General features: G+C 36.4%; 4 protein-coding genes across 4 annotated transcripts; 3 read left to right on the forward strand and 1 right to left on the reverse strand.

Moving 5' to 3' along the window:
* Nucleotides 1-622: 622 nt before the first annotated feature.
* Nucleotides 623-5,094, forward strand: LOC141442291 (uncharacterized). Its single transcript, XM_074107249.1, has 3 exons — nucleotides 623-802; nucleotides 1,099-1,354; nucleotides 4,100-5,094. The coding sequence occupies exons 1-3, from the start codon at nucleotides 668-670 to the stop codon at nucleotides 4,417-4,419; spliced, it is 711 nt and encodes a 236-aa protein (XP_073963350.1). The 5' UTR covers nucleotides 623-667; the 3' UTR covers nucleotides 4,420-5,094.
* A 10,563-nt stretch (nucleotides 5,095-15,657) lies between these two features.
* On the reverse strand, nucleotides 15,658-16,979 carry LOC141442087 (uncharacterized). The gene has a single exon (XM_074107000.1). It carries the CDS (start codon nucleotides 16,961-16,963, stop codon nucleotides 16,154-16,156), a length of 810 nt encoding a protein of 269 aa, XP_073963101.1. The 5' UTR covers nucleotides 16,964-16,979; the 3' UTR covers nucleotides 15,658-16,153.
* An 18,808-nt stretch (nucleotides 16,980-35,787) lies between these two features.
* LOC141442090 (uncharacterized) lies at nucleotides 35,788-37,948 on the forward strand. Its single transcript, XM_074107003.1, has 3 exons — nucleotides 35,788-35,838; nucleotides 36,457-36,774; nucleotides 37,413-37,948. Exons 1-3 carry the CDS (start codon nucleotides 35,796-35,798, stop codon nucleotides 37,427-37,429), a joined length of 378 nt encoding a protein of 125 aa, XP_073963104.1. The 5' UTR covers nucleotides 35,788-35,795; the 3' UTR covers nucleotides 37,430-37,948.
* A 441-nt stretch (nucleotides 37,949-38,389) lies between these two features.
* LOC141442049 (uncharacterized) lies at nucleotides 38,390-40,089 on the forward strand. The gene is made up of 2 exons (XM_074106954.1): nucleotides 38,390-39,366; nucleotides 39,951-40,089. Exons 1-2 carry the CDS (start codon nucleotides 38,390-38,392, stop codon nucleotides 40,087-40,089), a joined length of 1,116 nt encoding a protein of 371 aa, XP_073963055.1.
* Nucleotides 40,090-72,089: the final 32,000 nt, after the last annotated feature.

Raw genomic sequence — 72,089 nt, forward strand, 5'->3', positions numbered from 1 at the left:
AAAACTTCATAGGATGTCTCGATGTAGAAGGTAGATAGATAGTTTGGAAATTTAAGCAATTTCTTTTAATTGTTTGAATTCATTTTATTAGGAATGTTCATACTTTATTAAAATTTAATCACAAGTTCACTGTATATATACCCTGAACTTAATAAGGCCGGTCCCTGGACCCGCCGAAGACCTAGATGCACTAACGCCTGATGCAGTCGCGTGGCACTTGTTTATATAAATAAATGAAAAAAAAAGTGTTTTGCTCTAATGCCTATATTTGTAATATGTCATAGGATTAAATAAATTTAATTAGGCTTATTTAAAAGCATTAAAATTATCTATCGAACATATTTTTTGTGCCGTGTACAAAAATTTCATCTCGTATTTTCTAAATCTTATTGTACATGACACTTTCTTGTTGTATTTAAAATAAGTATCAAATCCTTAAAATGTTAAGTAAACTAATTCATATTATAATTTATTTATACATTAAAATGTGCATGCCAAATTAAAGTAAATGTCGCTTCTGCTCGATTCTCGTGTCGCCACGGTGCGTACTGTATCAGTTGCTCGCTCGTTTTGGCGCGAACCCTAAGTGGGGGTTCGCGGAATAAAACCGCTATGCTACGCTCCAGAGGCTACATTTCACAAACCGAAGTAGACGGGTTAAAAAAAAATGAAGGCCTTCCTTCTGATACTTGTGAGTGTGGCGGTGGTGAGTGCGAAACCAACTGGTGACGATGATGTCTTCGGCTCTGTCATAGGAGTCGTCAGGAGCTGCGCTGAAGAAGATGTCTCCTTGTGTTTGAAGGTGTGTGCAGTGACGTGCTCTAAAGGACTCCCTTTTGACTTTTGAGGATTTGAGTTAGTTCGAGGATTTTGCGACCCCTTTCAATCTGGCACTAAATCAAGTGGCATAATTTGAAAATAATTGTTTCAAATCGTGATCGTTTTCCCCTTAAAATCACATGCATCTAGTCCAATTATTTCAATTAAAATGAGCTACCAGTTACATCAAAGTCCAAAATAACAGCATCAATTACTTCCATCTACACAAGTTGTTACGCTAGTTGAACCCGATAATTCTATAACAATCTTTTTTAACAGGAACGTGCTTTAAAATACGTCGAGAACCTAGCCACCGCCAGGGAGGTGAACATTGTGGATGGAGTAAGCCTCCTCGGTTCCGGATCACCCAGATCAGCCCGCTCCTTCGAACCCCTGCCTGAAGACCCAACTGCTCGGGAGAACCAGGTGGAGAACAGACTGGTGGACGCCGCTGCCGACTTCTTGGAGAACCATGTCATCCAGCTACGCATGCCCAAGAGCACCGTCGATGATGTCAAGAGGTCGCTTGAGGAAGGTCAGTGCTATGATCTTTAACACGCCTTTGCTTTGTTACGTTTGAAAAGTGAAAAGGCGGTTTGTTTTTTGTTTTTGCTAAAGTTTTCAGAGTTTTATGCATGATATTCGATGAAAAGTTAAAGTAAATTATTGCAAAAAGAGGATTTTTTGAACGGGGTTTTACCTGTCTTATTAAAATAATGAAAAATCTTAACAATAAAGACTTAGGTCAATAAGTTTCATTATTGTGTCTTAAAATATAATCATTTATCTTATATAGACATGAAATGTTAAGTAGATTGTTTTTAGAAAAAAAAAAGCCGAACGATATAATTTTTTGTTTAAAAGCGACGTCAATTTTAAATTAGCACTGACGCGTAGTTAATTAATTAGAATCATAAAATACTTTTTTTTTCTATTTTATTTTTAGGGTTCCGGAGCCAAAATGGCAAAAACGGAACCCTTACAGTTTCGTCAAGTCTGTCTGTCTGTCTGTCTGTCTGTCCGTCCGTCCGTATGTCACACGCATTTTACTCGAAAACTATAAGATGTATATCAATGAATTTTAAAGTACAGATGTCTTGTCAAAGCAGCTATTTAGTTTTGTAGTTAAATTACAAAAAAAAAAATATAGAGGGGCACTCCATACACGTAACATAGTTTTTTTTTTAACTCGCATCAACGTGTGGCACATAGTTCAACAGCTCTTTTGAAAAGATAGTAAGGTTTCTCAAAAACTTGAGTTATTGCCGAAAAACTGCGCTTCTCAACAAAAGGACGTATGTGCCGTGAAGATACGCTCTTTTTCTGGTAATAGATTTTAAGACTCTAGTAACTGTTTTAATTGTGTTATAACGCACATAATATTACTCGATTTTTTTCGTAATGGCTATGGAACCCTATCTTGGGCGTGTCCGACACGCTCTTGGCCGGTTTTTAAAAACAGTAGGTGATTACTGTAAAAAAAATCAATGCACTGTAAAACTTAATTATACATACAACAAAGCAACTAACTACTTAGGGTTTTTGAAATCACAAACAGAAATGATAGATGCTATAACATTAATAAGCTACGTCCGTTGTTTTTTGAAACCCTTGATCTCGATCCACAGTTAATAGTTATACAATACGAGGTCTTTGTAACGATTCGTATCTGGAGCATTTAATTATTATAAGTGGTCAAAACCGGACCCGAATGAGTGAAAGTTTGAGAGACCATAATTATTTTTTGGTACTTCATACAACCTGCCCACACTGCCCAGCCCAGGGGCCCGTCCACTCATGGGAACGAGGACGAACTTAAAAACGCAATTGTATTCACAAATTGAATTACAATCTAAATTGCTATTATTATTCATAATAACGTATACAAGTTAGAAAAGAATACAAATACCATTGTGACTATAGATGTACAACCAAAAAACTTCCAACCTATCGTTGCTATGTTACAAAATAGCATGTTAATAGCTTTAGTCAAATTATGACACCAAACAAAACAGTTAGATCACAATTCACAGCTGCTTACTAAAAAGTGTTGCCGCTTATTTATTTTGAATAACTGGTTCTTGCGTCGTAGCTTCATTGACTATAGTAAAATGGAGGTCCAGTTTAAAAGGCAGAAGCTTTAACGACCGGTGATTCATCGATCGATTTATTAGCTTAATGATGACTGTGTTTATGACACAAAAAATTGGAGCACCAAAACTTTCTAAGTAACGAAAATAGTTTCTAAGTCTTCTTATAATTCATACACATGACTGTCACAAATTCACAATAGAAACTTAAACTTCTTGCGTGATATGATATTTAACTCTTTAAAAAAGTAAAACGTGTGTTACGTAAAACTTTAGAAAGATACAATTCGTATCACTCTCTCACCGAATTAAATTAAAATCTGCGCAAAAACCAGTTTAACAGGTGCGTATGTGTGTTTTTTAAAATAGAAAGTACGCAGCCTCGGTTACTGCGAAATTAATTAGTCTATAAATGCGCAATAAAATTTAAATCACGTCGAGAAATTTGTAAACTGGCAAAATTTTAAACGGACGTCCGTACCTCGATTACTGAGAGAGCAGACCATACGAAGAAGAAGCTAGAAATTGCAATGACCAAACGGGTCTGGCAGGAGTTTCTCTAACCTATTAACAAGGTTCATTATGGTGGAAAGCGGACGGATGCTCAAGTCAAGTTTTTGCTACATTTCCATAGTACTCGCATCAAGTATGTAGGACTACATGTAACTAGTTTTAGAGATCCGTTAACACGAGCCGTGATCGAAATCTCGATTGAGGAACGAGTAAAAGTCGCGCTCCAGGCGTTGACGAAATATGGAAGTAGGCTCAGAGCTTTCGAATCGTAAGGTCCGGTAATCGATGCACTTTCTAGATGAACGAGACTGTTATGCAAACTGGACGTAACATCGTGAATTACAATGAAAGCGACATTGTTCTAAGTTCAGTAGCAGCTCGGGACAGTGCTCTGAATTACAATCAGATGCTTCCATTTTAACTTTTCTAAGAACTAATGGACAGCAAGTTGGATTTGAATTTTATTGGAATGCGGCACTCCTTACTCCACTTGCGAACCAGAAGTCAACCGTTAGGATTATAGATAGGTACAACATACTTACATTGAAGAGCCAAGGCAAAATTTTACCGTATTATACATTCAAACAAGCCTAAGCCTTGCCTGTTATTTGAAAATTTTCAAAGTGGATCCTATGGTGTAACGCTTTATCCTAAATTAATTAGTTAATTAATTCCAGGCCGTGGCAAGAAGAAGAAGCTGAAGCAGCTGATGCCCATCCTTGGTCTCCTGCAGCTGAAGATCCAGTCCCTCATCCCCCTGTTCCTCGCTGTTATCGCCTTCGCCGCCGTCAAGGGTCTGATGCTCGCTAAGGCCGCCCTCCTCGCTTCCGCTCTGGTCCTTCTGAAGAAGCTCCTGTCCAAGAGTGACCACCACGAAAGCTACGAAGTAGTGGCCCATCCTCATCACGATGAGCACTACAGCCACGGCGGTCATGGAGGCGGCTGGGGTCGATCAGCCGACGCCCAAAACATGGCTTACAATGCGTACGCCAACTGATACCTAAGATAGCATAAAGAGTTGATTCTACGATCAACTAGTCTCTTTATCTTCGGTTAGTCTAGTACGGACCTCAGAGAAGAGTTAATTTATTCATTATTTATTTAACTTATTTTAATTTAAAGCAATTGATTTGATTGTGTGAATGAGTGCATCTTGTCTTCTTTCTTTGTAAATTCATCGCCTTTTTTATCATTACGTTTACTTTCTACTGCAATGTACCTGTTTACTTTTATTGTATGTTTTCCTTCTTATATAGTACACATTTGTATAGCTTTAAACTTCTATGAATAAATAAGTAAATATTGTCACTTTTAAAATCATGTACATATTTTCCTGTTTATGATATAATATGTATTGTGTTTATGTATGTAGTTATTAAAACTTATCGTATCAATATTATTATGTAAAGTTATATTTTTCTTTTATATTTATGTATAATTATTAGCTTTTGTAAATATTTTTCATATCCAATTATATTTATGTAAAATATTGTTTTTGCATCTTCATAATTATATTTTTATCGTATTTTACAAAACTATTGTATTTTGTATTATTATTAACGTACTCGATGATTATTATTGCTTTCTTGTGTATTTTTCTTCGTCTATAATATCGTATGTAAATAATTTAAAAATATTTTTTGTTTCTTTTCTTGTTATACTTTAAATTGTACTTATGTTCTTTTTCATTTCACATTTATATCATAGAATCATAACGGGCCATGCATAAACTAAAGATGAAAATATATCAGTCATTCATATTTTACTTCGAATTTTTATTTGAGTCCTACCCTCACTAAGAACTTTAAAAGTTAAGGAAATCTATTCTATAACACAACATAATTATTCCTAACAAGTAATTGTGTTTGATTAGGATTACTATACATATTTATAATAGCAATTTTCGTGAATTCATTTAATCATTGATAAGTTTTATTTAATCCAATCTAATTTAAATGCGAAAGTAACTCTATTTGTCAGTCTGTCCGTTAACTTTTTACGTCTAATCCGCTGAACCAATTTAGATGAAATTAAGTAAAGAAAAAGTCGGAGTCCAGGCAAAGGATGAGAAGATGAGAAGACGAGAAAGGATCCTATGATAGTTTGTATCTCGGACAACTGCAAAGTTCCCACGGGATAGAGGTTGACGAACAATACGCGGACGGGCAACCGGTAGTAAATTATAATTATTTAAAAATTTAATGAACTTTTTAAAAAGTTTAATAACAATAACTTCCTCACATTCTTTCACAATTTTTTTTTTGTCGCAATATCCCAAAAAATTATTCTTTAAACAAAATTATTATTATTTAATGTCAGATAGCGGATTCACTTAAAGAACAATCCTTTACTCGCCGAACAGTATATCACTTTCGACCATCTTTCACGCCAAAGTAAGGCTAAGTAAAACTTAACAACAATTATCACATAGAAAACAGTGCCCAAGGAAACCTAACTAATCCGTCGTACATAGAAACTACATTTAACAGAAAGTAAAGCTCAGCCACAATACCACATAAGACGCTTTCATTTTCAACCTGACTTACATTTGTGGCTATAAATAGGTCAGCTATCATGTGGGTAGCATATAAGACTATCTACAGAGTGAAGATTAAATTGGACACTGAAGGAATATCACACTAAATCCCAGCCTATGTATACGTTCCACTGCTAAGCACAGACCTCCTCTCATAATAGAAGAAGAAATATAGTTCCCACGCGGGCTCAGTGTAGTTTGGGAACTTCACACGCGCCATTAAATTACTTCGTAAATCGCAGTGAAGCTCGTGGCAAATTTTGAACGTAATTTTACAGGTGAATTTTGAAAAACTCGATGCGTGCTCGGGTTTGTACCGACGATCCTCTGCTTAGAGGCCGTTGGTCAAACCACTTGGCCACCACTTTAGGGCTTTATCGCCCTGCGTACCTATGCAGATAGATTTAAGACAAGTTATTTTTTGTTTTAAACCTACATAATATAGTAAATGTTTTTTTTTTTTAATAATCTCTCTTTAAGTAACGGTATATATTTATAACCGAACTGTTCGCTTGTTTGCGAAATGTAAAGGTTCATTCCAAGTTTACCGAAAAACATGTACTTACTTAATGCAGTTGCGCAGTATCGCAGTCTATGATGTTAAAATTTCCAGAAATAAAGTTCTAGAAGGGCTAGGATTATGTTTCAACATTTTTATTTTTTAAGACAGCTAATCAAATATTTTACTCATGATAAAATATAATTTATTTACACATATTCTATAAACTATACATAGAAAGATACATTAGAAAGTAATCTATATAAATAAAAATGAATCGTAAAATGTGTTGCTAAGCGCAAAACTCGGGAACAACTGGTCCGATTTCGCTAACTCTTTTATTGTTGTGTTCGTTACTGCCAGGAGAAGGTTTTTATGAAAGAAAATAAAATAAAAATGCAACGGGGGCGAAGCCGCGGGCAACAGCTAGTAAAAATGGAAGACTAGTAAATTGATTAACTAAGAAAAAATGGTCAAGTCAGTCTGTCAGTCGGAGTGTGGTAGGGCAGCACCATCATCAAAGCCAAACAGCTTCGCTGCTGGCTTCCATTTGTGACGGGTGCCTCGAATGCACATGCTACTCGCTCTGATATATAAATATTTTTATATAAGAAATTAAAAAAAAATTGTATAAAAAAAACTATTTTCATTCCTTATTATGTTTATTGATGTACAAAACCGCACTTAACCGCTCTTAAGCCGCAACATTCAGAACCCTCATATCGCTTCTATTCACTTCACCCAGTTCAACAGAAATACTCGTAAACTAAAATTATACAAATAACACTAAACAGTTGAGTTAATTCGCTTTCACTAAACGGTCGTGCGCCCGCGACTCCAACTAATGAGTGAATTCAGCCAACCTTGTCCTTGCCCTTATTGTAATAAGAGTAATGAGAAGCTCCCTAGAGCCAAAAGGGGCTACTTTCGCCCCAGTGGTTTTAGTTGTGTGATTCCTATACAATAGTTAGTAACAAGGTTTTCTCACCATGTTTTTTTTTTATTCGACTGGATGGCAAACGAGCAAGTGGGTCTCCTGATGGTAAGAGATCACCACTTCCCATAAACATCTGCAACACCAGGGGTATTTCAGATGCGTTGCCAACCTAGAGGCGTAAGATGGGATACCTCAAGTGCCAGTAATTTCACCGGCTGTCTTACTCTCCACGCCGAAACACAACAATGCAAGCACTGCTGCTTCACGGCAGGATTAGCGAGCAAGATGGTGGAAGATGTTTTCCTTCATCGCAAAGCTCGTGATAAATTTCATATGTAATTTCACACGTGGATTTCGAAAAACTCAGAGATGCGAGCCCGGGGGTTCAACCCGCGATCCTATAGAGGCTATAGGTCTAGCCACTAGACCACCACGGCTTCTTTTAACGGCCGAGTGGCAACTAAAGCCTAGGCCCTTTTATTCTCAGTGCCAGTGCCCAGCAGTGGGACGGCCTGGGATGATGATGATGATGATGATGATGGTCTCGAATATCTGAGCCCGCATTGTCCGCTGTCGACGTGAAGAGCACCATCCTGAAGCGGTGGGTGACTTCATTCTCTCATGGCGTCCCACAATATCAACGAGGGAGCTCGTTTGCTTTTTAGTGGGTACCCCCTTTGTTGCCGAGCCCTACCCTCCTACCCTCTGTTTCCCCGAATAGGGCTGGATGCGACGCAATTCCCACATTGGTTTGTTTTTTCTTTCTCATATGAATCTTCAGAAAAACATAGAAAGCCGACGAGTTCCGAGCGATATTAACATTCTGGTTGTACTGTACTTAAATTAAATAATGACAATGGAAAACTGCAACACAGTTCCGAAGACAAACGCTTTAGCATTCAACACCTAGTTACTTCAATCTAACTCTGCAATAAATTAAACTACAAACCAATCGTATACCAAAATATAGGTCAACCTCGGCACGAATACCTCGTCTAAGCCCAGTAACCCACTATACGTCGTCAAAATAGCCATTTAACGCCTGCTATTGTCCTTAACGCATTCAGAGCGCTGTCTGCGAGAATTTGTATGCAATGTGCAGAAAGTAGGCATCCATGTAGGTAGATAAGCAATGAATTCGCATACCTGTAGATACGAATATCAATTAGCGGAGGAAATAAATCTAAGAAATTATGCAAATACATAATTATTATTTACTTAGCTATTTTAGAGGTCATGCTCGGGGTTTCTCTGCGGGATAGAATCAGAAAATGATGATATCCGCAGTAGAACTAAGGTTGCCGGCATAGCCCGAAGAATTGCGACACTGAAGTGGCTAGTCATGGTCGACTCGAGTTGGGCTTAACTCGAATCAACTCGAGTTGAATTCTCTCCAACTCGAGTTTAAATAATTTCCTTTTTTACTTTAGTTAGTAGGTATAACTCTCCCAATACTGTTTACCTTTACTTGCCCGAATTTCACTTGCCATACCAACGTTTGCCATAAAATATATAGAACCGTGCTGTTTTTAGGATTTTTTTAAATGTCATCATATAATATAATGTAGTAGGTTAGGTTAGGTAAGTTTAATATCAACTCTGAAGAAAATACCATTTCAGAAATAAATTACTTTATGGCAAATGAAAATTCTAGAAAACGATACATTCGGGCATATGAAATTCGGGCAAACGACAGAGAACCCTCCCAATGCATTATAAATAAATAATATAAAAAATGAAAGAATTGAAACATAAAAATATCATTTGTTTGTCTGCTCCATTTTTTGTTTACTTTTAGTGCGAATGTGAGGAAATAAATTGGTAAAAACTTTGAAAAATCTCTCTGTTTCATCCAGTTAACTCGAGTTCAACCCGAGTTACGTGAATTTTAACTCGAGTTAAATCCCAAGTTGGCACATCACTAGAAGTGGCAGTGGGCGGGGCACATTGCTTGCAGGACTGATGGTCAGAAGGTTCTCGAATGGCGTCCACGGACCGGGAGACGAGCTGTCGGTAGGCCTCTAACAAGATGGAGCGATGACCTGGTTAAGATTGCGGGATCGCTTTGGATGCGGAAAGCACAAGACCGGTCTGAGTGGAGAGTCTTCGAGGAGGGGGCCTATGTCCAGCAGTGGACGTCTTTCGACTGACATGATGAAGCTATTTTGAAGTAAATATGTAACATTATATCCTACTCATAAACAGTCTTTCCGGATAAAATACAATCCGAAATGTATATCAGATACACGTAGTAGATATAGATCTGCCCAAATTGCAATGCGTGGTAAGGACAAAACGGGTTTTATGAATGAGTCGTACTTTCTGCTTTTCAATTCCATTGCAAGGAAATTAAATACATTTTCATTTAAAATCTTTAATTTTGACCTGCTTTTTCAATAATCATTTATTAGATTTGCCTTGACTTATTAATTAAGTTGCAAAAGGAAACTCGTACCAATTATAAAAAAAAAAACGAAAAATAAAATAAAACCAAATTTTGTAGTATCAATAATTATATTCTTAGTCTTACAGAAAGAAATTACTTTATGCACTAGAACATAAAAAGTCATTTTACGCAGCCTTAATCCAGAATAAATACGAACTTTACGAGCATGAATTGTTTGGAAATTATTGTTTCATGGTTTTATTGAGCCTTGCCTCTGCGTGTTTATGAAGAGCGGAGCATGATTAAAAAAAAATACCTTGATGATCTGCAGTTCCAGCTCGTTTCTGCAATATTGATGGACTACAGGTGGTAGGACCTTGTGCAAGGTCCGCCCGGATTGCATCCACCATCTTGCAACTGTTGTGTTTCGGCGTTGAGAATAAGACAGCCAGTGAAACTAATGGCACTTGAGGTATCCCATCTTAGGCCTCTAGGTTGGCAACGCATCTGCAATCCCCCTGGTATTGCAGGTGTCTATGGGCGGTGGTGATACCATCAGGAGACCCACTTGCTCGTTTGCTACCCAGTCGAATAAAATAAATAAATAAATAAACTACACTTATTTTTCTTTTTTTTTCTACGCTCAAACCATGCACACAGAAGCAAAGCAATTGTGGGACACATATGTTTTATCATGCAGAACCTACCCTATAATCTTATAATATTCTGAAGTATCATTAAATTAGTAAAGCACTTAAGCGTGTCACACACTAAACGGATACGGTAAGATATCACTTTATTCGACTTTAGTCAGTGGAAATAGAAATTAAGGAATGTGAATAAAGTGAAGGCATAGTGAATAAAATTTTCTAGGTATCGTATTTATCGGATAGGTTCGAAATCTTGATTTCTCAATCAGCTTCAGTGAACTTCAGTTACCTAGTTCATAAAACAGGAGAAATACGAACTTTTCCAACAAATACGATAGCAAAATATTATTTATTACATCTGTAAGTTTTAGAACAGCGACATCTATGCCACATACATATGAACGAAGACAAACGAAAGCTCACTAGATGAGAAGATTCATGAAAGTTGCGTCGATCTAAACTTTGACGTTTATGGCGTATCGGGCAGATTAAGAACAAATCTACCACATCTTTTTAATTTGTTATTTACCATTAAAGTGTAACATACATAAACACATTTTATCAAGTTATATCTAATCCATGTTCTTGAATTTTCAAAATGTGAAACAATTACTAATTTCAGCGCCATCTCTGATCAAACGCCGGAACTATTATCATGGCCACGTTTGTTTACAAAAGGAACAAAAGTTCAAGGTTTCCCCGCACGTGCGAGTCGCGCGACTTCGTTTTATTTGTAAACCGTCTAGAGAAAAACGTTCATTGACGAAAACTTATCTTTGTTCTCAATAAATCTTTCGTACCTAATAATTGCAAGTGAGTATTTTCCACCATTGACTCACGTTAATTTCATTTTCAAATGGTGAATTAATATTTATTTTGCCTTTTGGGCCATGGACACTGCTAAAAAGCTTTTAAAGAGTAGTTCTTGATTACAAAAATACTATTACTACTACTACTTACCTAAAAAGGCATTAAACTGTGTCAGAAATTTAACATACCTAATTTTAAAGGATGCAGTAATGTTGTTGATTCACAAGTTCACAGTCAGTTCGCAAGTTTCCGTCAAGGTTACTATTACGCTTCCATTCATCGCTTCGTGACGTAGTCTTGGTCGTTTTATTGCAACCGCTGCGGCCTAGATGGCGTAACTGTGCAGTTATCTTTTTTTCCTCAAATGAGGCTAAGTTCTGTTCTTTTTGTCTATGACTTCGCAGTTTTACTACAGAATCGCTTATGTCATCTTCTTGATAAGTTTGATAGTTATTTTACGTTATTACCGTGGCATGATCTGTGCGGAGCGACAATCACACCTAATAATAGGTGAAGATGATATAGTCATAAATGGGCATTGGGCACGCTCACCTATTAACCACCCTTGATTTGAAGACAGCTACATTCTAGCGTTCAGGGAACCATACAAGGCAAGTTGGGAATTTCACACCTCAACTTGCCGGATAATATTTTAAGGAAATTAACAAGCTTATGAGAAAATTAAAGAACCTAGAAAGGAACTGATCGAATTGTGAAAGAAAGTAATTGGTTGGATAAGGTCTTGGATTTTTATATATTGAAAAAGAAAGCTAACGCTAAGTTGGAGATACAATAGATGATGAAATGAATTTAATAGGTTTCTTTAACAGCTCTAGCATATACAAAAGTGCACTTCTAAGGACGTCAATCTCATTGTGGAATCAACCAATCACATTAGCTGAATTCTAAATTAACTCCCTATCCTTGTAATTCGATAAAGTCATTTTACGATTCTGTTTTCTTCTTTCCGCTTTACTTCAATAAAACCGCATGAAACAAAACGTTAAATGCGATTGAGTCTAAATTAAACAATAAAGTAAAGCGAGTGACGCCTCTGACTACCATAGGTGATAATAATGAAGATTAAAGAAATGAGGTGTATGAAATAGTAATTTATTTAGTTTATATCACTCATACTCATTACATTGCAGAATAACAAAAAAATTGAACCGCCGAAAAAACAGAAAAGCAAAAAATTATTAGCGTTTCAATTTTTTGTTTAAAAGTTTTTATTTTTTACTTCTTTCTCACCCTTGGGGTAGTTTTTTTCCAAATTTATTTAATACCAATTTCAAGTTATACCCTATCCAATAAAAAAAGAATTATGAAAATCGGTCTACTCTGTAAAAAGTTATGCCTGGTCATACATTACAATCAGTGACTGAACAATCAATCATCCCCTGTTTTCCTACTCTTAGGGTAGGAATATTTTTCCCAAATTTAAATGGAACCAGCCTCGGGGTATACCCTTTCCATTAAAAAAATAATTATCAAAATCGAACCACTCTATTAAAAGTTATGCGTGGTCATACATAAAAAAAAATACGCGTCGACTTGAGAAACTCCTCCGTTTTTTTCGTCGGTTAAAAATATACAACAGAAACAAGAAAAATTCTACATTTTGAACCAGTTTTTGTATAAACATTTGAAGATCAAGCCTGCTAGCCAAGATAAATGATTTATCTAACAAATTTATACAAACTAAAGCTCAATTTACAAGCAAACAGTCTCTAATTGCTGACAGACATGGATATGTAGATAATTTAGGCACTCTTAAGAAAGTAATAGCTTACAATTATAATAATGAAAGAGCGCTACATAAATCCTACATTTAAAGAGAAAGTTACATAAAAACTACGTTTCGTTTTTATTTTAAGCTAAAAGCTTTTATATTCTTAATGAACTATAGAACCTAACTAAAAATCGTTCCAGGCAAGTATAATATCTACTAGGTAAAATCATTTATCTTATTAGACTTAGACCTATCAAATAAGTCCTGTTTGTGAAATTACTTAACGCAAGTTTTTGTTAAGGATTTCAATTTTATTACAAACTTTTTTGATGACTATAAATTTTGGCAGCTGTACTTTTGTCATTTACATGTCATATTAGCACCAAGTTTCAAGTCGATGCTATAAATTTAATGACTGAAGAGTTCTACCCAGCGGAGACGATACAGTACTGGCTAGACTCTCAAAATTTTACTACCAGATGAAATAAAATTAGTATCACCAAACTAACGTAAATATGTCAGTTTTAGCACAATCTGATACCAAGCAAGGTTCGCCAATAGTTAGCAAATTTTGAAATCAAGGTACACCGACGACAACTAAGATGAACATTGCAAGTTAAAAGAATAAAAGCTTGCAAAAAACAGCATAAGGTTATAGTCCATAGTTTCTTTTTCATATGGGAATATAACAGAGGGTCTACCGAGAGACAATTTCTAAAAGTCCCTTCACAGTTTCAACTTCACTTCACACTACGATTCTCAAGGTATTGGTGTCTGCCAATGGTCGCTAAGTGCCTTCTTCATGCCCAAGCTTGTATGTATAGGCTGTGCGTTGTTTGTCACTCAAGTCATGTTTCTCTTTTTTATACCTTACCAGTTACCTGTTTAAATAGTTAATCTCTGTAACAGAGCAAATAAGAGGAAATACAGCAGAAGATCATTAAGAAAGCACTACGTCTTGAAGTGATTTGTAAAACTTTCAAAGACATTTTTTAAAACCTACACATAATACGCAGAATATAACGGTACCCAAGCGAAAAAACTGAAACCGATCGGTGAGATAAATACAAGCAATTATTCATAACTTGTTTAAAGTTGATTGAGCGCTAACTTTGGTGGTGTTCAGACAAGTGACAAGGCACGATAATTATCTTTTAGCTTCTCTGAGCTTAAAAGTTTGAGTCATGTTTTTTCTAAGAATTGCTTAGGTATTTAGCGTCTGTATTAATTTCGCTCAGGTTTGTGTGAGAAATTGAACACGTCACATTTGTACTATGAACTGTGATTAAAAAAGTGCGTACTTTAAAAAGCTCCGATCGATAAAATTTGTTCCCAATTCCCGCAAAAGATTTAGAACGTAATATAAACTTAAGTACATAAAAAACTTGAAAACATAAAACAGCTCCAAAATATTCTCATAATAGATCTTACGGAGCTGTCAGTAAACTTAAATATCTCAATATAAAAATAAATTGATCTATTCCAAAAATAATACTGATGCACTTTTTAAGAAACAAATCGCCAAATATGAAAATCAAATTGAGTATTGATGATCAAAACAAATCATTTGATGCTATCAAAATTTTTACTTTTCATGCAATGTTATGAACGTGACTGATAATGATTTCACCATTACCTTTCTCTGGTGTTAGAGGGCAAACGTCCGACCTGGATACAAGGAAAGCTGCAAGGGTTTGCCTTAAGATACAAGAGGATAGGAATAATAAAACAATATTTTACTATCAGCTGACCCGAATTTTCAGGATATTGCAGCAAAATACATAACTGTTACGTGGAAGAAAGACCAATTTTAAAACTTGTGTGAATCATCATGTTTTTTGGTACTATAAAATAGCAAAATTAAAGTGACTTCGCAGCTGTATGCGTGTTATAAATTGAATGTTATAAAAAGGAGTTGTTATATGAGAAACTTTAATTTTACAAAAATGAAGTTAGCTTTAGTAAGAGCATCCAGTCTATTCCTATTAATATTATTTTTAACTGCCTGCACAAACTTTTTGTACCAACGAAATAACGCTTGCTTGCATTATTTTTGATTTAGAAATGCCGTACATAATATATTTTTTATTATTGAAATTCCTGCTCCAATTTGTGACATCGCTGTTCCTTTTATATTTTTTCGAATTTAAATTATTTTTAAATACAACTAAAGGTTACGAAATAAATTCTTAACTTTTGACTTTAAAAACATTCCTATGACTCATTTATTGAAATGATGACGGATGTTTCTATAAATCGCCCACCACTCGTCACTTTTACTACACCAATTATTTTCTCATCGCGTGTGTTATGCATTGAAAGCACTGTTTTTGTCAAAACATTGTGTTCTGTGGCATTTGGAGGTTCTGTGGGAAATAAATCTTCATCACAAAGTTCACAGTATTGTGTGTGAAGCGTTTTTTATTGTATCGAATGTATGCCAGGATGGATCCGTTCATGGTTATACCAATAGCGGTTTCCTGGTTTAGCGGTTTGCCTCATTACTAACCTGTTAACCGTTTGTAACAAGCCTATCTACGGTTACATCGCTTACAACTTCAGGTCAAGCTTCACAATAACCGTGACAATGTAAATTTTCTTTCCAAGAGTTTCATTTGTTTCGATTTGACGCGGTTGTTAAAATTTTAAGTAATTTTCTATCTTTATGGGAATAAAAAGCATTGCATGGTTTTATTTTTTAATAACAACAATCGATCGCTGATATTAGGACATACTTACTTGTAATAAATAAACTATTATTGTTATATTAATACAAACTCAATACTTATGAATAAAAATACAGTCATGAAGGTTTCAGGAATACATATTTTTCATGCTTATAATAACATGATTTAAATTTTTCATTAAACATATAATAAATATGTACAAAATATTGATATTCTTAAATAATACTTATAAAATATTAAAGCCAAGTAGGTACTGGTTGTAAGCAACCATACATAATTTATAATAAATGTAAATAAATGAACTAAATAAGAACATAATAAACACTCGACCACCTTAAACAAGGTCTAATGAGAAATGACTAAATAATATTGAGCGAAACAAAACTTAACAAATCAGTCAATAAATAAACATTCACACGCAATAAATAATTTGAAATAAGTTAACGATGGGTTCGAGAAATCTCGGCACTAGGTCATATAACTAGGGCACCTTACTAGGGCTTTTGCGCACTGTATGCTAAGCTCTGTGCTTCCACTGATCTGCCCCAACCTCCTCCGTGGCCGCCTCCGCCTCCGCCGCTGCTGGCGCCGTATCCACCCGAGGAGTCACCACCATACCCACTGGAACCACCATAATCATGGCTCGAAGTATGACTTGAACTATGCTGAGGATGTGCCACTACTTCATACGTCACGTGTTTCTGTTGGGAGAGTAATTTCTTTAATCCAATGATGGCAGACAACACTAGAGCCAACTTGCCAATCAGCAAGGCTTTTCCAGCAATCAACGCAATAGCTCCAATTGCTAATGGCATGATCGCCATCAATTTCATTCCCAAAATCATCATCAAAGGTCCTAACATCTTCTGTGCCTTCTTCTTCTTTCCTCGTCCTTCTTCTGACACTTCATTGTCTTCAGTGAAGGATGACACTGTGTCCTCTAAAGCTCGCCCCACACTAGTAACGGTATCCACAACATCAGATCCTTTTACTTCCACTTGGATGGAATGTGTATCTAGGTATCTCTTCAGTCTTGAAAGGGGATCCAAAGACCGTGGCGCGCCAGTTTCTTGAGGGGCGTCGGATGCTCTGACAACGGTGACGCCGTCCGATAGCGCGAAGCTCTCCTTTTGTCCGATCATCTTGTCGACGAACGAGAAGAACTTGTATTTGAGGCATGATGTGGAGTCTTTGCGGAGACAGTCGTTGATTCCATCTAGGTCGTTTTCTGAGTGGCCTGTATCTTGGGCGGGCAAAGCCGCACAAGCCGCCGCGAGAGCTATAAACGCACAAGTCCGCCACATAGTAAGCTCGTTCACTACACTGGTGCGCTCGCGCGGCGCGTCACCTTAAATACCTCGCTTTACCCCTCGCCCAATGAAAAAAACTCACCGAAATATCAGAATGGACTTTCTTCGGAGTCTGGAAGTAAAAGTGTGGTCCAGGTTTCATAAGATGTTGCATTAATGTGAAAGCCTGTGTTATTACAGTAAACGTAAGCGGCCATTGAAAAGGTCGCGAATTCGTGTCGGACACTTGTTTTTGCGTTTTCATTCATGAATTCTTGTTAATGCTTTGTTTTTGCGGAGAATGATTGCGACATTACAATTATTATGCTGGATATTTTTTTATAAGCAGACTCATAGTATTGCATTGATACCCAACGTGTTTTAAATGTTTTGTTTTAATAAAAGCGAGTAATGGACATACAAATTCAATGTGCCATAACACAATGTTGACGATCGTTTACTATTTTGTTAACATCTAGCAAACTAGCATGTTTATTCACAAACTGTTAATGAATTGAAAAAAATCAATGAAATGACATGTGTCATCAATGTAAATTCTGATGACATTTTCTAAGTGGGTGGCTTATGAAAATTTCCATCTAACAACTTAACGACTACAGACGTAGTGGGATATGGGAGTTATTCGTCGGCAGTAGTAGTCACGGAATGCCAAGGAAATCCTTGCCAAACAGGTCCGGTGCAGGAAAACGGCTGCTTTACTATGAAAGTTAGAAAGTAAACTCTGTTTAAACTTAAAATGTACTAATTCTAAAAGTATAAAATCACTTGGTATACTTATCAATTTGCTCCGTAGTATGACATTGTGTAGAATGAATCTAAAACATTTAAAAGCTTTGAAATCAAAAACTGTCTTCATTCTGTAAAATAATTAACTTAACGTATTTTCTTTGATATGTAAATATTTGATTGAAATTTTAACACATTCAACTGAATCCCATTTATACTCTGTAGAAATTAATGTTCATAGAGCTTTGTAGACTGGTCATAAATAGCTGAGTGAAAATTTAGTTTTTTTATTCCTCTGAATTAACATGATTAATTTAGTGAAATAATTTAGATCAAGTTTATAAGATTCACGGTTAATTACCTACATTAGACCATGATTGCTTTCAATGAGCTCTTGATATTTCGATGCAGTGTTGCTTATATTATGATTTTGAGTAGACTGATTACACTGAATAATATATATGAAGTTATCATGATTATGGTTCTATTAATAATAAGAAGAAAAAAATTATCGTGCATGTTTCATTCCACAATTGATGTCACGACTTTTTAGTCCCTCCCCCTGTTAATGAGGGGTTCTGTGATAGGCATTTTGCGCCAATATCGTGAGGTCCATTTGATAAGCTTGACATCTGTATCTTATTTGCTATTGGTTATATAACTAAAAATAAATGAGGCAATCTCAAGATAACCCTAACGTAAAACGGATCTATCGATACTAACGCCATCTAGTGTTTCTATCACCTGTCAAAGAAGGTTTTGGTAAAAAATTCATTTTTAATACAAGCTGTTTTTGCTGACTGTACTTTTTGTTGACTGTACTTGTATTGTCACTCAAACTACATTTGCATGCCAAATTTTAATTCGATGCCATTAACCGTTGAAGAGAGTCCTGTGGAGACGATCCTGGCCGGACTAACAAGATGTCACTACCAGTACTGTAAAAATACCTCAACAGCACACGTCTATTGGTAGTTCCTTAGGTTTTAGTAAATATTGGTTTCCAGCAATTAAATGTAATCATTTTTGATCTCATACGTATTTTTACTTTGAAAATTAACAACAATTTTATTGTGTTGTGTTGATATTGATTTTAATAATAAAATAAATTTTAAGTCAACGAAATCTAAAGAATTTCGTGATTAAAAACTATAGAATAATTCCAGTTCTCCTAAACACTCGAAATGAATAAGGTAGCTCGTATGGCAGAACCAAAAAGAAAAATCAATAATCTCAACTTTTTCATTTCGGTACGTCTTTGTCAGTTACCTACCATCTAAGCTACACTACGTAGACTCTAATACTGGATATTCATGCATACCTACACGGGCCAGTCAACTTTTTTACCGACACTAATCTGTCCGCGACATTTTTCAAAAAATTGCAGATTTTTGTAAGTAAACATGTTTTTTCTGTAATTTAATAGATGGTGTACATGAATACATGCCATCCTACGTAAGTTCAACCTATTAAACCGTGAAATATCTTGTTGGAAGTACGATTTTTTGATAACGCCTGAGACAATTTTGGTAACGCAGGAGACGCCCAAAGTGTCGGTAAAATAGTTGATTGGCCCACCTACAAATTTGTACAGTTCCCTCGGTGCAGGAATCCAACTCGCATTTGGCTAGTTTTTACAAGCTTTTATTTAGTTTGTCACCTGTCCCGCTGTCTGTCAGTCTGTAATCAAATCTTGCAATTTAAATTCGACCAACTTCCAGTAGTCGGATTGACTTGAAATTTGGCACTCATGTAATTTGCGTGACAAAACAATAATCTGGTAGTGACATCCTGCTAGTCCGGCCAAGAAATCTTCAATGGCATTGACTTGAAATTTGGTATGCAAATACAGTTTGGGTGACAATACAAGTCCAAGTCCTCTTCCAAAACATACTCTAAATCTTTTACAGTGCAAGCTGCTAGGCTGTGGAATCGGTTACCGACCTCCATCAGGCAATCTCTCCAGGGACTGGTGAGGACATTTCCCTATTCATGGCAAACAAGGGCTTGAGAAGGATGTGGCTACCACCTTCTACCTTGCCAAACACCGGCTGTCTTACTCGCCACGCCGAGTGCAAGCACTGCTGCTTCAAGGCAGGATTAGCGAGCAAGATGGTGGTAGCAATCCGGGCGGACCTTTTACCACCTACCGCTCCTTTCGCGGACATTTCCTTTGTATAATATATGTATTATGGTTATATTCAAATATATATATATAGTAGTTTATTGATTTATTTATATTGTAGTTTATGTATTATATTGTTTAAAAGACTGTATAGTAGCTTCCACAATTTTTTTTACTCTTAAACTCACTCTTTGTCGGACCCTGATTACTCCTCTCATCTACTCAAAGGTTGACTGGTTTTAAAGGGATAAGTCCGCCTTTGTACAAGTATCTCAAAGTTTGTCAATTGTGTTTTGTTTCTTTTCTTTTGTACAATAAAGAGTTTACTTACATACATACATACAAGTACAGTCAAAAAAAGCTTGAATTAAAAAATATTTTTTTTACCAAAAACTTATTTGATAGTAAAATTAAAACAAACCCGTATAACTCCGCAGCATCTTACTTACGTAAACCAACCAACTGACATAACTGAGTGGACAAAAACACGCCGTGGCCCAGTTTAGTGAAAAATAAAAGGCTGACCGAATGAAAAGGCGAGCGAAGTTCAATGGCATTTCTAATGGGTTTTGGACTTTGTTTTTTAACCGCGGGCTTTACGCGTAAGAATCTGTCTTCTTTTGAATATGCATTTTAAGAACCATTGGAAAACACTGTTTTGTGTTTAACGGTTGTTTTGAGATATTGCCGTTTGCCTGTACTTTCAGTTGAAGCCTCACTGGTTCTACATTAGATCTTGTAGGGCTACTACGAAATTCGAAAATCGAAGTTCGTGTCGTTCGGTCCCTTTGACACTTATACTATTTAATACGAGAGGGAGAGGGACCTCGGAGTAGGCCCTCTGGTGTGGCCGCCATGTCAGCGGATTAATAGGCTAGATATCCTTTGCGATCATCATCATCATCATCATATCAGCCATAGGACGTCCACTGTGGGACATAGGTCTCCCCCATAAACCTCCAGTTGCCTCGGCTCGGCTCGGTTGGAAGCGGCTTGCATCCACCGTGAACCCGCGACTTTAACCAGGTCATCCCTCCATCTCGTTGGTGGACGTCCTACGCTGCGCTTGCCGATCCGCAGTCTCCACTCGAGAACCTTTCGGCCCCAGCGACCATCTGTTCTCCGTGCTATATGGCCTGCCCATTGCCACTTCAACGAGCTAATTTGCTTGCGCTTGCTTCCTTTGCGATATTTTATTAGTATTTAGATACATTTTTGAACTCTTGCATTAATTTGATGTGGTATTTATTATCGTAATAGCTTACCATCAGACGATCCGTTTGCTCGTTTGACCCCTATTCCATAAAAAAAGTATCATCTCGGTTTATATATTTACGTCCCACTGCAGGGCACGGACATCCTTTCAGAACGAGAATGGTTAGGCTGTAGTTCTCACGCGCGCTCCATGCGGATTGGTAACGTCACACACGCAATTGAATTTCTTCATAGGTGTATATACGGTTTCGTCACGATTAGTTTTACTTATTAATTATTATTATTAAAAAATAACAAGAAGGCATTAGACTTTTAAAGACTAGCTTAAGTACATTGCGTGTTATGCAGATGAAACGTCAATTTAAATAAAAAATGTAATTAAAATGTATTAGTTAAAATCATCCATCATTGTTTCAGTAGCTAAGGTAATATTTTATAAGCTGTTTAGGTACCTAGTAGTTATTTCCAAAATATTCATAAAAATTGAATGTCATTTATTGTTACGTAGTAAAAAATTGCGGTAAAATGAATAATGATATCCAAAAGTCGGTCAAGTGCGAGTCGAACTCGTGCCCGAGGATTCCGTACGAACTTACTTATTTCCCTGAATCCAGTTTCGAATTCAGTTGTTATTGTCCTTATGCAAGTCCCTAAAAAAATAATTAGATATCGTAAAAAAACTTTTTTATTATTATTTCTCTTTTGAACTCAAAAATCAAAATAAGGGTCAATCTACCTGAAGCATCAATATAAAAATATTATTTAAGTTAGCTAGTAGATTTATTATTTAGTATTATTTAGCACTTAGGTATATGATTGTATTTTCTATAAGTTTATATTCTTATTTTTTTTTTGTTAAAATTTAATATCTATGAAAGTATATTTCCTGAAGCATCAGTTTATTTCTTTAAAACATTAATCATAATTATAATAAATAAAAAAACAGTTATACAATAAAAAAAATGTAAAAAATCACAAAAAAAAAGAAACGCGCGTTTTCTTTAAATACGTTTCACTACACAAATGCTTTTGAAATGTGATTATTTTGCATATTGTCCTATTTATTTAACATTGTTTTTACTGCGACCGTTTACACAGTCATGTCCTCCTTTAGCAATGGAACAATGCCCAAGCTTAGTAATTTAAAAAAAAATGCGTGAGAGCGTGTTTTCATTTAGAACTACTTTTTAGAATATTAGAAAACAACTACAACGCTTAGAAAAAATAAAATTACAATAACCAAACCAACTTAGAAAAGTTGAAACCCCCGCAATTGTTATTTAAAAGTTCAATAGGTATTTGTTATAGCAGGGTTTCTCAAAGTGGGGTACGCGAACCCCTAGGGGTTCGCTATTCGACGGTAGGGGGTTTCGCGACAAGGTTTACTTGATGGTGGCTGCAAGACTGGCAAGATGATTAAGATTGATTTTTGGAGTCTTTTTGTATTTTTTATTTCAACTCCAAATTTGTTACTTATTTGTTTGTTATTTGTTGTTGTTTGTTTCAGTTTGTATTTTCGTTGGCAAGATGATTCTTACCTATACTTGTTACCTTTTATTGAAATAAATAATATAAATTATATATTATTATGATGACAATTGAAATATAAATAATCTTAGTTTCTCCAACAGCCAATTTTATTACTATCTTAATCAAATATACAGAATCAAAATTAAGTCCCTGACTTGAGCTAGGTTAAAACCTGTATAGGGATAGGAAGTAAATAGGTATCTGGTATAGAGATAGGAAATAAATAGGTATCTGGTATAGGGATAGGAAGTAGGTAAATAAGTATCTAGTATAAGGATAGGAAGTAAATAGCTCGGAGATGGTCAGGGTTTTAAAAAGTTACATACAACCGCTGGTTCCCGCGTGTTAATGAAAATCGATTAAGTAATAATATATCATCATCTCAGCCTATATACGTCCCACTGCTGGGCACAGGTCCACTCTCAGAATGAGAGGGCTTAGGCCGTTGTTCCCACGTGGGCCCAGTGCAGATTGGGAACTTCACACACACCATTGAATTACTTCGCCGGTTTGTACAGGTTTCTTCACGATGTTTTCCTTCACCGTAAAGCTCGTGATAAATTTCAAATGTTATTTCGCACATGAATTTAGAAAAACTCAGAGGTGCGAGCCGGGGTTTGAACCCACGATCCTCTACTTGAGAGGCCATAGGTCAAACCACTAGGCCACCACGACGCCAATAATTATATCCTTCAACTAAATATCCCAACGACTACAATCAGGTGTGTGTACATAGGTACATCGTTATCGCGGGAGCAAAAACAAATGAGTTAAAGATCAGATATAACAGAATGTCTATTTAGTAAAAACGGATATATTCTGCCTACAAGTTCTAAGCATCTAAGAAGTTGGAAACTAATGTTGCACTTACAGCAATATTATTTTGTATCGCGAGCCTCTAATTCGGGGTAATCTTTCAACCACAACTCCACAATTCATCGCACGCTTTTTCCTTGGCGGCATTTTTAAAAGAACCGGTAATTATGTTGTGAACACAGTTATTATTATGAATAATTTATAAATGACAATGTCAAATAGGAAAAGTGACTGAAGAGTTTGCGTTGCGACTGCGCGGTTAATCTTTTGAAGCATGTACTAGTAATCAAGTCAAGTATGGAGGTCTGATATTAGAAATCTAGTTGACAAATTTTGAATTCGTAGGCATAAAATGTCACTTCTGTTATTGCTTATTAGTCATAATCTTTCAGTACTGTCAAATCGTTTTTGCTCCGGCGATAACGATGTATGGGTGGACACAGAATTGCAATTGGCTTTATCTCATGAACATTAAAATCACGACGACAAAATGATGTCGTATAGGAAATAAACAACATCAATATCTGACACAACAAAGCGTGCCTAAATATCTAATACAACTCTTTCTCTAGAAGTGTCAGATATTTTTCTAGACGTGTCAGATATTTTTGCACGCTCCTCTGTGGCAGATATATTAATGCAGGGCACTGTAATGCACGTTATAATCGTTTCTTTTTAAAGGCATGAAATTTTCATGTCCTATTTGCTTTTATCGTCAAACAACGAATTTTGTTGTCATTTTACTTTCGTTTTTAGCTTTCTTTGCGATAATTTTGGATGATAACATGCGAACCGGCCGAGATCAGTCACCTGTTTGTCTAACAACCGACATCATTCAAATTTGACTAACAATGGGGTATTGCCATGGAGGTTATCAAAACAGTGGAGGTGCTGCGATTCATATTTAATAAATAATACAAATAATTTTCATTTATCCTTCATAAAATACAATTTAACAAGCTTATAGGCTACACTTACCAAAAGGAACGAAAAAAAGGATGGGAAAAAAAAAAAAAGGAAGAAAGAAGACACGAAGAGAGAAAGGGGGAAGGGAAGGAAAAGGGATTTTGTTTGTATTTCTATTCTTTATAGAGTGGAGTATTTTTTTTTCAGCTCATATTCTAGGATTAATTTTTATCACGCGTTTGTCACACATGCCATTAATACTGTTGTACCTAAACTATGCAATTTTGTTTGCAAGCCTAGTTTTAAAGTATTTTATTTTCAATGCCTATTTCTTCGAATCCTTAATAATATTATAAATGCGGAAGTTAACTCTGTCTGCCTGCTAACTCTTTACACTTAAACCGCTGAACCGATTTAAATAAAATTTGATATAAAAATAGTTTGAGATCCTGAAAAGGGCATAGGATACTATTATCCAGGAAGATGGGATAGTGATAAACAAATTCTTAGCAGCCAATAATTACATTTTATTAAAGCTTCTTTGCAGTTCTTTACTCCGTGTGATGGACACATTTGTGCGAACAAGTACTACTAAACTAACTGAAGCGCGACCCATTTTGGAACCTTTCCACAGAAAATGCCGTAGTGACATGGTAATGTCTGACAAGAAATAGTTTTGACATTTCGTTTTAAGTATGTTTGTTTATTTATTTGTTTGTTTGTTATGCTTTCTCGCTTTAAGAACTAAAGCGACCATGTCGCATAGAGCCATAGGTCATCACTGGCAACACAGACTGGCTGAAGGCTAAACCTTGATGAAGTTTATGCGGGACACTACGTAGATAGAACCCTGTTTCAGTGAGCATTTGCCGCACTTATCAAAAAAATCTTGATAAGGGCAGCGGAGGCTCACTGCGACAGGGTTCTACCAAGTGTGCTACATACAAACTTTTCAAGATATAGTCCTCAGGCTTACACATACTTAAGTACAAGACTACGTATAATAATAATTATTATAAATAATAAACAAATCTAGTGTTATGTGTATAGTCACCAGCATTCATATCTGCCACAGCGGAGCGTGCAAAAATATCTGACAAGTCCTTCCGGCCCTAGAAATAGAGTCGTATTAGATATTTATGCACGCTTGTTGAGTCAGATATTGCTGCTGGTGACTGTACTAGGCAACGGATAGACATACTTAAGTACATATTAAACACCCAAGACTCGAGAACAAACATTCGTATTTTTTATAGGTACAAATATCTGCCCCGACCGGGGATCGAACCTGTGACCTTAAGCTTCATAGTCAGGTTCTCTAACCACTGGGCTATCCGGTAGTCTAAGTTATTAACCTAACCTAACCAACAAGAAGTAGGAAAACTCCCGACTTTGTCACTTCAAAGTTCAATAACTCAAAAACGGCTAAACATGCCTAAGAACCATCGCTAGAGAACCTGATTTCAAATAAAAGAAAACGCATTCAAATCGGTCCATCCGTTTAAGAGCTACGGTGCCAGACACAGACACACATAACGGTCAAACTTATAACATCCCTCTTTTTGCGTATCAATTCACATCGTCGATATTATTGTACTAACAGAATAACGTTTACTTGTTGCAGTAACCTTAAGTATGCCACAACGACACTTAGATAAAGGAAAGTTAATTTCAATAGATTTAGTCACTACTCTCGTAGCGGAACTACTGAGCTCATACATCACGTACTTGACCGAATGCACGTTTTTAGTATGCCCAGCCCATAGTGACATGTAACATGTGAAGATCTTTAGATATAAAGAAAACATGCCTACCTATCAAAGTCAAAGTCAAAATATCTTTATTCAATTTAGGCTATAACAAGCACTTATGAATGTCAAAAAAAATCTACCACCGGTTCGGAAAAACCTCTGCTGAGAAGAATCCGGCAAGAAACTCAACGAGGTATATATATTTTTTTTAAAACAGATTTACAATATTATTAAATGATATGTATACATCACAAGTATTTAACACAACTTTATTTTTAACACAGTAGGTTCGCTATTTGAAGGGATCGCTAATGCGGATCGGAATTATTTCCAAATATCCCTGTCCATGATATAATCATTAACTTTATAATACGCCTTTGATATTAATGTCTTCTTGACAATAGATCTGAATTTTGTATCCGTTTCATTTGTAATATTTTTTGGAATTTTATTATAAAAACGTATGCAATTTCCCAGAAAAGACTTTTTGGTTTTAGCCAGTCTGTAAGACTATATTTGTAAAACCTGACACAAAGACGTTTTCACAAGCTCTTGATGTTAACCCTTTTATTGACAAATTAATAAAAAACTCGTGTGGTGCCGGGTAAGAATAGCACCACCCCCTTTCTTCCTGTGGGTGTCGTAAGAGTCGACTAAGGGAACAGGGTTGAAGTGTGTTGTGGGCGATGGGCTAGCAACCTGTCACTGCGATATCACATTTTGTCCATCTTTTATACCCACATTTATGCTAAAAGTGGTACTGGAACACAAGTTTCACGTGCTCTGCCTACCCCTTTAAGGGATAAAGGCGTGAATGTATGTATGTATGTAATAAAAAACAGCGTTCCTCTTAACAACAGTAGGTGCTAAGCTATAATAATTTAAAGCCGGCCACACACGCTAAGTTATAAATTTGTGCAGGCATACTGAACGTGTGTATGACATGGCTCCTTGCCTGCGCAAGTAAAATTTGAAACTATGCAAATTGATATTTTTTGGTTATGCCCGCACAAATGAACTGTGCAGGCATAACCGTCGGTTATAAGTGTTATAACCTGTGTGGCCGGTTTAATATTAGCTTTTGTCCGCGACTCCGTCAGCGAAGAATTTGGTTATCGCCAATCCGCGAGAACTATACGATTTGCCGGGATAAAAGCTATCGTTCCTTCTTAGGATCTCAAATTATCTTCATAGTTACACCATTTTTTTCTGAATTTGTTTAATGGTTTCAGCGTGAAGAGGTAACACACAGAAAAGCAGATACAGCTATTTTAAGATTTACAATAATAAGTAGAACATAAAAATTTATATAATTAGCAGAAAAAAGCCGTGGTGGCCTTGTCGTCTACAACCTCTGAGTATTTGGAAATTCATGTGAGAAATTACAATTGAAATTTATCACAAGCTTTATGGTGAAGGAAAAAAACACGAAGAAACCTGCACATATAGGCCGCGATGATGATGATGAATATTAATAGGGATATAGACTAGGTGAACTATACCGATTCACTTCAATACACAGAGATATTTTCTTCAGATGTTTCAGAGGTCTTCGCTTGTTATAAATTACTCATGGTACGTTTAATAAGTTTTTCGTTAAAAATTTCATTTTTAATAAAGTTTTCCGCTGACTGTACTTTTTGTTCATTGTACCAAATCTCAAGTCGATGCCATTAATTGTTAAAGAGTTCCGCCTTGCAGAGACGATCATGGTTGGGCCAAGGATGTCACTACCAGATTGTCAATACCAGAGACCAGAAGTGAACTTGACCACTGGAAGTGGATCCTCCGGCCGGGTGTAGTCACAATCTGTGAAAAGCTGCTGGAAAGGCTGGAGCGTAACCCTCGCGATGTTGTTAGTCCACCTAGTGGGAGGCCGGTCAACGCTTAGTCTTCCAGTTCGTGGTCGCCACTCAAGAACACAGATCTCAACAGCCATCAGTTTTGAGGCATAATATTTTTTTTTTAAATTAATTATAAATTGAAAATACAAACTGAAATATAGATGCACAGAAAAACCAGAAAAATAAGACCAGCACTGGGAATCGAACCCAGGTCCTCGGCATTCCGTGCCACGTTCTATACCGCTACACCACTGCTGGTCCATCAAGTCAGGATCAGGGTCGGGTCCATTTCAGTTTGTATTTTCAATTTAGGCTTTACGGGATGACCGTAAAAGTAAAAATACAAAAAAGATTCCAAAAAACCAATATTAAATTAATTATAGCTTGTACAAATTAGAACCAATAGCAACAATATGTCAGTTTGACAGTTCTCAAAACAATAAGACAGATGCAGAACCCACATTATTTAAAGCACAGTACGAGCTGTCAAAGTTTCATACAAATTCCTTTCACTTTTCAAGTACACGAGTTCGACGACTCCTCATAGTGATTTGTATGAGTCTTGTTAGGCGTAATTTCGTGTAGGTGAGAGGTTGATTGACTTCAAAATACTTGAATATGGTGAAAGTATTTTTATTTAATTAGATATTTTTGAGCTATCGCGCAATTTGAATCATCGTGGTAAAAGATGGTATCAAACGAAACGGAACTTTAGTGTAAAATAATTTCACTTTATTTAATTCTATAAAGCCGTGGTGGCCTAGTGGTTTGACCTATCGCCTCTCAAACAGAGGGTCGTGGGTTCAAACCCCGGCTCGCACCTCTGAGTTTTTCCAAATTCATGTGCGGAATTACATTTGAAATTTACCACGAGCTTTGCGGTGAAGGAAAACATTGTGAGGAAACCTGCACAAACCTGCGAAGCAATTCAATGGTGCGTGTGAAGTTCCCAATCCGCACTGGGCCCGCGTGGGAACTATAGCCCAAGCCCTCTTGTTCTGAGATGAGGCCTGTGCCCAGCAGTGGGACGTATATAGGCTGGGATGATGATGATGATTTAATTCTATTGGATATAAGCCTTCCTCATAGACCCCGGGCTTTAACCAGGGTCCTATTTCACCACGCTGACAGGTGCGTCAACTACTTTCATAAAGAGTTATCTTGAAAACACGCATAGGTATGTAAGCCACAAAACATTACAAATGTAACGCAAACCAGACACAGCTTCAATCTAATATTGTCAAGATTTACCGAGAAATCAACGAATAAATTCATGTCAACTAGGAAAAATAATTTTTGTTTCTCAGCTTAGTTGTCATTAAATTTAGATACAAATAATAGATTGTCACTTGACATATTATGTCACTAACAATTGTCACGTTGGTGAAATAGAGGTAAGATCATCCGTCCATCTCGTTCGTAGACATTTTTACGCTGCGCTTGCCGATCCGCGTAGTCTCTATTCGAGAACTTTTCGGTCCCAACGGCCGTCTATTATTCCATGCTATATAGGTATAATGGCCTATCCATTGCCACTACAATGAGCTAATTCGGTTGGTTATTTTCGCGTGGTTATTTATTATATTAACTTCTGCTAATACGAACACGCAGAACATTGGGGCTGGAAATGCACTTACCAGATAGATAGATAGATAAAAAACTTTATTTACAAACATGCCATGACAATTGTACAAAAACAAACGATTCAAATTCTTACATTATAAATTAAGTTGTCACGGCACAGCCGCCAAAAGGCATGTGACATTGCTGTCACAGCGCTGATATTCTGTCGGAACCAGTAGGAGTTGACGCACTCAGTCACATACAATTTTTACTCTAAGTACTATAATATATAATTTAAGGTTTAAATAACAAACATAACAGATATTTTTTGAATACATACCTAATACAAGCAAAAACAAAGATTTTTGCAGCCTGATTGTCAAATAGAACCGACGATACCGGGTACTAAGCATTGACCTGAAGCTTCTGGCAATCCAATAAACATGTTTTTAAACCTTTGCTTAAACATCTGCCTTGAACGAACTCCTCGAATAGGAGGAGGGATGTTATTCCAACACTTCGAGGCCAGATACCTAAAACTTCCCCGAAATGCAGCTGTCCTGTGTGTACGGGCAGAGTACACAGGCTCTCTTCGTTCGGTATCTAGCTGCCATCGATGACCATTTCAGCTTTTCGTGGAGATACTCAGGTGCACCAGTCCTCACAACATCAAAAAGCAAAGCAGCAAACAACAGTTCCCTACGATGCGACACACTTAGCATGCCTGCGTTGTTTAAAAATGATCATATAGAAATATCAGGGGCTTCAGGTTAGATAACCTTTGGAAGAAACGTTCTCGAGTAGCACCTATGAACTGGAGGACTCAGCATTGGCACGCTTCGCTCTAGGTGGATTGACTTAATCGCGAGAGTTTCCGACAACATGTCCCAATATCCAAAGCAAAAGGCAAGTTGTCTTTTATTGAGGCGTTGAATGGGTCTTCCATTCAACAGTGGATGTCTTCCGGCTGATGACCGAGGATGATGAAATCGTAGTTATTTTTCATTCTAATTAATCTCTTATTTTGTTATCTGTACCCCCCAATCATCTTAATGACGCACCATAAGTTCGAGTCGTGAGAACTCCAAGGGAGAAAGTGTATGGTGTACAATAGTTGATGATTGCGAATTGACTTCAATAGCTACAGGAATGAAAGTGAATTTAAGCAATTGTTTATTAGTTTCTATGTTTACTTAGTTAGTGTAATTTTGCAATACATTACAATAAAATGACTCTTTATTGAACACCAACACATAGTAAGTAGTACAGAGAACACAGGTAGGTACAAAGAGATTTTCCAAGGTAAGCAAAACGTAGCCCATTATCGCGATTTTACAATAAGGAGCGGCCACACCGCTGGTTAAAAAACCGGTGATTTTTTTAATGCGCCGTATAAGGCACTATCCTTACGTGTATTATAAATGCGATATTATGTCTATAATTCTGTTACTTCTTCATGCTTAAGCTGTTGAACCAACTTATTGTAATATCTTTAATTTATAACTTTACACTGTTTTTTGTTTTAGCGGCCATCATTACGCAGGTGTAGAAGATAGAGCCCTGTGACAGACAGGTTTATAACGTAGACGTAGTAATAGGGTCTCTTTTTTGCATTTTTTACCAGTAAACTAAACCTTACCCAACCTTATTTAAGTCAGATCTCCTCCCCGGCTATCCAGGTAAATGACATGGGTCAAGTTTTAGTTGAGGGTTTGGAAAAGTTAATAGGTGGCTGAGGCGTGAATTTTGCGAATAATTGTACAATTTAATGTTTTTCCGAACGAACATGACAATTTCTAGTATGTAGTTTTTGAAATGTGGTCTACAACTTTCAGTCTAATGTATATTTGCTAAGACTCGGATATATTTTTTTCATGACAATAGCTTATAGTATTAGTATCTTTGGCCCTTAAGCCGACTGAGTCACAAAAAAAAAAATAAAGTCAGAGATACAGTGGTTACATCAAGACAGTGCCGATACCGATGCTACGTATGCGACGTTTCGTATGAGTGAATAACAGACTAACAAACGGTTAGGTCAGTGTGGTAATTCGAGAGGCAAATACGCAAAGTCGAAGAGGTGTACCTGCTGCAAACAAATTCAAGAGCAAACGTTTACCTCGTTGAGTTTATTGCTGAGTTCTTTCGTAAGGCTTTCCGAGCCGTTAGTAGATTATTTTGACATTCCTAAGTGCTTGTAACTGCCTAAATTGAACTATATTGAACATTTTTTGGGATGAAGCGCTACTCTCTGCTAAGGTCCATTAATAAACAATAACAAATACTTTGATCACTTTGCGACCCTACGATAGCTACATTTATGTGTTCTTGCAACTTCTCTACATCCACACTGTAAGAACACACAAATCACACCAACCCAACTAAGAGTATTTTCTCTAGGAACATTAACTATAACACTGATAGCATGACGAACAGGTTGTGTTGCTCTGATTAAATATCTCTCTTTCTCTCTCTATCTCTCTTTGTCTGGTAATAATGCAGAACCTGCTGTGAATTATGACATAATATTATTTACTAATGGGTAACATTTTTGAATTTAACATTCATAAATTCGATTGCACGCTAATATCATCGTAAGTCTAATAACAGTTCTCTAGTAAGCTATCCACCATCGCACTCACTATGCCACTTTCTTTATGGGACATTATCAAACCAGAATTAAAATCATGCGGGTTTCTTGTCTAGTCGAAGTCTGCTCGTAACTTGATTATGCAAATCGCATGAACGTATCTTTTTGAAGTTTAATTAAAATTTATTTAAATGTCTGTATTAATAAAACATGGCACAGTACAAAACAAAATAAAGGTAATAATGGTAACTAAAACTACATACAAAATAAATTTAAAAACTTTTTGAAGTTGTAAATTAAGATATTATTGTTATAGTTATGATCGTTAACATCAGCTGTCACTATTATACCGTTTTTTTGTCAAACTTAAACCTTAACTTGCTAAAAGTGGCTCCGAAGCGGTAACGTTTCGTGCGCTCTGCCTACCCCATTTGGGAATACAGGCGTGATGTTTGTGTGTGTCTGTGTGTGTGTATGTGTCAACATGAAAGTCATTCATTAAATAGTCAAATCGATATAAATTAAAATAAATTGTAGAATGTTGACATAGTAAAAAATAGTTTCAAATACTTCGCCTTTTTGAAGAAGAAGATTTGATCACATTGTCTTCATTTGTACACCCGTGAAAAAATAGGAAGTAATTCGTACATACGTTCATAGGATGGGACAGCCGTAGTGGCCTAGTCTAGTGATTTGATATCTAGGATCGTGGGCTCAAATCTAGGCTCCCACTTCTGTGTTTTACAAAATTCATGTGCGAAATTACATTTACAAGACAAGGTGAACACATTGACCAAAAAATGTATATGTTTTTTCAGCAATTTAGAATCATAATTTATTATTCGCTGTTATTTAAAGAAAAATTGGGTGTAATTTACTAATGGCTAAACTTATTTTTTTTTCTTAGGTACGTAATTTGACATTGGTTTTCTTTAGTTTAGTTAATTTTTAACTGTCATTTGTAATGTAATTTATTTTTATTTAATCTTGTGTGTATCGTTCTTTGCTTATTATACTATTTGTTATTGTAAAGGTATTGCTATCCCGTTGAACGCCTGGGCCAATGCTGTAAGTCCTCAGGATCATTTTAATAAATAAATAAATTTGAAATTTACTTTTTCAAAGTTCTAAATAGGAATGATGTAAACGAGACCCTATCACTAAAATATCGCTACCTGCGCGTATGGCCCTCCTCTGTCAGAAGGCTATCTTATGAACCGTAATAAAATGTTTCTTGATCTGAGAAATAACAATGGACAGATAATTGAAATTCTGCATCAGCTATGTGTTGCTGGCAACACAAGAGTTTGTTAGCGTTAATGTTGGCAGAACTTTTTTCTCTGATACTTCCGGTCGCCCATCGGCCATAACATGTTTTTCTACGTCTAATAAGACAATTCAGTTCTATATTTTGCTCTTGTCTAACTGTGTAAAGTGTTGGTGTTTTGGATAATAAATCTTCATTTCATCCAGTGCAAAGACTTTTTCTTGGGAAGAAACAAAACCACAATTTACAGTCCACGCTCCCAACATTGGTCCATTCTCACCGTCAAGACAGACAGAAGATTTTGCGAGTACAAGACCCAGCCCAACACAGCGATTGTCTCAGAATCTGCAAGCAAGAAGTGCAATCCATACAGTACCGCCGATACCTACTGCGAATACTGCGATAAATGCATCTCAGGTTTGAGCCGAAAAACGTGAATGAGCAACGAAAACAACGATTTAATTAATTCTTGTCCTACTTTCATCTCATCATATAAGTTGCTGCGAAAATAAAATTCAGCATCATTATCAAGAAAGAAAACCATTAAAACCAAGATATTTTAAGCATACGTTCCAGTTTGAAGACAGAAAAAGAAGCTTTTTCGATAGGTTCATCAATCAAGCGCGCGGGCAGTTGCGAAGGTTGGCAGCACTGACGGCGTCCCGTCCCTACTCGAACCGAACGAGCGAAGACGCGTGAGTGAACAACAGAGGAACTTCGCCATTTTGTGTCGCCCCGCGTGTTTAGTTTGCAGTTTATTTCTAAAATTTTATTGTATTAGCGCTTATTGTGATATAATTACTGGAATAAGTACAGTACAGTCAAGGGCATAAATATATATACGTTCCCAAGGCGTCAAAAACAGCTGTACAGTTGATTAGCCAGAAATATCTGTACAGTAATCCGGCCAAAAAACATGTGATCATTTAGTTAGTCAAAAAGATCTAAACATTTACATGGCCATAAATAAATGTACAATGTCAGTCAAATATATGAAGGCAAATAGGAGGCCATAAATATCTATACACGCAACTCTCACATATATAAGAACAAAACCCAAGCCAAAAATATCTATACAGTCAAGGGCAATAATATCTACACAGTCAAAAATATCTATACAACAAACAAACAAGATTTCTAATTTTGAATTATGACAATCACCGAAAAGAGCACCGTTCTGTCATGATCGCTTTGTCCTTTTCATTTTGATCGTGACGTCATTGACGTGTCATTTGTGTTTCCTTTCACCCTATTATTTTAGATTCTGCTTTACAGCTATATACCATACAAGATAGGCAAGAAAATAGGGCAAAAATATCTATACACTTTAGTACCTTGTCACTTTAACCACTGTGACAGTTCATATATGGCAGTTCAAATATGACGAAAATAGACAAGGTACTAAAGTGTACACATATTTTTACATAATTTTTGCACAAAAATTTTAAAATAGGTGTCGACCTAAGTACCTAATTTAGGTCACTTTTAGAAGCCTTTTCAAAAATTAATTTATACTTGTAATGAATCGTTGACGTATAGCCGGGCATGTGCACACCGGAGTTTATTTTTGATACCTCTACTTATGAAAAAATAAAACAAATTAGGCACTAAAAAGTAACATTTTTTTATTTGAAAAACTTAGGTAAATTACTTTGATCATAAAAAAAAGGCTACACATTTTTTTATATTTAAATTACCCCCGTTCATCATAAAAAAATCCATATTTTCTTCATCTTCATCTATACCTTTTCACCCATAAATGTACAGTACTCTTCTAAAACAAATAAAAGTAACAATAAGTCAATGAATACCAGTTTGCTACAAACGGGGTATTAAAAAAACATTCGGATCACTCAATGTATGATTCGGCGCACTCACCATTACACCAAATTCCTCAGCAATTTGTGATATGGGAATTCTGTCTTCCCACATCATTACGATGCGGTGTTTTACATGGTCTGAAACCCTGTACATCATTTTTAAATATTTTCGATAATATCAATGTGTACCGATATCCAGAATAGCATTAAAATAGATCATTACACATAACACAAATCAAATTGACGCATATATATGGCAAACTTGACATTCGAATAAGTACATTATTATCATTAAGTAGGTACGAGTACTAAGTGGCCAGTATTTATAGAGCTGATAGAAACCTTTTTAAAATAGTTTTTAATATGATACTTCGAATTATGTGTACATATTAATGCCCTTGACTGTATAGATATTTTTGGCTTGGGCTTTGTTTTTATGTATCTGAGAGTTGCGTGTATAGATATTTATGGCCTCCTAATTGCCTACATAATTTGACTGACTTGTACATTTATTTATGGTCATGTAAATGTCTACATCTTTTTGACTAATTAAATGATCACATATTTTTTGGCCGGATTACCGTACAGATATTTCTGGCTAATCAACTGTACAGGTATTTTTGAAGCCTTGGAACGTATATATAATTATGCCCTTGACTGTACATACAATACGATGGAGGCCAAAGAAATGATCGCCAAACGAGGTTATATAAAAGGTACAATAACTAGGTTATTTTCTTTCGTGTCCTCCGAATCTAATATGGAAAATTGCCATCCCGAGACCCTAATTGCGAAACGGGAAAGACTATGCGACGCATTTAAGGAGTATGAGGTGTATAATAAACAAATCATATCATTGGATTCGGAGGACAAAGAAGATTATGCGGAGGTTGAAAATAAATATTTTGATTGTTTAGCAATATTCAACGAACGTATTAAAACTAGTAGTTCTGTAGCTGAACAGAGTGCCTTGGAGTCAGGTTGCAGTAGTAAACCTAGAGCTAAATTACCTAGCATAAACATACCGACCTTTTCCGGCAAATATTCGGATTATGTAGCCTTCATACAAATATTTACTTCGGTAATTCACAACGACAAGTCGCTTGATAATGTACAAAGGTTGTATTACCTTCGATCTTTTCTCAAAGACGAGCCGTATGATTTGGTAAAAAATCTCCCACTTGTCAGTGATAGCTATCCTCAGGCAAGGCAGTTGTTAGATGAAAGATTTTTTAACAAATATAAAATCGTTTCCGAGTACGTAAACACTCTTTTAGATTTAAATAAATTGCCTAAGTATCCCAACGCTAACGACATACGGAATTTCGTTTCAGTAGTGCGGCAAACATTAGCTGCACTTAAAAATTTGCATGCGGCAGTGGAGGCGTGGGATCCTGTGCTGCTGGGAATTTTAACGCGTAAGATCGACGCGTACAGCTCGCGTTCATTCCAATTAGAGCGCGATCAAAAGCAGGAGCCGACGATTGAAGATTTTTTGGCGTACATGGACAAGCGTGCTCTTGCATTGGAAAACACGGATACCCATCCTGACAATGCAGGGCCAGGGAGAGGCCAGCCTTCTTCAGTGCAGTCTGTCAAGAGTAAGGTAGCGTTAGCAGCTGCAGCCAAGACCTCCATGGAATGTGTACACTGTAAGTGTTTTGATCACAAATTATACTCTTGCCCAAAATTCAAATTGTTACCTTCAAAGGAAAGAGTTTCCTTTGCGAAGAAATTTAACTTGTGTACTACATGTTTAAATCCTCATGTGGGTAAATGTAGATTCCACTTTCGGTGTGGAATATGCAAAAAACCTCATCACACCCTTCTGCACCAAGATGAAGAAAGCGAAAGCAACCCAGTTGTGCTCTGTCGGGGCATCCGCAAGCAATGTTTTAATTCCGACAGCGAGAGTAAAATTATATACTCAAAATGGTAGGGAGGTGCATGTCAAGTGTATTTTAGATTCGGGCTCACAAGTGTCACTGATCACCACAAAGCTATTGAGGTCTTAGGGCTTACCCCTGAGCGATCTGATATTAACCTCATTGGTGTGACGCAGAACAAGAGCAAGATTAGCTATTGCATTCCCCTACAAGTGCATTCTTTGACATCCCAATATAAAGTCTTAGTAAACTGTCATGTGGTGGAAAAAATTACATGTCAATTACCACAAATGCCAATCAGCATGGATGGAATAAATATTCCCGCTGGTGTCACATTAGCTGATACAACATTTAACCAACCTTCAGAGATAAATATGCTGATTGGGGCTGACGTCTTTTTCCAGGTCCTCCTACCGCTTGAAGAAGCACACAACCTGCGCAATGACCGAGAAAAGCAGCCTCAGCCTACAACTCCATGCATCCTCAACACCAAGTTTGGCCACGTCGTCGCAGGCGCGTTAGTTTCAGACATCATAAAAAATCAGGTTGTATCACTCTTTTGTGCTAAATGTGAATCAGATGTTAGTGACAGTATCAAACGACTATGGGATGTTGAGCGAGTCCCCGAACTGCTGATAGAAAAGGACTCAGAGCAAGAGTTAGCCGAAACAATTTTTGCTAATTCTGTAAAATTAGAAAATAATAAATTTCAAGTCGATTTGCCAATCAAGGTTGAGACAAATAAAATTAATGAAACTTTGGGTAGTTCATTTGACTTAGCTTTGCACAGGTTTCTCAGCCTCGAAAAACGATTGCAAAAGAACGTAAACTTACTTACTGATTATCAGAACTTCATTCATGAATATGTTGAGCTTGGACATGGTCACTATGTAGATATAAATTCATATAATTTCAATGAGGACCCGCTATATTTTTTACCGCATCATCCCGTTATAAACGTGCATAGTAAAAGCACGCCTACTAGGGTGGTATATGATGCGTCAATGAGAACTAGTAAAAAGTTTCATTAAATGATATTTTATTAAATGGGCCTCCAGTTCAAAAGGAATTATTTGATATTGTGCTATTATTCAGAATAGGAGAGTTTTCTTTGAGTTCTGATATAAAGAAAATGTTTCGCAATGTATTAGTAAACCCACAGCAAACATCACTCCAAAACATTTTATGGCGTGACAATCCCAGTCAAACTATAAAATGTATTCGTCTTGATACTGTCACATACGGTATGAAGTCTTCAAGCTACTTGGCCACACGCTGCTTATTGGAACTTGCACAAAGGTATGGGAATGAATTGCCACTTGCATCCTACATCATTCAGAATTGTACATATGTGGATGATATTTTATATTCATGTTCTGATATGCACAACTTGCTTGAAGCTAAACGACAACTGTGTGAATTGTTAGACTATGGAAGCTTTAAATTACATAAGTGGGCATCTAATACTCCAGCTATCTTATCTGATATACCTGAAGCTGAACAACAATTCAGTGAGCGAGACTTTCAAAAAGATAATTTTAGTATGAAAGCTTTAGGTATAACACTTAATGTAAAACAAGACTGCTTCACCATTAACAGCCCAGAGGCTTTTGACCAGAATGTACTAACAAAACGGGCTATTCTTAGCTATATATCAAAATTTTATGATCCCATGGGATTTGTCAGTCCAATTGTTATAAGAGCTAAAAGCATCATACAAAAAGTCTGGTCCAGCAATGTTGGGTGGGATGAGCGCATACCGAATGAGCTTGCTGATGAGTGGTTGGAATTTGCTAACAGTTTGGCCATTATGCACCCTATTAGTATAAGGCGACACATTCCTACCAACAGTGTGAAAGCAGTACAGCTGATCGGATTTGCTGATGCATCCAGTACTACAGGATATGGGTGCTGCATATACTTACGCGTGGTTGATGAGGCAGGTATGGCTGAATTACACCTACTCTGTTCTAAGTCGCGAGTAAACCCACGTGCGAAGCCATTAACAATACCGAGGTTAGAACTGAATGCTGCCTTGCTTTTATCAATTTTAATGGAAAGAGTATATGACACATTATCCAAAGGTGTACACATTGATAATGTGTACTTATTCACTGACTCCAAAATAGCTTTAGCATGGATAAATTCGGAAACTACTAGGCTACAGGCTTATGTTTCTAACAGAGTTGGTGTAATTCAACAAAAAACAAACAGGTGGACCTGGCTGTATGTACCCTCTGCAGACAACCCTGCAGACCTAATCAGCAGAGGTATTAGTCCACAGGAGCTTCCAAATAGCGCCCTCTGGTGGAACGGGCCGAAGTTTCTGCAAGGTGATTATATGTTTGATAGAGAAGGGTTAGACTTACCTACTAACTTACCTGAAATGAAGACTGAGCAATATAAACAGTCGCAGGTGGTACTTACAGCAATTGCAGGCAATGACTTCTTTCAAATATTAAATAGGTATTCTAATATAGAAAAGATGACACGTGTGGTAGCCTATATTCTTAGATTTTGTCACAATTTAAAAACATAAATAAGGTAAAAGATGAGATACTAAGTCCTGATGAGTTGCAAAATGCATTGCATTTGATTATAAAAAATGAACAATCTATGCATTTCAGTGCTGAGATAGAATCACTGCAAAAGGGCAATGTCATACGAGGGTCCATGAAACCGCTTCATCCATTTTTAGATAAGGACGGATTACTAAGAGTAGGCGGGCGACTCGATAACTCAGATATACCACTGTCACAGAAACATCCTATAATACTACCAAAAAATTCACGAGTAACTACTCTAATTATAGAAAATGAACACATTAGGCTGTTACATGCTGGACCAAAGTCGCTCTTATCTAATTTAAATCAAAAATACTGGTTGACAAACGGTATTCGACAAGTCAAGAAAGTGACTCATAAATGTTTGGTTTGTTTTAGGCTCAAAGCTAGTGCAGCCAAACAGCTGATGGGATCCTTGCCTCAGCACCGCGTGACGTCAGCTAGGCCTTTTCAAAAGGTAGCCATAGACTTCGCTGGGCCAGTCCGCGTCAAGAATTCCGAGTGCGAAAAGCATTAGAAAGCAAAGGATACGTATGTGTTTATGTTTGTTTTGTTACGAAGGCAGTTCATTTGGAGCTGACTTCAGATATCACAACGGATGCGTTTCTTGCATCATTTAAACGGTTTGTTAGTAGACGTGGATTGCCCAGCGACGTATTTTGCGATAATGGCGGATGTTTTCGAGGGGCAAGGAATCAGCTAGTTGAGCTATACGAGCTTAATAACTCTGCTATTCACCAGACGCTTGTGCAAGTATATGCTGCCAAACAAGGTATTAAATTCCATTTCACACCAAGTTACTCTCCTGTATTTGCGGGTCTTGCAGAGGCGGCTGTGAAAAGTATGAAATACCATTTAAAAAGAATCGTTTTAAATGCCATACTTACTTATGAGCAGCTTAGTACAGCACTCTGTCAAATAGAGGCCGTACTAAATTCGCGCCCAATTTTGCCTTTGTCTGAAGACATAAATGACTACTGCTACCTCACTCCTGGGCACTTTTTAATAGGTACATCCTTAACTATGTATCCGGACAGAGATGTTTCAGACAGTAGAGTCAATAGGTTAAATTACTGGCAACAATGTACTCAGTTACAGCAGCGATTTTGGAAGGCTTGGTATAAGTACTACTTAAATACACTGCAAAATAGGTCTAAATGGTGTGATTCTGTACCTAACGTTACTGTAGGTAAACTGGTGCTTATGAAGGAGCCTAATGCTCCACCGTTGGTGTGGCCCATGGCACGGGTTGTGCAGGTATTTCCCGGCAAGGATAATAAGGTCAGGGCCTTTCAGCTAAAAACAGCTGATGGTAAATTGTATACTAGGTCATTGCAAGGTATAAGTGTACTACCAGTTGAATAATAAATTCTGTTATTTTACAAGAAGGTTATTGTAAGATTAAGTTTATTTAAATAATTATCACAATTTTAATTTGTAACGGCATATTATTTGCTCCAATTAGGTGTGCTTATGTAATAGACATAAGGTGCACAATGGAGGTATTGTTTTCTTAATGTATACTTACATAGGGTGTTCTCCTAATCTTAATTGTCAGTTTTTGCTATTTAGTTAACTGCTCTGTTATTTAAATCATAAGTAGCTATGATTATAACATAAGAATTTAAGTTTCTATTTGGTTAACTACTCTGTGATTTAACTTAGATCATAAAATAACGTTATATAAGTTACAATATAATGTTTCAAAATTATAAGTAAGTTCTATTCTTTCCTGGGCCGCAGCATGTTGCTGGCAACACAAGAGTTTGTTAGCGTTAATGTTGGCAGAACTTTTTTCTCTGATACTTCCGGTCGCCCATCGGCCATAACATGTTTTTCTACGTCTAATAAGACAATTCAGTTCTATATTTTGCTCTTGTCTAACTGTGTAAAGTGTTGGTGTTTTGGATAATAAATCTTCATTTCATCCAGTAAAGACTTTTTCTTGGAAGAAACAAAACCACAAGATACAGTTGAAATTCCCATCACTATGAATGACGATCAGTTAAAAATTAATTTAAATCAGCACAATTCTTGAGTAGTCACCTAATCCAACCATTTTTGAGCACCTAATCCAGTAATTGAGAATCTCGTCCTTTTTTCGAAATCCGTTAAAATATATAAATTAAATCGAGTTTTTCGGCATTCTTTGCTAAATCTGGATTTTAAAATTTTATGATATAACATGGGTCATTAACATAACCAAGCGAATTAGTTCGTTAATTTGGCAATGGGCCGGCCATATAGCACGGAGAACAGATGGCGATTGGGACCGGAAAGTTTACGATTGGAGACTGCAGATTGGCAAGCGCGGCGTAGGACGTCCATCAACGAGACGAACGACTGACCTTTTTTATATATAAGAGGGGGAAAACGAGCACGCGCGTCACCTGATGGGAAGCAATCTCCGCCGCCCGTGGACACCTGCCAACACGAGGGGTATCACAGGTGCGTTGCCGAAACCTGCCGAGACCTGGTTAAAGTCGCAAGTTCAGGTGGATGCAGGCCGCTTCCAACCGAAGCAACTGGAGGTCTACGGAGGAGGCCTGAGTATGTCCAACAGTGGAATTCCTACGGCTGACATGATGATGATGATGATGATATAACGCGAGTTCAACACAGACATTTGTAGTTCATAAGATAACGCCGAAATATAATAGAGAAAGTAGTAATACGCACAATAGTTCAAGATGGCAGTTATTATAGTGCATTAAGACGAGTTTACGCGATGTGGGACGAGCTTTGAGCGCTATTACAATGCTCAGTTCTTTGCTGCCAAAGATTTTGACAGATAAATCACTCGACTCAAAAAAGTCTGCACTAAAAAAACGCGCCGCACATTGACATGTTCTATCTTCAGAAATCTATCTATCAGGTTGGAGGAAATGCAAAAACAATGATAAAAAAATGTTTTCAATCCAATATATCATTTGTTGTTTTTATCATTGTAATTTTAATAATTTGTTTTCTGTATCGCTTACTATGTCTGGTGTACAATAAAGAGTCTTTGTATTGTATTGTATTGTATTATTAGATAATTACATTCGGAAAATAAACAGTGACACTATAATTAGCTTTAGTGATGTAAATTACTTTAAAATGTTCAGGGGTTCTTAAGATTACGTTATCTTTGGTTCTGGCATTGCAGAAATTATATTATTGATCTAACACTGTCGTTAAAACTTTTATAGAATATGTTAAGAGTTAGTAGATTATATTATTTACATCAAGGTTGAAAGGAAAAATAAACTCAGGAACGTTAAAATAGACATGCAGTTTCAGAAAAAGAATCGCCCTACCAGGTACAGTGGAAGAAGCTGAATCACGTCTCAGGGTGTACTTTTGTGTAGAAATTATAGCGGATTCGGTTATGAAAACTTTCCACCCTGGTACATTCACCTGCATTATGCCACAGCGGAACATACAAAAATATTTGACATGTCCTACCGTCCCCAGAAATAGAATCGTGTCAGATATTTACGTATGCTTTGCTGTGTCAAATATGAATGCAGGTGACTGTGGGTCCAGTTTTCTCAACTGTACCTTTTAGGCTCCGAAATGAAGTGGCTGCGGTTTATAAATCTGTTGTATTCACAACGCGTGACGGAGCGTGAACGCGTAAAGCTACGCTGTAATGTTTGCGTATTAAGTTTGTTTATTCGTCAAATGTTTGTACAAACACTTAGGGTCTGTATCCTTTAAGAAGTTCAAGCATATATGTTAAATCTGTCAACTAGCGTAATGTAGTAGTAGTATGTAGCTCCAGTCTCAATTGGTTAAAATATGCAAGCAGTATATTTTTTAAAGTGATAAAAAATAGTGTTTCTATTTTAATTTAAGATTATCTTCATTTTTATAGAGTTCAAACACGAACTCAAATTTACCCAATACCCTAATATTTGTATACTAGTATTATTTAGTACAAATAGCACAATAAGTTACTTTATTGACACATACCACCTAAGAACACCAATGCACCTACTTATTCTATGCAAATAAACATTCTATTCTATTCTATTCTAAACTTGTAGCAGACCGAGTATTTATAAATATCCTTGTCTAAAAATAGGGTAATTAATACAACGGAACACAATGCAAATACTTTTCATTCAATTAAATGTATTGAGATAAAAACGGAAACGATTTTTGTTTCCAACTTCCCGATTAAACCGATTAAATGACCATCATTTTCTTTTGATTAGTAACTATACATTCAACAACAAAAATCGTAAATTGCGCATAGCGGTCAAACTTATAACACCCCTCTTTTTGCGTTGGGGGTTAAGGTGTACACAGAGACAAAATTACAAGGTAAGCAATAGGCGGCCTGTTCCAGACAACCTTTTTTACAGAAAGAAGGAAGGACTAGTTTACAGCAGGTTGCATCAACCATAATCAGAATATTAAAACGGAACAAAAATACATCTACACTACACTACACATACATACGTACGTATACATCATACTATTCGTAAATCAACGCAATGAGGGCTATCGCGAATGAATTCGCCACTAGAGGCGCTAGTGTAGCGTGAGGTCTCCGAAATGTTAAATCTCATAGTTTTTTGGTGAGCTACGCGGGTTTATTTATAATTAGAATAATTTGCAATACCTGAAATTAATTATGGCAAATATGCGTGCCGGGGCAATGAATGTCTGTGTTTTGAGACAGTTTTGTCTTTCCGAAACCTTTGTCCTCTCTTTTTTCCGAACAAAACGGGAACTATGCAACACTGCGGCATGCTCGATATTTTTATGGTACGGTTTTAAGGTGTATTAAATATTATTTTAATCTAAACTTTGTTTTCACGCCCGTAATAACAGACTTTGAAATCCATACTTATAAACCTCACGCAACAGTGCGCCATCTAGTGAGACAAAAAACGATAGCCCTCATTACTTATAACCTTACCTAACCAACAAAAGTTGGAAAACCCCGACTTTGTCACTTCAAAGTTCAATATCTCAAAAACGGCTGAACCGATTTTGATGAAACGAGTCTGAGAACCATTGCTAGAAAACCTGCTTTCAAATAAAACAACCGCATTCAAATCGGTCCGCCCGTTTAGGAGCTACAGTGCCACAGACAGACACACATACCTAACGGTCAAACTTATAACACCCCTCTTTTTGCGTCGGGGGTTAAAAATGAAATTATTACCAAAAACTTATTTTTACATGACTAATGCTGAATGTTAGCCGATCTCATCGCCGGTTTACGGTGGATTCAGTCCGTTTACAACCGAAGCAACTGGGGGTATATGGGGGAGGCCTATGTCCAACAGTGGACGTCCTATGACTGATATGGTGATGATTCTGAATCGTCTTTCAAGTTTACTTAACAGCTTGATGATAAAGCTAAAACCAGTTTCGGCAGTTCCAAGACTTAATTTGTGTTCGTACAATTTTATTACATTAAATTAATTGTACCGCTGTTAACTTTCGTTTCCCAGTGTTTACACGAATTTTTTATACTCGTTAAGTCTGTCGCAAAGAAAATAATACCGGTGGCACTTCACTCTAAGACCGCTAGCTCGAAATAGTTTTGGAGTAGACTGTTATTAAATATAATGACCCGGATAACTGACGTCTTAAATCGAGTTTAGTTCGACATGTTTCGGGCTAATCCGTAGCCCTTCGTCTTCGGAGCAACGCGACTCAGCGGCTGCTGCAACACGCGCACTGCGCGCCGCCGCTCTGCTCGCGCGACTACCCGACGAAACTGACACCGGCACACAACTACCCGCGTTTTCATCATCATTACAACTGTCAAATGTAGGGTAGCACACAACACTAACAACATCGCTCTGTAAACCGATGACGCAGCACGAGTATTTAACACCGTTTTCCAACTCGGAGGTACCGTCCAACCACTATCCCGGTTATCCACGGTCCCGAAACATGTCGAGCTAAACTCGATTTAAGACGTGAGTTATCCGGGTCATTATATTTAATATGAGTGAGTCTCAGAGTAGACTGTTGTTGAAAAATGGTTCGGCTTCGCTGGATAATAATAATTATCATGGGACACTTGACACCAATTGACCCAAACTAAGCACAGCTTGTACTACTACTAGGCAACGGATAAAAATACTTATATTATGTATAGATAAATACATACCTACTTAAATACATATTAAACATCCAAGACCCGAGAACAAAATTATTCGTATTATTCATACAAAATATCTGCCCCGACCTGGATCGAACCCGGGGCCTCAAGCTTCATAGTCTAAAAAAGATGATTATGGACATGAAGAGTGAAACAATGAATTTCCGTGTCGAACTCTGCGTTGCATCAAAAAGATCGTTATGTGTTAATGTTGAGTCATGTGCTGGTAGAAAGTTATTTTTATTGCAATTTTGTTTCGAGTTTGATGATGATGATGAAATTATGAGATCATTGAACCCAGTGGCAATTCAAACAAGTCGTTTCTGCCTTAAAAAAATGGTCAAACAACTTTGTCATTAACAAAAATAAGGTTAAGATTGGTTTTTTGGAATCTTTTTGTATTTTTAAAATCGAAATAGGTTTCTCGATATAGGTTTTACAGGATGACCGTAAAAGTAACAAAAAAATTGGAATTGAAATAAAAAATACAAAAAGATTCCAAAAACTTACTAACGATATCTCTTGTCCGGGTTAGCGGTTAGTTCCGATGGAGTGCCTAAAAGTTTCTCGATTAGGGCTACGGCATAGATGTCGCTAGAGTCGCTGCTGAAGTGGCTAAATAAGAAACAACACAAGCTGAGATATGAGGTGCATAGGAGAAATTCGTGTCTGTATCGTTGTCCAGCGGTGGTGAAGCGCTATAGCACACGGCACGGAATGCCGAGGACCTGGGTTCGATTCCCAGCGCTGGTCTTATTTTTCTGGTTTTTCTGTACATCTATATTTCAGTTTGTATTTTCGATAAAAATAAGGTTGTTTTAATCGTTTTTTTAAATAAGAATGATGACTTTTAGACATAGGACAATAAAATTAACATAATTTTTTTTGTCGCTATTTAAGCAAAGCTCGTAAAGTTTAATTGAAACTAGACAACAGATAAACATACTTTTACATTAAAATTATATAACTACAAGGTGCCAGTAAATTAGGTGCACATATTTTCAGTCTGCGTTATAAATTAAAAAAATAATGTTAATATTGGCAGCGTAACGATTTTTATAAAAACATTTTTTTTTTGCTTATTTTCACCTTGCATGTAAACAAAATACATAAAAACAAACTGCATAACATCTGAGAATAAAATAAATGGTTGTTATAAAGTTATGTATTTCATTTTGATTGTATAAAAACTTTTATACCAAGAAGATCAGAATCAATCAAAATTAAAGTTGAAGTTAAGAAAAGTAACTCTTTGTTAAAAGTTTAACAGTGAACAATAGAGTTTAACACCTCTTTGTTTTACTTTTCTTGGATGACAATATGCTCAAGACCTCATAATTCACTTTAATTTCTCATTTTTTTGAAGTATTGTTCTCACTTGAAAATATGCAATTCTCTATATGAAATTTGATAGCATTAACAATAGTAAAAGCTATTCAAGCCTGGGAACTAATAAAAGCAGATGAGTACCTCCTTAATACTTAATTAGAAGCTTCGCTCGAATTTATTTTATAAAAAACATTACCTATTTTTTTGTGAAAATTAATAACTTACAAAATGAAATCTAAAAAGCCGAAGCCGTAGTATTTTTAAATCTACTTTTGTATTAGGTAACTAAAAGACCTAGGTATCTGCCGTACACACACACGCAAATAAAGATTTACTTACTTACTTACGCACACGCACACACACACACACGCACACACACACACACACACACACACACACACACACACACACACACACACACACACCATAAACCAGTTTTAGGGCACTAGCCTCTAAGTCTGTTAGTTAAACCGCAGACGGACGGACAGATAAATATGTTGAAACTATACTTATACGCTGAAACAAGAAGCTGTCTTTGATGTATTTATTTGTTTTCCAATATTTTTTACAACAGAAAATGCAGTATCTAACTAATCTGAAACCCAATTTATTCAAACAAAACCTGCATATATAGTATATACATATAAACCTTTTTACGCCTCCCTGATTCAACTATCGAAATGTCATTGGTCCTTCGAACCGGACTTCAAACATAGTCCTTTGAAACCGGATTATCGTCACAACTGTGTTACTAAGGCCTTATTTATAACACCTAACCCGATATTCCCAAGGTTTTTCCAACAAGTTCCGAGCATGTGAACCCGACCCGGCCCGGGAACCTTTGTTAGGTTGATTTAACTATAGAAGTGGGTATTCGCATCATTGTTGCAAAGATCAGGTTACTGGGGCTGTGTGTTAGTTTAGTGGAACTTTTTTTTTATGTAGTAAATAGTGTTTGAAGAATGTAGTAAATAGGTAAAACAGCAAATACTCGTTCTGACTCTAAAAAAATTTGGTGTGAAATTAGAAATGGCATCATTAATTTCAATTATGTTTTCCAACATTAGATGACCAGCAAGTACTATACACCTACTACTATGCTACAACTACATATACACCGCGTTTTTATTTTTATTTATGTACTAGCTGCTGCCCGCGACCCCGTCCGTGTAGAATTCGTTTATCGCTATCCCGTGGAGGACTAAAACTATCTCCATTCTGAATTTCGTTCAAATCGGTTCAGCGGTTGAAGCGTGAAAAGGTAACAGACAGACAGAGTTACTTTCACATTTATAATAATAAGTGGGAACATAGGGATGTACGTAACTGAACGTCTGAAGTAAAATAATACATAATATGTAGTAGATAATGTTCATCCCGATATACTTACGGGATCAGCAAACAGAAATTTGGCGTGGGTATTTTAAGTACAATGCAAATGAAATATTGTAACGGATAACTCACGTCTTTAATCGAGTTTAGCTCCTGTGAAGAAGGGCTACGAAATAACCCGAAACATGTCGAGCTAAACTCGATTTAAGACGTGAGTTATCCGTTACAATATCGTTTAAAATGAGTGAGGCTCACAGTAGTTTCATGCTCAAAACCACTATTTTTTTTTGGATTCCTATGGGAATTTGGCAAAATTCAACTGCCCGATACTTTACGCGTGCAAAGCTGCAGGTATAATCTAGTAACAATTCCTGGTCGGCTCATGAGGCCTTCATGGGGGCCTTGTCGTCCCGGCTGATAGACCTCAGGAGACCCCAGAGCTGGCGCTTACCTCTTCCAGTGAATTTTTCTGACTGTACAGAGAGGTAATGCTGCCAGTGTGTTAGGGTCTATGCCGCAGGAGGGCCTCTTAGATGGTGTTTTCTTTTTATAGTTAAGTATATTTATGTAGTTTTAATTAATTTTGTTTCCTATCATATTATTGTATTGTGTGTTGTGAATAAATAAAATCTAGTAACTGATAATGATAACACTTTCTTATAAACATAAACCTACGTACATAATGTTATATGACAGTCAGGCATGCGCCCAGTTTCTGTGTTTCGAGGTAAATCGCTGTACAGTGGTCAACAATAGCCACGCAATTTTCTCCCTTACCCTGTTTGAGTTATGGGCTGTTATTTGCTTCGAGCAAGTTACTTTCTACAGAAATTACTTGTACGGAACCGGATCATTGTCTGCAGACTTCGATTTAGGGTTTGCGTTTCGAAATTAAATGCCTGGGATACTAAAAATGACATACAATATTATGTGTAAAATCTTTAATTTCTAGTTACTCGCCAGTATTCGGGGCGCTCTGGGAGGCGGCTATTAAAAGTGTTAAATATAACTTAAAGCGAGTATTAGGACCACAAATATTAACATATGAAGAAATGTACAAGGTTTTACTTTAAATAATATGCATACCAATGATCTAACCATTTCTGTAAGTATTCTATAGTAGCCTTTGAAGCAAATAGTTTGATTGTTCGATTTGATTTTAGGTGATTTTAAATGCATGCATCACTGATTAAAGATAATCGAAGCACGGTCAACTTAAATTCTCGTAACAATACGTCTAATGTAATTAACCGTGAATTAATAAAACTGTGACAAATATAATCCGAAGTCTGTATTACAGTGGCGCGAGTAAAAGCTAGTCTAATTTAATACATATAATAGTCACGCTTCCACATCGCATATCCGCGGATTGGATCATTACGGGAGGAAAGTCGGGTTTTCTAAGACATAACCGGACGTCGCGGTACACTCAAACTGAATATACTTGTTAGCTCGTCTGGAAAGTCCACAGAAGAAGAAATAAATAAATGTCATATTAGGTAAAAGCGTTGCGTTTATATTGATAAAAAACCAGCCCCCGATTCAGCCTACATTGAAGCGCCGTGTTTCAAACATTGTATCTGTGTATGTATTATATTGTATTATAGCTCTTTATATGTTAAAATAACTGTTAACATATCGTCGATGATATTGCCAATTCTGTTATGTGCATTTGCAATTTAAATCGAAAATCCATATATCAATAAAAAACACATAACGGAATGGGCAATCTCACCGACGATATGTACCTATGTATTGTGTATGTAATTAATTTATTTAAGTAGGCGTTACTTTGCGGAGGTCCATATCAATGAAGTAACGCTTGCTCGCGACCTGCCTCCGCGACCTGGGTCGCGGGTGAGCAAGTAAATGTTTTTTTTTTATATATGTGTGTAAACTCTTTATTGTATAAAAAAAGAAACAACTATAATTGAAAAACTTTGTAATACATTGTTCTGCTTAAAAAAATATTAAGTATAATTAATTCATTGCCATTCATCATAATCATACCAACCTGCATACGTTCCACTCCTGCGCACTAGCTTCTTCTTAAAATGAGAGGGCTTACTTAAGGCGTTGTTTCCACGCGAGCCCTGTGGTAACTTCACGAATACCATTAAGGGTATGCTCCTGGTTAGCTATTGTTTCGTTTATGAGGTGAAAATCAATAAAAAAACTAAATTGTGCTGACTGTGTTTTTGATAATTTTACTAAAAACTTGTACTGCCGTCTTGCTTCATAATAATGTCTAGTTTATTAAAATTTTAAGCCAATCTCGTAAACCGTTGCAGACCCTACTATGGAAACAAACCTGATCAGGCCACCAGAATTTCATTACGTGTAGTAGATCATTGCAGACCCTACTATAGAAACGAACCTGATCAGGCCACCAGAATTTCATAACTAGATCATTGCAGACCCTACTATGGAAACGAACCTGATCAGGCCACCAGAATTTCATTACTGGATCATTGTATTACCACCGTTTTTACATACGTATGCCAAATAGCTGAATTAGATACCCAATAAGCGGTCTGGTTTGCAAATGAAACCGATAACTTACATAATTTACATACGAAAAGACATAGACACAGAAACAGACACAGACGCAAACGCAGACGAAAACAAAAAAAAATTTAATACTCAAACTAATTAATATATTAAGCTCACTGTACCACACTTGCAAGGCAGTGGCCTTGTTAGAGAAACCCCCGTTGCTGTTGCACAGCCTGCACTTTATTAGATCTACTACTATCTTATTTTACGAGTTGAAATCCGAACTTGATAGTCAAGAAGATTATAATTTCTTAATCAACTGTGAATAAAGGTAGTTCATTTTATTTTTATCTTATCCTGTACAAGAGAAATTCTTTGAACGTTTAAACGGTGTATGAAGAGCACATATGAAAAAAGGTAGAGACATTAATCTAGATATAAATCTAGAGAGAATTTCCGGAATTTAACATGCACATAACAGAGTAATGGGAAAAAAAACTATGTTTTAATTATTCCCAAGATCCAGAAATCTACTTACCTATAAATGTATTGCAGTTAGTTCGCTTTTGTTCAATAATAATCTCTACGTTTGTCAATTGTCTTTGTTTTTTTTGTACAATAAAGAATTTACATCCATACATACAATATTATAGACAGTGGTGGTAGCTTCCGATCATTATGATCCTCTCCCTTTACTTTAGCACCTTGATAACCGAGTTTCGCTTACTAAAACTCAAAAGCACTCGTTTTACCAGGAAGGTATAATGTATGATCAAGGTGAGGAGTGGAATTCCCAGCCTACGTCTATGTTCTCTGACCACTACAATCGGCCGTCTTCAAATAGGTGAATTGTATTGTAAAACTCTTTATATTGTACATAAAAACACATGAAAATAACAGAACACAGGATAATAAGATGTACAAAGGCGAACTACATTGTATATAGGCATTAAAAAAACTAAATCAACTGTTCTCGCCCAAAACCCCCATTTATTAACAATTTATGTCATATAAAAAGTTAAAATCGTTATAAACCAATAAATTTACAAGAATGCGGTATTTGCCAACTCCTGATTTTGTCATATCTTAATATTATTATGAAAATAAAGATATACAGACAGTGTTTAGCGAAGAGAAAACTTAAATCGGTTGAGAATTGGATGTATAGTGATTTTTTGAAAAATCTATATTTTTGTCTCTTTCTCAAACGCTTTTCTCTGTGTAGCAAGTATGGCGGTACTGGCGTGCGACGTCACATGCCAGTATGTATTTCTCTTTTTAATCTTGAATTTCAAACCTTTATAACTTTGTTATTTGTAAAGGTTGCTTAAAAATTGTTTCTCTATTCGATAACAGGCATTGTGTAGTTTTTATTTACAAAACATATACAAAATGGTCAAATACCGTATTGTTCGTTAAAAGATATAAGATATAGATAAAAAGATACTTAATACAAAAAAGTTGAAAGCTGTCAACACACTGCCATTCAATGTGGTATCAACAGCCATAATGCGACAGTGGCGTTCTAATTCCGCAATAACGCTTCTGTTGTGTACGGTTCCTCATGTTATCGTTTACAGGTGTTTTAAAATCGTATCACGAACATATGGTGCGGAGTGCCAATGCTAGCGATGTGCAAATCAAAGTGTATTGTAAAAATATAAAAACGTAAAGGGCGCTACCTCAGCGAGAAAGAGTGAAAGTTTCTACTCGTATCAATAAGCGGAGAAAAAAAACTTTTCTTTTATTATTATTTTTATTTTTACTAAGTAGTGTTTTGGAGGAATTAATGCAAAATAATTATTTTCTCAAATCCATTCGGAATGGGAACTTTACACAACAATAAGCCTACATCATGAGGTTCAAAGACTTACATGTACAATGTAGTTTTTTGTACAAATATCTATTGTAAGATACCTACAATGAATTTATCTATACATAATTTACTAGCTTTTGCCGGCGGCTTCGCCCGCGTGGAAATCGGTTATCGCGCGCTGTTCCCCGGGATCTGTGCATTGTTCCGGGATAAAAGTAGCCTATGTCACTCTCGGGCCCATAAACTACCAAAAATCACGTCAACCCGTCGCTCCGTTTTGACGTGAAAGACGGACAAGCATACAAACAAACTAACATACAAACACACACACTTTCGCATTGATAATATTTAGTATGGATTGGCAAGTTCCGCTTACAGTGGAGCCATAGAACCAACTGACTTATGATCTGGGTTAGAAGGTGAGGCGAACAAGTGAGCTGATTGCTTTGTGTGAACGAGTGAAAAACGGACATTAAAAGTCATCTTGCCTATGTTGGAGAGTTTATGTCGAGTTGTTCAAGATAATGTACCTATAGTTATTCTGTGGGGCAAATTGTTTATGCGACTCGATTTTTTGTACGAATGTCTTTTCATGAATGGGAATTATGGAAATACGTATAAAATTAGACTCTTTGTGTTTGCATTTAGTACCTAATGTTATCACGAGGTTTACGATGAAGGACGACGTGGTGAGGACCTTGCCAACCGCGTACCTACGAGTATCATACGACGTTTTTCAATACATTTGTGAGAAAATAGGCAATTAATAACGCAAAATTGAAAAATAGAAACAAAACAACGCAAAGTTTTACAAAAATGGCGCGCGTCCGTAATGCACATGTGTAAGTTTTGTTTTTAATTAGGTTAACTTAAAATTGTCAGACACAGATTCGACGCGTTCAGCCACTGCGATTTTTTTGAATAAATAAAAGGTGGAAATCATTAAAATCTGAGATAATTAAATTACAGTTTACAACATTTACAATCAATTTTGCAAATTCATTACTTCATCATCATCATCCCAGCCTATATACGTCCCACTGCTGGGCACAGGCCTCCTCTCAGAACAAGAGGGCTTGGGCCATAGTTCCCACGCGGGCCCAGTGCGGATTGGGAACTTCACACACACCATTGAATTGCTTCGCAGATTTGTGCAGGTTTCCTCATGATGTTTTCCTTCACCGCAAAGCTCGTGGTAAATTTCAAATGTAATTCCGCACATGAATTTCGAAAAACTCAGAGGTGCGAGCCGGGGTTTGAACCCACGACCCTCTGCTTGAGAGGCGATAGGTCAAACCACTAGGCCACCACGGCTTCCAATTCATTACTTAGTCTTGTATATTTATACATTTTTCTACGTATAAGTCGATATTTTTTATTTTATTTAAAACTCTTTGCTTGTAAACTTTTAAAATGGACAAAAAAAAAACTGTAAAAAGTCGCACTAGTGCTGTAAAATAAACTTACGAGCCCTGTATACATCCTTTGAAAGTGATTTTTTCGAGAAAATGTATTGAAAAAAATTCAATGGTGTGTGTGACATTCCCAATCCCCAATCGGATCTACGGCTCAATCCCTCTTATCTACCTAATGAGAGTGATCTGTGCCTAGCACTGGGACGGGTATAGGCTGAGATGATTACTTTATGCTAGCTGTTGCTTGCGACTTCGTTTGAGAAGAATATATTTACCGCTATCCCGCGATAACTATGCAATTTCAGGAATAAAAAAATCCTATGTGTAAATCCAAGTAATGAACTATTGTGTGCCAAATTTAATTAAAATCTGTCGAACAGGAATAGTAAAATTGCATAATCAAGATCGAGTACCTAACATTAATTTAAACATTTTTACAAACTTTCTCATCAAACATTGGTAGGATCATTTTCAATGAATTCGTATGCAAATATTAACAAAGCGTTTTGTTGTTAGAACTTTTTAGGCATTCGTTCGTCCATCGGTCGGTCAAGACTCTTTATTATTATTATCTCAGAACTCCGTCATTTGCTAACAGATTTGAAAAAAAAAAAAAAAAAACTTTCGTCTAGGAATGGCTTCATAAGCACCAAATTAAGATCTGATGATTGGATCCTAAGGAAATCGAGGGAACTCTTCAAATATTGTAGGGACACCTATAGTAATTTGGATATATTTAGTAGTAACTTGTACATTTGCTCTTGAAAATCATCATTTGGTGAAGTGAAACTGATGATGAACACCACATTTGACAAACAAAGCTACTAGTCAATAACAAGTACTTCACGGTTTGAATTTCAATTTCTTTAACACAGTTACGCTCGTCGTAATGTATATTATGGTGAAATAGAAAAGGTGGTGATGCACCAGGACTCCTCAATAATGAACGTTTCTGTATCGGGAAAAGCAATCATTCGTAAAAGGTGTCGAGCAGTTGACATTAAACTATTGAATCTTAGATTATTTACACTAAAAGCGTGAAAAAAAAATATAACAAAAAATAGAACCGACTACAAAAACCATGAAAATAATTTTCTACCAGTCTGAAGTCGGTGCCTCAGCACGAGCCAGCAGGAGTGATTGAAGCCTAATATATAAATAAGTATTCGTATAAATGTACGTGAGGTAACTGAGGTAGACGACTATAGACCCACTCCTGCTGGTTCGTGCTGACGCACCAACTTCAAACTGGTAGAAAATTATTTTCATGGTTTTTTGTAGTCGGTTCTATTTTTTGCTATAATTTTTCAGTATTTACTATTAGGCACTCTAGTTTTATTTCTGTGTCAAATTCGTCTTTCACCTTATTCTGTTAGCAATTTGTTAGCTAAATATTTCATAAAAGAAACAAACGTGAAACGTTCTAAAAAGCGCCATCTACACAATCTTTTAGGTGTTGCTTCGTAGTTGGTGAAAGTGAGAGAAAACTCATCCATCGTTGTATCGTGAGTCGTGACACTGAAGAACAGGTACTGTTTTTTCAATGTGCCGAGAGATGGCGTTTAAAGTAGCTTTTGCACTCGAAATCTTGATTGCGGGTGGGGTGGTAAATTATACATACAGACCTACTATGAAGCAGCGTTTTCGCCAGAGATGTGCGAGGATGTGTCGCGAGGAATATGTTTTTCATTAACCAATAGAAACGCTTCATTTACCTCGCCTCGCTCCGATTAGCTGTTTCCACCAGAGATGTGCTGTGCGAGGATGTGTAAATGAAGCGTTTCTATTGGTTAATGAAAAACACATTCCTCGCAACTCTGGTGGAAACGCTGCTTTATAGTTCTTTATAGGTACTTTTTAGGTCATGTACGCCACTATAATAAATTCTGAAAATTTGTCGCCGAATCCCTATAAGTACTATTAGAACACGCTGGCCGCCTTTTTTTTAAAGAAAAAAACGAGGGCATCTTACAAAAAGAAGTATGAGATCCTACCAAAAACATTTCATGTAGAAATGGCGGCCAAGACTCACAAGTGCATAACGCTTTTCGCTGTAAAAAGTCACATCCAGGGAAAATTCAAGCCCCTTAACCCTGGCTTTACTAACCCTACACCTTGGTTTTAAAGTGTGACCTGGCAGTTGCATAGCTCTATTGCATAATCATTAAATTGAAGACCTGTGAGATAATTTTCTACCGTATAAGTCTATCAGACCGGCTGGTTGATATTGCAAGAAGTTAGTTGGGTCTTCAATATATTAGTATGATAATTATTTATCTTAGAGCTTGTTTTTTCCTTGGATGTGATAACTTTTTATTTACAGCGAAAGCGTTATGAGCTTCTGAGTCTTAGCCGCCATTTTTACATGAAATATTTTTGGCGGGATTATTGTGTACTAGAATAATCTATCTGGTCTTACAGGACCGAATTATTGATTCAGTTCAAGTCTAATTACTCATCGTCATGTATCAAAGACACATTGTTACTATGTCATAGTAATAGTAATAAGCCTCTATAGTTTTCAAGGCTATATATCGTTACCCTGGCACAAAAGTCGTATACCGCTGTCTACCGGCGGATAGCGAAGTTATTTTTCCTCTTAAAACTTTATTACATTGTGTGTTATGTTCCGCAAATTGTCTTATGATCACATGCCTTATTGGCATGTTATTACCGATAGATACACATGAATTCGTGAACAATCACAACACGAACAGGAAGCCTGCACCCTGCAACAAAGTCTGCATGAGACACGCGCTACTGACTTCATTCATGAGGGAAGGAAAGTCGACTGAGGAACAGGAAGTTTTATCGGGAAGTGCTACTCACGGACCAATTTGATCACAATTAGATTACGATGCTAAATAGTATAGTACTATTAGTTATTCTGTGATAGTATGCAAATTCGCAGTTTCTATTAATATTAATAGAAAAGTCCTGACTAACTCTTCAACACCTTGGACCTGGAAAGCTGGAATATTTAATGAGTTTTCTTTATAATATAAAATCAGAAAGGACGATGGATTTTGTGAAATACCTACGGGATAGCTGATTAGATTTAATGACTGTCACTGTATTTATTTTCAAATTAAAATAATATTATGCAGATTTTGTCGTTGTTGCAACACCACCAAAAAATATTTTTAACGAATACTTGCCTAGTAATAACAGCGCCATTCTGTATAAGACAATAAGACAATCTTTTGCAGAGGGCAACGAAGTTTTCAACGCGAATTGAATTCAAAACTTTTAGAAATGACACTTAAAAATGTTTTTCCCCCGTTGTATTTCAGTTAACAGTTTTATTGATAGTGACTTCCATTTCAACGTTACTTGTGTTTTCTTTTTGAGCATTTCTCACGCTAGAAGTGTCATGGATCTAATTATTGACGGCGCAACGAGCGCTCAATGTAAATTGCGTGAGCTATCCAGCTTATCATTATCCGGAAGCTTATTGGAAACGCAATGGAGAGCGAAAACGCTCGCAGCGCCGTTAATCAAAAGTAATTAGTGTCTGGGCAGGCGGATATTGCCATGCTATACTCGTATTATTTTTGTTAAAAACTGAAGGCATATCCGCCTATTATTGCTTACACAAGGTTTAGGTTAGATTCGATTTAAGTATGTATTTCTCTTTAAAAATACACGTTACATCATCACATAATAAGGTGTCTTAAAATTGTAGTTTTGTATTAAATTCTTGTGATGTAAGTCATGAAATAACATTTTAGATGTAGTTTAAAAACATATACAAATAAAAATAAACACGTTTAAATATGCTTAAGTTTTTTAACAGGTTCTTATCATAATATAGATTTTTTTCTAACCGGTGGTAGATTTTAATTTTGACATTCGTAAGAGCTTAAATACCTATACCCTAAGGGTGCGCCAAAGCCCATATAAAATTGCAAATTCGATTATTGAAACTTCGAAAATGTATCTTATACAATTTTACATCCTAATGATCATTATATATTTTTATTTTAGACAATAACCATTGAAACTCCGAATTTATTGTACCTATTCATAATGTAATTTAATATAAATACCTCTGTTACTACAATTTATGTACCGTAAACTGCTTCAACTTTGCCCTCTGGCCCCAACATTGCCTGATTCGATTTAGAGTCAATAACTTAGCACCCTTTAGGTTTTTTAACTTTTATCCCCTCGTAATAATAATTCCCGTGTAGATAAAAGTTTAAAACATATAAGAGTGCTAAGTTATCGACTCTAAATCAAATCAGGCAATGTTGGGGCCAGAGTGCAAAGTTGAAGCAGTTTACGGTATATATCATTATTCAACATATCGATTTTAGGTAATAAAATTTGGTATTATATACGTTTTAAAGTATACCTTTGTTTATTCCTAATCTATTCATACATATATACAAGATGATGTCTTTTTAAATGCAAATATATACAAGATGATGTCTTTTTAAATGCAAATATCTGGGTAAATAATATGGAAACTATATTTTCTGTCATTTAAATTTAGATTTGTCACGAAACTGCGATACCCTAATTATTATATTTGTCCCCAAGAAATAATATTGGTTCCTTAATTCGATGCTTCTACCTATTCTATAAGGCAGGTCTGGTTAGGTACGACGACGAGCAAAGCGAGGAGGAGTGTTAGGTAGAACTGCGACCCTCAATGCACGCGCCAGCGGCCGGTGAAGTGCCAGAACCGAACATATTTCACACAAACACGTATAGGAACAACAAAGAATGCGAATCGTGATGTTTTAGCAGCCTACCGCTTTAATACGCGGTCGGACTAAAGTAGGCATACCCTCCAATGTAAATCATAATCTATGTGTACGTTCCGATATATGTTCAGTTTAAATAATATAGCTTTTAATCACATGAGTACAAATGATTATATAAAATAAATTTATAAATAAAGAAATTCTCCCAAATAAGATTATGCGTATAGATTAAATCTCGTTAATGAAATTATGAGTGAAAAAAATCGAAATATGTATCTTTATGAACAATGTAGATAGCAGTAAAAATAATTATCTTTAAAATATATAAGAAATAATTTTCGGTGAAATGATGATTATGCTTATAAAGCGGTATTATTATAAATAATCGAATAAAAAATTGTATACGAGCCAATATGGACCCATACCCTAACCCCTAACCCCGACCCCTACCTACCTATAGCCTAAATTGAACAAAGATAGTCTTGTTACACAACATTAGCGATTTTTCGTTTGTGAATCCGTCACTTAAATCACAATTTTCGGCTAAATACATAACATATTGTTATGTAAGTATATTTCTACTTGATTGTGCCAAACTTTTTTATTTAAAACATAATCTGTAAAAACAAAAATTTTCAAACTGACTAAAAATTGAACTTGAATGAAAATGTAATTATAATTCATAAAAAAGCGCCTACGAAAATTATTTTACATTGTAGCGGGGCGTCCTCGTGGAATGGAGTAGAAGAAAAGGGCAGGTTCCAGGGCAATAAAGCGTATAATCATCCAATACACACACGAGCATAAACACACCACATTTAGAGTTTAGGGTACAAAGAATATTATATAATATTAGACAGAAACAGAGTTTAAGAAAAAGCGAGCGTCACACACGAAATTGTAAGCTTAGCGTCTAGCAGTTCTCGGAAGAAGAACATGGCGCGTGCCCAGAGACAAGATATCAGAGTGGGGAGAAAATAAATTATACTATTGGCTAAAACGCGCGGGCACGCGAACGGTTCGAGCGCGGCGAGAGCGGGCAACATAACCGTCGCTCGTGCAGTCCCTAGCTGAGCCGTCAGATGGCGCTACAACATCTATTTCACCGCTCAATGTTAACTTGACACAAATTTGTCAGGAGTTGGATAAAACATGTTTTGCTAAGTCAGTAATTCCACTTGATTTCTACTTGTTAAATTGTATGTTTGTTTCGATTCGCCGTTTTTAGAAGAAAATTAAATTGATAGAAAAATTACCAGTATTAAATTATCAATACTAAGCAACCTTTCTAAAACATTTAACTGGCTTTTGTTGCATTAGTAGCTTTTAGATTGGGCATAGTATAAAAGAGATTAAAAAATCACAATCAGCCTAAATTGTAATTTAGTGTAATCGATTCTACCCTTGATTTTGAGAAAACTACTTTCGGATTTTCCGTTAATAATTTAACACCTTTATACTTGGTTTGAAAAGGTGTTTAACTTATTTAAGCAAAACAACGTCAATTGGTGTCTTAAATATTGAAATTCCCCCATTAAACTATCTAAACATTTACATTTCTGTATTGAAATAGAATACACTAGTCTAGTCTAGTTTGTATTACAATGAGAGTTATGTAAAATATATCATCATCATCATCATGTCAGCCGAAAGACGTCCAATGCTGGACATAGGCCTCCCCCAAGGCTCTCCACTCAGACCGGTCTTGTGCTTTTCGCATCCACAGCGATCCCGCGATCCCGCGATCTTAACCAGGTCGTCGCTCCATCTTGTTGGAGGCCTACCGACAACTCGTCTCCCAGTCCGCGGACGCCATTCGAGAACCTTCTGACCCCATCGGCCATCAGTCCTGCGAGCAATGTGCCCCGCCCACTGCCACTTTAGTTTCGCAATTCTTGGGGCTATGTCGGTAACCTTAGTTCTTCTGCGGATATCATCATTTCTAATTCTATCCCGCAGAGAAACCCCGAGCATAGCCCTCTCCATAGCCCTCTGAGCCATAAATACCTACCCGAACCAAGTATAGAGGCATGTTTTTAATCACGAACGACTCCAGGTTGGTTGCATTCACGAGAAATGTTTAAGCTGATGGAAAAACGTTCCATCTTATTCAAAACAAAGGGCTTTATTCCCGAGTACGAAATAATACTGGGTACTACAAAATTTTAATAAAGATCTCAAAGTTTCTTGATGTTCATAAAGTATGACTAAGTCTGGTCTGGAGGTACATTAATATTCGTGTCGGCTAAGTTTCATCAAAATGATGTACATGTTTTTAATATAAAGAGATTCGTCAAATCTTATTGATAATTAGAAAGGCGAAAGTTTACTTGTGAGAGTTAATTAGTTAGTTTATTTGCAGGTGGTAGGATCTTGCTCGCTAATCCTGCCGTGAAGCAGCAGTACTTGCACTGTTGTGTTTCGGCGTGGAGAGTAAGACAGCCGGTGAAATAACTGGCACTTGAGGTATCCCATCTTAGGCCTCTAGGTTGGCAACGCATCTGCAATACCCCTGGTGTTGCAGATGTTTATGGGTGGTGGTGATCTCTTACCATCAGGAGACCCACTTGCTCGTTTGCCATCCAGTCAAATAAAAAAATAATAATTCAAAGTTTACGGGCTTAGAGTAAGAACCAAAGTGCCCATAATGCTAAAATTCATGTATACCTACAACTTACTTCCTAGTAGGTATCTTTCTAATATTTTTTTTTATTCGTCTGGATGGAAAACGAGCAAGTGGGTCTCCTAATGGTAAGAGGTCACCACCGCCCATAGACACCTGCAATACCAGGGGAATTGCAGATGCGTTGCCACTTGCCACCCTAGAGGCCTAAGATGGGATACATCAAGTGCCAGTAATGCGAAAGTTTGTAAGTCTGTTTGTTTGTTTGTTACTTCATCGTGTCTAAACCGCTGATCCAGTTTAGATGAAATTCGGTATACACTTCCGGGCAAGGACATAGGATATTCTTATCCCGGAAAATTGCATAGTTCCCGCGGTATAGTCAAAACCGAATTCTACGCGGACGTAGTCGCGGGCAACGGCTAGTAATTAATAAAATTGATATTGACCTCCACAAAAAATAACATTTCAATAGATTATTTAAAAAATACTTTTTCAATTTATTCTAAAATTATACTTCGAACCCTAACGAAGTCATCTTGACGATTTAGCACTGGTAATTAAGTAGAATCAGCACAGCCAGAGTTGACATAATTAGTAGGGGAGAGGGGGCAGTTCAGAACAGAGGCAGTTATTAATTATTGGATTTATGAAAGCGTCATTTGTCTTCCTAACCTCCTAAACATTTTTAATACTGGTAACACCGAACCACACGTCTGTCAGTTCCCAATTTACATCAATGTCAGTGTCAATTAGAATAAAATTTGTCGTTTACTTTACGGAGATGAAAATAAACATTTATTTTTTTGATTGTAAGCGTATTACTGAAAACGTAAGTATTATTTTCGAGTTATGATTATTTCATAGTATATTATAGCCAGTGTACCAATATAAGTTCACTGAATACAAGTTTCTTGGTCGCCTAGAAGCTTTTTTTGTGAAGGATGGTGTTGGGGCAGATTTGAAAAAAATGTATGGGGCACTTATGAATAAAATTTTCAAAAGTGCCCCCACCTACTTAAACTGAGACTATTTTAAATGGTATATTTTTGAGATAGTATAAAGATTTCATTGCAATATTTAACTAGATTTCAGTTGTAAGTTAGTTACGCTTGTTCAAGACTGCCCCAGACTGTTTACAGTTTTATAAAGTTTATTTAATTAATAGTTAGTGTACGAAATCAGTGGCACAATATAAAATCTATGTGTCTTAAATACAGTGTTGATTATATTCTAAGCTACGTCATTGTTTTGTTCCCCAAGGGGGCACATTTGGACAAAAACGGGTTTAAAAAAAACATTGTTACTTTAATAAGTAATAACAAGTAAATATTATTTTTATTACGAAGCACAAACAGTATATCTATTCATAAAAATAATATATATCTTGATATATGTAGCACCATACGACAAATATAATATTTTACTTAAAAAGTGTTCAAAGATGCACCCCTCTCCTAATGCGAAGTCTGCTTACTTGAATTCATCCCTTGGTATTCACTGTGTAATGTACCGTAAACTGCTTCAACTTTTCCCTCTGGCCCCAACATTGCCCGAGTTGATTTAGAGTTGATAACTTAGCACTCTTATAGGTTTTTAACTTTTATCTACACGGGAATTATTATTACGGGGGGATAAAAGTTTTAAAACCTAAATGGTGCTAAGTTATCGACTCTAAATCGAATCAGGCAATGTTGGGGCCAGAGGGCAAAGTTGTAGCAGTTTACGGTAATCCTTGAATTTTGTTTAGATTTGCGGCCGCTTTTCACACAATTCTATTTGTAGCTCGTGTCGTGGGTGATTTCGATTGTAGAGATTGCTTCTTAGTCCTAATTAGAAGAATTTTGAGCCCTACTTGAATGTTAACTTAAACTAGTAACTGCCATGAGCGCAGCCAGCGGTATTGGCAATTTTTAAAAAAAATATTAGTTTTTCTTTTACAAATCGATACCTCCTACGTATACTGGTACAAGTGACAAATTTCTGATTTTTAGTTTTTTGCAATTTTGTGATTAATATTTCCTTATTTACCTACGACAAAAAATTTGCACGGATATTCCTATTACTTTTGGAAATAAAGTGACGTATATGAATGCTTTTAACACCGTTTTGCTAATCGGTACAACGTATACTGAGGCAACCGACATGCACCACTATACGCGGCACCGATATTGTCGCGGGGCCGGGGAAGTCTAGTGTAACTGGCAGTTGCCTCAGTGTACGCGCTAGCCGTCGCTGCGTGCGGACCGTTAAACTGTTCTACGAACACATAATTTGATAGTATATATAAAAAAAACATGTTTTGGTCTGACAATTGCGGAGGGCAAGACCACAATAGCCGTATTTCTCATAGACAGTCATGGAAACTAAATCCAATGTGAAACCTTTTCGTGATCTATTTCGCTATGATTTCTTTGGCAAATGTATGGGATGTCAACATAACATTGGTAGTACAACGGTTCCACCCCAGTACCAGTACGTGATTCAGTTTCCTCGGCTATACCTACATGTACGCGTGCTAGAAATATAACATTGCAGTATTACATTGCATTCTGGTAGTTGAGCATCCCCAAAAAGAAGGCGAAGGCATGCATGCTTTAATTAAAATGAGAACAGTAAATTTCAATATACCTACAGGTTGATAAAAAAAATCCTGTACTATACTGTAACCCATATTAGGGCTACTGATTACTAATACGATATAAGTGGGAAAACATCGAAATTAGAAAGTCTTCTTGCGACTCCACTTCCATGCAAAACTTTTTTTTTTCGAATCACAGTATTTTTCTACTTGGATCATATTAGTAATTAGTAACCCTAATGTGGTTTAAAGTATAGTACAGGTTTTTAATAACCCCCTATACACATTTTTTTATACACACCTAAGAAATGGTACCTGGCTATGTATATGGCGAAAACGGGTAAACCGTATGAAGTTATAGAAGTTCCCAAGACTCGGAAACAGACACAAAATTTAAATCTATTGTCAAGAAGACATTAATATATAAGGCGTATTATTAAAATTAATAATTATATCATGGATAGGGAAATTTGGAAATAATTCCGATCCGCATTGGCGAGTGCTTACTCCAAATAGCGAATTGAGAACTGTTTTAAATATGAAGTTGTGCTAAATACTTGTGATGTATAGATATCACTAAAATCTGATTGTAAATCTGTTTTCAAAATATACCTAGGTTTATTGCCAGACTCTTCTCAACAGAGGTTTTTTCGAACCGGTGGTAGATTTTTTTGACATTCATAAGTGCTTGTTACAATCTAAATTGAATAAAGATATTTTGACTTTGACTCAATATTTCATGTCAAAGTTTGGCTTAAGCAAAGTGCTAATCAGACTCGCGCACGAAGGGTTCCATACCATCTATACAACTTCATTAGGATTAGCAAAAAAATGGCAAAAAAATTACATTTGTTGTATGGGGGCCCCCTTAAATATTTATTCTGTTCTATTTTTTGTTATATATATATTATATCGACTACAGTTATACATAATCTGTGAAAATTTCAACTGTCTAACTATCATGGTTCATGAGATACAGCCTGGTGACAGACGGACGGACAGCGAAGTAGTATATAGAAGTAGGGTTTCCGTTTATACCTACCCTTTGGGTAAGGAACCCTGAAGAGGCACAAAAAGCTAAACCGTTATGCGGATACAAATGGGTGCGATGCGATATATGTATCACATGAGGAACCTTTCACAATAAAATACGAGTACACATTTGAACAGGAATACGAATCCATTGAATGTGCTTCCATTAATTTAAAGCACTTAATACAATTACTTTTCTTACTAAAACCATTTATATTTCAAGTGAGGTTTTTTATAAAGGTATATTTCTGTATTTTGTATAGCACGTTTAAAATATTACTAGCGGTATATTGGTACAAGTGGCATGCTAATGTTAGCGTATATTGATGCAAGTGATAAAAACGTTTATAAATCAATAGATGAAGGTCAAAGAGCATCTGTTTTATTGTTCATTGCAAGCCATATAAGTATTTCATCTAAAAAAATCATATACAATATAAAAATATCGTTAGATCAGTAATCTACGCATTACGCCGTATACTGGAGCAAGTGGTAATTAGCTCAGTATACCGCACAACTACAAGATGTAAAATACGCGTATAGTAGTGTATCTGCAATTTTCTCAAAAACTATAAGAAATTTCAAAATTCCATGAATACAGGTAGAAAGCAAATATTTTCTTTGGAACCAATGCAAAATTTTGAAAAGTTATATCATAAAATGAGAAAGTTACAGGTTTTGGAACCTTTGAACAGCTCTCCTGTAAATTTATGATTATGCACTTGTACCAGTATACGTAGGAGGTGTCGAAATATACAATTTTACTCGCAAATGTGATGAAAAACATTGTATGTCGCACGGGCGGTACTAGAATTACGAACATCGACTCATTAATAGACTTATTTACCGCCCTTAAGACACAATGTACTATTAAGAACACATACAGTCGTACATTAATGAGTATATACGTAAATCAAAAACAATATAAAGACCTAGAGGTTCATAAATAAAACTAATGTCATCATCATCATCATCCTAGCCTCTCCACTAGGCTCTAATGTCATCATCATTCATCATCCTATGCCTCATCCACTGGCTGGGTATAGGCCTATTCTGATAACGAAAGAACTTTGGCCCTCAAACACGCACACAATTGAATTTCGTCGCAGGTCTGAGCAAAGGTTATCTCACGATGTCTTCCTTCACCGTAAAGCTGATGGTAAATTTCAGATGTAATTTTGAGTATAAATTTCGAATAACTCAGAGCCCGGGATTGAACCCACGATCCTTTGCTTGTAAGGCCATAGAAGCCCGTTCAAACTAGGCTACCACGGCTTACAAGGGTACTAGTAGAGATCCCTTAAAGGGATAAGTCCGCCTTTGTACAAGTATCTCAAAGTTTGTCAATTGTGTTTTGTTTCTTTTCTTTTGTACAATAAAGAGTTTACATACATACATACAAACTATTAGTTTATACTGACAGGAGTCGTTCTTAAATATCATGGCTCTATCTTGTTCTAACTACGTAGTTTCAAAAGGGGACAGCGAATAACCGTTTATGGTAATGACAATGAGCCGTCCAAACTTACCTACGTTTTTAACCGCAACCCAGAAACCTTGTGACACACTATTATACGAGTACATTAGAAGCTTAAAGATTATTTAAAAAAAATGAAAAACATAATTGCCTATTTTTAAAAAAAAAGTTATGCGTAACTGTTCACTGTTCAGTCACATTTTTTTAATATCTTATACAGCGGACCGTGAAAAAATATCTACCAGCCCTAGAAGTATCATCATCATCATCATCATCATCATCACCATATCAGCCGTAGGACGTCCACTGTTGGACATAGGCCTCCCCAATAGACCTTCAGTTGCTTTGGTTGGGAACGGCATGCACCGTGAGTGAACTCGCGGCTTTAACCAGGTCGGTGGACGTCCTACCATGTATGATCACAGGTAAATTAAAAGGATTTTCTTTAACTTGCAATGCCCGTCTATTTACTTTTTAGTTGAGATCTAATTTTGAAAGTTAAAATTCATCCACTTCCAGCTGTCGAACTGATTGAAATTTTGTTCGAAGCACATGAGTGTGTGTACATGCTTTATTGCCATATCCTGTCCATGTATATCCCTTAGTTTTGGAAATTTAGAATACGTTGTCCCGTCCGTCTCCCTTAGTTTCCGTTCAGGCAGATGGTAGGCCCTTGTGCAAGGTCCGCCCGGATTGCTACCACCATGTTGCTCGCTAATCCTGCCGTGAAGCAGCAGTGCTTACATCGTGGTAAATTTAAATCAAGATAAATTTAGGTTGTTATTAATGTAAACAAAAATATTGAAGTGAATTTTTATGGCAAAATTGCTATGCAAACACCATTTAAGCTAAATTTAGATGCTTCCCAAATATATATTTTTTATTTATAATTAGGCTAGCCCACGACTTCGTCTGCAAGGAGTTCGTTTGTCGCTTTCCCACAACTACGCAACCATCAAGGATGAAAGTATCTTTTATGTTACACTAGGATATTATAAAATATCTGTGTGCTATATTTCATGCAAATTAGTTAAACTGTTCTTAGGTGCAAATAGTGAAACATCTAAATATCCAAATTTATAATTTTACTACAATACTACAGATTCTAGGATGTAATTCTAATCTAGGGTGTTATTAAAATAAACCAAACTGAAGTTTCACATTTTATTAAAAACATTCAATAAATAAAATAAATTAAACATTCGTGGCATTCATTCGTTCGAATCGTAACACTATTTCATCAGTGAGCGTATTTGGCCCAACCCCTGTATGGGAGCGGCGTGGCTTCTCGTTTTCTCCTGTGATGGCCGTGATGGCCCGCGTAGATGACCTGGTGGTCGTCGTGATCATCATGTGATGTCAGTTTCTTGACGCCTACAATTGCTGACAGCATGAGGGCTAGCGCTGCGGCAGCGAGGGCCTGGGAACAACAGAATTTCAGAGTGTTAGAGAATAAGCTCGGATGGGTAGCGTTAAATTCGAGACACTTCGTAATATCTTCTCGTCATATACAAACAATATGGCTTCCTAAAAATTAATTATAATCACTGGAAAATAATATTGATCATCAAATAATTGAACTGAAATTTGATGATAATGATAATACAATGAATGAAAAATAATAAATAATAATATCTTCTCACAAATTACACCAATTGACCCAGCCCCAAACTAAGCAAAGTTTGTTCTATGGGTGCTAAACAACGGGTAGACATACATACATATATATTTAAATAGACAAACATCCAAGACTCAAGTACCTACTACAAACATTTATATTCATCATACAAGTATTAGCAAAAAATGTTCGGTTCTGGCACTTCGCCGGCCGCTACCGCGGCACGCTTGCTTCGCTCGCTCGGCTCGCGCGCTAAGGATCGCAGTTCTACCTCGCTTCGCTTGTCGTCGTACCAAAGAAACCAGACCTGCCTTAGTAGAATAGGTAGAAACATCTAATTAAGGAACCGATCTATTTATTATGTGGCAGATCTAATTATTTTGGACATCGAATTTTGATGATCAAACTATAATTTAGGATACAGGTTTACAATAATCTGATGACTCATACTTAGATTAATTTATTTGATTAATTTGATGAACAATATATTTCTTAGGGATAGATAAAATAATTACCTAGGGTATCGCAGTTTAGTGACAAATCTAAATTTAAGTGACGGAAAATATAGTTCCCTTTTTTAAATAGGCGTCCACCCACTCCGTCCAAACCGCGTCAGCTAGCGAGAGCAAGAAAAATCGTGTAAGTAGCATACTAGCAATACATTGCGAGCCCGTAAAGCCAACGAGTTTAAAGTGGTCAATGGAGCGCCGTAATGTAACGCAACTTGCACGATTTTTCTTGCAGATCTAAACTGCGCTTAAACCATAATAAGATAGTTGGGTAGGTCCTGGGTAAAAAAATATGCTATTTAGTTCGTCACTTAGATTATCATCCAGAAAATATGGACACCTATTTATTCTTTTCTCCATTGGATATGATGATAAAATTAGGGTAGGTACACACCGTTTTTAAACAGTCAATGCCACTTTAACGTGATAGCGGATATACTGGACACCCTCTACAAGGTGCTTCCGAGGAAACCGAAATATTCCTGAGGCCATAAGGAGTAATAAATGTTATATGAACCTAGGACGAATTATAAATAAATATCACGGGACAATTCACACCAATTAACCTAATTATGTTTTTTAACATTTTCATTTTCCTACATAATTAATAGGTACATGATGTACTTATTATATAGGAACATTAAAAAAATAAAACCATAATTCGACCTAGGTTCATATAAAATAAATAATAAATAAATAAATATCACGGGACAATTCACACCAATTGACCTAGTCCCAAAGTAAGCTTAGCAAATCTTGTGTTATGGGTAGGGTACTAAGCAACGGATAAATAAAATTGTATAGATAGATACATAATTAAATACATATTAAACACCCAAGACCCGAGAACAAACATTCGTATTTTTCATACAAATATCTGCCCCGACACGGGAATCGAACCCGGGACCTCAAGCTTCGTAGTCAGGTTCTCTAACCACTAGGCCATCTGGTCGTCAACAATATATAACATTTATTTTTATTTATTTTTGATTATAAATATGTATGTTAGTCTGTAAGGTATTTATTGTATCCGGGCCAAGTTGCCCGAAATAAATGAATTTATTATTATTATTTTACTATAACATTTATTACTCCTTATGACCTCAGGAATTCGTGGTTGAAATCTTTCGTTTTCCTCGGAAGAACCTTGTATATACAGCACTGGGCTACACTGCACTACTCTTTAACAGTCTATGCACCAAATTAACATGACTATGTTGTATGTTGTAGGACTTAAATTACTATATTTAAGTTTGTTACTAACTCGATATAGACTCGAAGCATGCCCACTGCTACCTTTGTTGGTGATCAATAGTTGCATTGATGTTGCTGTATTTACAATTATCACATAAATAGTATTTTGTTAGTAGGTAGGTATATTATATCGAAATTCTGTGTTTTGGACAACTTTTCTTTGTTATTACGAATACTGATCAGACCAAAATAATAAAATCCCGACAAATATAAAAGTAAACTATAGTTAAACTATAAACTACATTTCGTAAATTTATTAAAACAACCTTTCTATATTTTTCAATGCGCATTAAAGGATCACTAGCCTTGTCTATCTCAATATAATATCTGTGACGTTAGCTATTTAGTTTCATTAAATTATTGAACCTGAAATAAGGCAATAAAACTAACCCAAATTAGTATTCTGTGTCATTGTCGTATCATAAAAGTAATGCGACAAGTAATGTGTCTAACATATTACATGAGCCGTCATATAAAATACACCCATAACTCGTCAGACAGTCAGAAAGGTAAAATGAAAATTGTTTTTTCTTCAAGTCGTGTATTTTAATTCGCGAACAATAATTTCACAAAAAATAACTAAAAGAAGAGGCTAAAAAACTATTTTTTATGTAAGATACCTTCTACTGTATCGAAAAAAAAAAAAGATTTACAGAGATAACCTGTAAAGCCGCGTATCGATTAGAGCAGCCTCAGGCCGAGCAGGCTCAAGCCGAGCCATATTTTGTCGGTTTTTTGGCCGTGCTCAAAGGAGCCTCAGTCTGAGCCGTGCCTTTGGCAGCGTCTCCACTTGCGCGGCCTCGGAGCGAGGCAGCCGCTCGGCCCGAGGCTGCCTCTAGTGGATACGCGGCTTAAAGAGATTAAAAAAAAAAGTCGTCATTCGAACGCGTTCTTCACTCAATTTGTTTATATTATTTATTTTTTTACTAACGGAGAACCAACAGATTATACAACAATGTGAATCTAAAATTAGTGACACAGTGACAAACATTATTATGACACAAACATTCTGCTGCTTCCTAATTGCTTGACGTGAGGCTGGTTGAAATGCTTTTTCACGTCACATCATCCCAGCCTATTTACGTCCTACTGCTGGGCACAGGCCTCTTCTCAGAATGAGAGAGCTTGGGCCGTAGAGACCACGCAGGCCCATTGCGGATTTGCAACTTCACATACCATTGAATTACTTCACAGACGTGTGTAGGTTTCTTCACGATGATATCCTTCACCGTAAAGCTCGTGGTAATTTCGCATATGAATTTTGAAAAATTCAATAGGTGCGGGCCGGGGTTTGAACCCACGAACCTCTGCTTGAGAGGCGATAGGATAGGCTAAGCCACTGGGCCACTAAATATTTTTTTGGATTGGTAGATTCTGTGATATTCTAACCATGGCCCTTATTTTTACCACTGTTCTGGTTGGTAATCACATTTGCATACAAATGAGATTAATTGTTATTACGCTTGTTGTACCAAATAAAATAAATGCGCAGAAGAAATGAGCAATTACGTATAAAGTGCGATTTGTATGTGATACATTTTTGTATGGCACATTTTTTATGACTTGAAGGTAAAAAAATTCCGTTAAAAAATATTCTGGAAGATTGGTTATAGCGGTGAAATGGAAGGAATTTTGACCTGCAAATGATCTTGTTTTGGCAAAGTGCCCAGCAAAAATACTTTTGTCGAAACAATACTATTGTTTTCTTTAGTGAAGCAAAAAATAGTGTCCGACCGATTATTATGTTTAGGAGAATTTCGGCGTTAAGTTAGAGTTTCAGTTAAATTTCGGTTACCTATCGTTCGAACTGTAACTGAACGGAGCCTGTGGGCTTTTTTGCGGTGCTTTGAAGCAATCGACATCATGATAAGTGTTTTTGAGGCTACCTGGGTACTGCACATTAAAAATAATAGATAGTTAATTTTTTTGTGCCATTTTTTTCTAATATTTTAACTAGGCTTAAGTACACCAAATGTGTTTATGCCAGCCTCATCAGTGCCATTAAACTATCAATTCGTTGAAAGTTTTCTCTCATAACACAGATACTCAGGTATTTAAAAAAAATGGACGAAAGCTTAGAAAATATTCATTAAAATTAGCCCTCAAATAGTTTCGTTTTCGGCTGAAAATGAAAGAGTAACCAAAATTCGGTTTTGCAAATACTAATCTCTGTTAGTTAGATACTATAAATTAATGTAGGCGTCCGAACCA

Source organism: Choristoneura fumiferana, chromosome 25 (genome assembly GCF_025370935.1).
Source record: "Choristoneura fumiferana chromosome 25, NRCan_CFum_1, whole genome shotgun sequence".
NCBI classification, from domain to species: domain Eukaryota; kingdom Metazoa; phylum Arthropoda; class Insecta; order Lepidoptera; family Tortricidae; genus Choristoneura; species Choristoneura fumiferana.

Bases quoted from the DNA above. Each gene is read 5' to 3' on its own strand.
- LOC141442291 (XM_074107249.1), top strand. From the start codon at position 668: ATGAAGGCCTTCCTTCTGATACTTGTGAGTGTGGCGGTGGTGAGTGCG. The intron at 803-1,098 runs GTGTGTGCAGTG...CTTTTTTAACAG, and splicing joins ATGTCTCCTTGTGTTTGAAG to GAACGTGCTTTAAAATACGT. The intron at 1,355-4,099 runs GTCAGTGCTATG...AATTAATTCCAG, and splicing joins CAAGAGGTCGCTTGAGGAAG to GCCGTGGCAAGAAGAAGAAG.
- LOC141442087 (XM_074107000.1), bottom strand. From the start codon at position 16,963: ATGTGGCGGACTTGTGCGTTTATAGCTCTCGCGGCGGCTTGTGCGGCT.
- LOC141442090 (XM_074107003.1), top strand. From the start codon at position 35,796: ATGGAGGCCAAAGAAATGATCGCCAAACGAGGTTATATAAAAG. The intron at 35,839-36,456 runs GTACAATAACTA...ATTTCGTTTCAG, and splicing joins CAAACGAGGTTATATAAAAG to TAGTGCGGCAAACATTAGCT.
- LOC141442049 (XM_074106954.1), top strand. From the start codon at position 38,390: ATGCACAACTTGCTTGAAGCTAAACGACAACTGTGTGAATTGTTAGAC. The intron at 39,367-39,950 runs GTTAGACTTACC...GGTTTGTTTTAG, and splicing joins TATATGTTTGATAGAGAAGG to GCTCAAAGCTAGTGCAGCCA.